The sequence below is a fragment of the Cervus canadensis genome, chromosome 31, assembly GCF_019320065.1.
Source record: "Cervus canadensis isolate Bull #8, Minnesota chromosome 31, ASM1932006v1, whole genome shotgun sequence".
Taxonomy (NCBI): Eukaryota; Metazoa; Chordata; class Mammalia; order Artiodactyla; family Cervidae; genus Cervus; species Cervus canadensis.
In genome coordinates, this window is record NC_057416.1 from 23,309,869 (window position 1) to 23,381,957 (window position 72,089).

The following is a 72,089-nucleotide window of genomic DNA, read 5'->3' on the forward strand; positions in this document are numbered from 1 at the left end:
TTTTTTACATATTAATGCTTTTGAAGAATTGACACAGTCCAAATCTTCTAACTGATTTGAACTGTGTCAATTATTTGAATCAATTTGAAGATTTGAAGAATTGTTGCTTTTGAACTGTGGTGTTGAAGACTGTTGAGAGTCCCTTGGACTGCAAGGAGATCCAGCCAGTCCATCCTAAAGGAAATCAGTCCTGAATATTCATTGGAAGGACTGATGCTGAAGCTGAAACTCCAATACTTTGGCCACCTGATGTGAAGAACTGGCTCTTGGAAAAGACCCTGATGCTGGGAAGGATTGAAGGTGGATGACAGAGGATGAGATGGCTGGATGGCATCACCAACTCAGTAGACATGAGTTTGAGTAAACTCTGGGAGTTGGTGATGGACAGGGAAGCCTGGCATGCCGCAGTCCATGGGATGGCAAAGAGTCAGACACGACTGAGCGACTGAACTGAACTGAACTGAATGCTTTTGAGACAGGCTGGAACCAGGGATCCTTTACTGCAGTGCTTGCATCTGAACAAATGTCTCCTTCAGCAACAGAATACAAAGAAACTGTAAGGGAATAAAAATAACTATATGCATGCAAAGTTGGGGCAAATTATGAACAATAAGATACAAAAAGACCAAAATTCAACTGGCACTTCTAAAGTGTGGGGAGCAAAAGCAGGGTACTGCCCATGATCCCTGCACACAGCACCACCAAGGAGGTGGGCAGACCACCTAAGCCACTCCTCTGGCCAGATCCACCCACCCAGCCACCACTCTCAGCCCATTTAAGGAACAAGCTCACCCTCTGCCTAGAGGAGTGAACAAAGGAATCTGTTACTTGTTTTCTCTCCCTCCTGAGACCCAATAAAGCCTTGCCTCCATTCCTCATCTGGCCTCTTATCAATTTCTATTGGTTAAAGAATCCAAGAACCCAGGTTGGTAACACTCTGACCTATAACCTCCTCCGGTGCTGCTATTTACTTTTTTTAGAGCTGGGCCTCAAGGCGAGGCCCCCTCTCTTGCACCATGGAATTTCTGTAGTGAGATAGGAGGAAGCAGTTGTGCTTTCAGAGTCAGACACCGAACAACACAGCAGGGGCCAGTTTATCAGCAGACACCTCTCTGAGAGCCCCAGTTGACCAGTGGGTTATCTCAGCCCATAACCAGTCTGCCTACACGTGCAGGCCGGGTAGTAAAAACTGCTGTGGAGGCAGCTCTCTCCAGAATCATTAATAGGCATTAACTATGCACTCAACCAGGGCTTCTCTGGTGGCTCAGGCAGTAAAGAATCTGCCTGCAATAAGAGAGACCCTGGTTTGATCCCTGGGTTGAGAAGATCCCCCTGGGGAAGGGGATGGCAACCCACTCTAGTATTCTTGCCTGGAAAATCCCATGGACAGAGGATCCTGGTGGGCTACAGTCTGTGGGGTCACAAAGAGTCAGACAGGACTGAGCGACCAACACTTTCACTTTCATGCACTAGTCCCTGGCACTGCAGAGTCTCACAACTTAGGGACATCTGAAGGGGAAGAGGAAGCAGCCCCTGACTTTGTGCAGCTAGTTACCATGCCGTGGTGAGGCATCCATACCCAAAAGAATGAGAAGGAAAATCCTGAGATGTTACCTAAGCGAGTGCCTTCTGGAGAGGCCAGGGCTGTACAGAAATGCCGAGGGAACCTCAAGTAAGAGAATGAACTCCAGAGGATGGCTCATGGTGACATCATTCATTCACTTCCTTAAATTGCTACTAAATCCTTATCCCTGGCCTGCTTCTTCTTGGTGGCAAATCATTCTCCTTTGTTTCAGAGAGAAGTTAAGAGTGCCTCTGCCCTCCCCTGCATGGGTAATCCATCACACCAACCACAGGGACCTTGGCTTTCTCACACCACTTGAGGGGCTCTGCTTGGCATAAAAAAGCATATCTTCCCTGCATGAAATGAGGAGGGATTTCTGCTTTCTTCCCACCTCCTATAGGGTACATCTGGCCCACATTCCCTGACCATTGTTTGCAGAGCTTTAATCCAAACGTGCGCATAATGGCAAAAGACAGGGCCAACAATAACCGTTGTCTTGATCTGGTTCGTTCATCTGGAGGGCAGGGTTATTAGACGAAGCTCCCTTTCAGCCAGTCTGATATGCTCTTTGTTTCCTGGGGAGTCAGGATCATTGCTTTTGAAACTTTGCTTACAACACACCCTCCCCTTGAATCCCTTACCCCATTTCTTTCCAAATTCTTCCTGCTCTTGAATACCCTTTTACATAGGTTACTGCATATCTGCACTGGTTATTTAAAACTTCAGTTATGCCTTGTATTGTTAGGAATTGCTTTTTTGTCTTTCCTACTTATCTCCTGAAATGTATTTTAAGCTTTTTGAAGTCAGAGAGTTTGTAGTATGCAGCACAATTGGCGGGCACAGAGCAAGTTCTCAAAGATCTCAAGAAAGTCTGTTGCTTCCAAAGTCATAAAATTACTGGTTACCAACATATACAATTATTCTCATACTCCAAAGAAATATTTCTACGTGATGCCCAGGTTGTTGTGAAAATCATATCAAAGAGTAGCTAAGAACATAGGAATTGTTCATAATGGTTATAGGAAATGAGTCAGGTTTTCCCCTGTGCTTACCTAAACACAGTATCCCCCTCCACCTGCCATCAACACTTCCTATCACCTTTTTTTCTCATAATAAAATGAGAGACAATAAAATGTCACATCTCCTTCATTTTGAATATTTGGAAGCTCTGTTACTACATGCGTGGTGCTCCTGCTGCTTGGCCACTTCGGTCGTGTCCGACTCTGTGTGACCCTGTGGACAGTAGCCCACCAGGCTCCTCTGTCCAATTCTCCAGGCAAGAGTATTGGAGTGGGTTGCCATGCTATCCACCAGGGAATCTTCCCAACCCAGGGATCAAACCTGGGCCTCCTGAGTTGCAGGCAGATTCTTTACCACTGAGCCATAGGTAAGCCATTAGGTGCATATACATGTATAACTGTTATGTCTCCCTAATAAATTGATACTTCTATCATTATGAAGTCAACTTGATCTGATGTTACTGCAGCTTGGCCTTAGTATGCTCTCTCTGCATGGTGACCTATTTTCATTATTTTACTTTATATTTGGTTGCAACCTATCTCTCTATATATTTATAGTGCATCTCTAGTAAACAGTGTGTATTTAGGTCTTGCTTTTTTTTTAATCCATTATGACAAGTCCTACTTTTTAATTGGGATGTTTATTCCACTAATATTTAATATAGTTTTTCCTACAGTTGGATTTAGGCCTACTGTTTTCTATAGGCATGCCTCAGAGATGTTGTGGGTTGGGTTCCAGGCCACTAAAGTAGAGTAAATATCATAATAAAGTGAGTCACACTGATATTTTGGCTTGTGGATATAAAGATTATGTTTACATTATACTGCAGTCCATTAAGTATGCAGTAGCATTACATCTGGAGGAAGGAAACAGCAACCAATTCCAGTGTTCTTGCTTGGAGAATTCCATGGACAGGGGACCCTGGTGGGCTGCAGTCCATTGGGTTGCAAAAGTCGGACATGACTGAGCGACCAACATACATACACACACACACACACACACACACACACACACACACACACACACACAGAGCATTACATCTAAAGAAACATATGTACATTAATTTAAAAATATGTTATTGCTAAAAAATGCCAACTACCATCTGAACTTTCAGTAAGTCATAGTAGCATGAATAGTATGACTGATAAGACATCATAAGAAATATGATAATAATGAAAAAGTGAAATATTGCAAGAATTACCAAGATGTGATACAGACACACAAAATGAGCACATGCCATTGGAAAAATGGCACCTATAGACTTGCTCAATGCAGGGCTGCCACAGAACTTCAATTTATAAAAAGTGCAATAGCTGCAAAGTACAATGAAGTGAAGCAAAATAAAATGAGGTCTGCCTGTAATAATGACAGCTCATATGTTCTTTGCCAGACACAGTGCTAAATGTTGCATAAGCATTATCTCATTTAGCCCTCTCCAAAACCTTTCAATTAGGTACAGTTATTATTCTCATTATGCAAGTGAGTTAGTGAGACCTAAAATGATCAAGTGATTTGTCTCCCAGTCACACAGCTGAAGAGCAGGGCATGGCAACCCACTCCAGTATTCTTGCCTGGAGAATCCTCATGGACAGAGGAGCCTGGGGGGCTACAGTCCATGAGGTCGCAAAGAGTCGGACACGACTGAGTGACTAAGTGTGCATGCGCGCGTGCACGCGCACACACACACACACACACACACAGCTGAAAGTGTATGGAAGAAATACTAAAGTCTGGATCTGTCTGACATTAAGGCCTCTTTTCTTATAAGGATAAGGTGGATATGGGTTTTACTTCTCCTTCCCTGTAGACAAAACATGACCATGTAAACATATACCCTGAATATTTACCTTTCTGATTCCCTTGTCTCATCCCTAGGTAGGGAGAGTTATCTAGAGTTATCTAGGTCCAAGTGGCCCCTGAAGTGCCAGGAGCCCCCTCTGGATGGTGAAGACTTGCTTTCATCTGAGAGTCAAGGGGTCTGACTATAGCCATCATTGTTGTCTGCTTCTGGTGTGAGGTTGAGCAAGTCTTCGTGCCTTTTTTTTTTTTAAACTTTTACCTCTACTTCCTCATCGGTAAGTCTGGAGGAACTGTGAGATCTTTTCCAGAACTACTTCGCCTAATTCTCAGGTTTATTTTTGGTGGCCAAGAACTAGAAAGAAGTCTCTTGGCCAAGTTTTACCTGTTGACCATAAATTCAGTAGTATCCATGGTAACTGTGCTTGATATCTTTAATCCCCACATATCTTCCAATAACTTAACTCAAATAATAAAATGAGGATCTCTCATTCTTAACATAGTGTTCTTCAATCTCTGACTTCATCTATATCCTGCCTCCCTGCAGCATCTGTCATGTTCTACTCAGTGCTGTTGGCCTATCTGTCATTTCTTGGGAGTGCCAGGATCTTGGCTGGGTCACTTTTGGCTTTTAGGGCTCTAATTCTTATAGATGAACCAAACTTAAGGGTGGAGTGGTCATCCATCTTGGTGGTCTGTGCTCTAGAGCTGAGTGGTTGAGCTTTCCACCTAACAGAACAAAATCTATCTGCTTAATCTGCTCAGGATGGGAGGAAAAGTCATTTACATTTCCAGTCCCTTCATAGGGCTCAGTTTCCACACCTGCATGTCAGTCACCATGTCTAGCCCTAGACTCACAGCACAGTAGGCTGGATGTGGGGCCTGTTCTCTGATGAATCCACCAATCTACAGGTGTTCATTAGGTAAATTAAAGAATTCAAGTCTTGATTGAAATGACTGCCTGGCACCAGAATTTTGTCAGTTTCTGGAATCCATAGGGCCCACCTTGTCCCTTCCTCACCCCCATATTGCATTAAAAATTTTATTTTTTTATTTGGCTGCACCAAATAGTTGCAGCATGCAGGATCTTTAGTCACAACATGTTGGATCTTTAGTTACGGCTGGCAAACTCTTAGTTGCAGTATGTGGAATCTAGTTCTTGACCAGGGATTGAACCTGGCCCCCCCTGCACTGGGAGCATGGAGTCTTAGCCACTGGACCACCAGGGAAGTCTCTGCATTGCCTTAAAAAAAAAAGTTGGAAAAATCATCCTGTTTAGGGGGAAAAAAATGAAATAGAAGACTATTCCTCTGCAGACTCAGTGTACAGACAGTCTTTTTGAAAATGACAGTTTGGGTCAGAGCTGGTGGAGACCTTCACCATCCTTATCTTTCCAGAAATGGTTCTCACAGGAGGAGCATCAGCTTTCCTTTCCTTTTGACTCACTGTGTAACTGTAGGAAGTGAATTCAATCTTTTAGTGGTCCATACAAGAATGATAGGCGCCAAGGTGTTGCCGCTCACAATTTTGTGACAGTGGATTTCCCTTGTGGCTCAGCTGGTTAAGAATCTGCCTGCAATGAGGGAGTTCAATCCCTGGGTTGGGAAGATCCCCTGGAGAAGCAGAAGGCTACCCACTCCAGTATTCTGGCCTAGAGAATTCCATGAACTGTATAGTCCATGGGGTCACAAAGAGTCAGACATGACTGAGCAACTTTCACTTTGACTTCACTTTGAAGACCCTTGAAATATTGCAAGAATCTCAGAAAAAGAAAGTGACCTTAGAAGGGTGACATTTCTGGTCACTGCTTAAAATGGTAACAGTATTTAATATAGGACTCTCTGGTTTGTCATCAATTTATGGCCTCAATTTTCTCTGAGACAAAACTCTCCAGTTCACTCTGGGGCTGTCTAAATCAGAGGTTGACACTTCACAGTCTGTGTGCCAAAGCTGGCAGGGACCGGATTGGCCCACATAAGGGGCCAGGTGTTGCCACTTTGCTGATGACTTCTATTTGCCTTTCCGTCTTCACCTCTTTGCCACTTCTAAGCTCTTATCCATAGTTTCTAATCTAGACCTGGTCTGGGCTGAAGTCACCAAATTAGAAGAGAAGGCCCTTATCTTGGCAAAACTTTTGAAAAGTTTCCGCTTCCTTATCTAAAGAGGGAAAATATTCTTGCCTTAGAAGGAAGACTTAAGCTTTCCCAGGACTGCTGAAGCAACCACGGTGAATAATTAAATACTGTCAAATTCTCATAGCAAGAATTTCCCAGAAGGGCACAAGGTAACCAGATGCCATTTTACTTTTCTGGGCCTTAATTTTCTCAGCTGTGAAATGGGGCCATAAGAGTCAGAGAGAGCCAAGGTCCTTTCCTATTTCAACAGTGTAAGTCTGTCTTTTTACTATTACTGTGTTCAGTTATCATTATCAAAGCTGGTGTTGCTTAAAATTATTTATTTCATTACTTTTTCCCTCTGAACAAATTCATCTCCAAGCTCCACTCTTCCCCTTCTCCCACTTCATAAAGCAATACAATTAGTGTTTTTGTCATGTTCTAGGTCAGCTGAAGACAGGTGGGTTTCAACCTTCTGGAGAAGTCTTTCAGGTCTCATCATTGACTTGAGTTTTCCTTGGTGGGAGAGTTTTTATTTCTAGCTAACACATCTTCTCTATGCTAAAGTGAAATGAAAGTTGCTCAGTCCTGTCCGACTCTTTGCAACCTCAAGGACTACCCAGTCCATGGAATTCTCCAGGCCAGAATACTGGTGTGGGTAGTTTTTCCCTTCTCCTAGGGATCTTCCCAGCCCAGGAATCAAACCAGAGTCTCCTATATTGCAGGCGGATTCTTTACCAACTGAGCTATCAGGGAAGCCCTCTCTGTACTAAAGAGCCATGCAAACATTCTAGCCTTAGAATATTATCAGCAGAGTCCTATTCTTGTATAGTCAGCTACCCACTGGGAATTTTCACTTGAGAAGCACATCTCACCGTAAGTCAGTCAACTGCTATTGTTGAGCAGTTCTTATAATTCCAACATAGCCTACCAGGCTCCTCCGTCCATGGGATTTTCCAGGCAAGAATACTGGAGTGGGTTGCCATTTCCTTCTCCAGGAGATCTTCCCGACCCAGGGATTGAACCCAGGTCTCCCTCATTGTAGGCAGACGCTCTACTGTCTGAGCAACCAGGGAAGTCTACAAGTAGTATAGGAGGTGCATTAGACATCACCCTTGCTCTTAAGGATCTCACACTGAAACTGAGGAGAAAAAACTAAAGTACATTCAGTCAGGAAACATCACTGAGGGACTCTTTGTGTGGGATACCATGAAGCCTGATGGGTAGTGTGGCAGTGTATCCCGAATTTCCAGAAATGTCTTACTTATATATGTATTGGAATAATTATTAGTATCAATCCTCTGACCTTCAGGAATGTCCTAGTTTGGGTGAAAAATTATAAGGTTGCCTTAATGAAGGGGATGACAGAGGATGAGGTGGTTGGATTTCATCACTGACTCGACGGACGTGAGTTTGCGCAAGCTCCGGGAGTTGGTGATGGACAGGGAAGCCTGGAGGGCTGCAGTCCATGGGGTTACAAAGAGTTGGATACGACTGAGTGACTGAACAGAACTGAATGATGGGAAATGACAGCGTCTTGTCAAATATCTTCATCCATGGGAGCTACAGCAACAGAGACAATTACCATAGCAACTGAGAATCATGATGATTAGTGCTCTGTTAGCCCAGCTGGCTGTTCACATCAGGTGGCCAAAGTATTGGAGCTTCAGGTTCAGCATCAGTCCTTTCAATGACTCATTGGAAAACACCCTGATGCCGGAAAAGATTGAAGGCAAAAGGAGAAGAGGGCAACAGAGGATGAGGTGGTTGGATGGCATCACTGATTCAATGTACACAAACTTGGGCAAATTCCAGGAGATAATGAGGGACAGGCATGCTACTATCCATGGGGTTGAAAACAGTCAGACATGACTTAGTTTCTGAACAATGACAACAGCACAGAAATAGCCATTGTCACACCCTGGGTGCTTTTCTTAGTTTGGATGAGGCAGTTCCCCTCATTACCTGAGACATATTTATGGGCTATGTTGTATTGTTGGTTCATTTAGTCCAAAGGGTTATTTTCTCCAAGTTAAAATTCTGATCAGCATTTATGTCTCTGAGATGGGCTTAACCTATGCTGAGATGTGTCAGATCTTTCGTTTATGGGGAAATAGACCAGGAAGAAGCCTTAAGGAATGGACAAGAAGTAGACTGCAGGAGCTTGTGTAGTCCACAGAATGAAGAGGGGCTTGGGGTCTCATCAGCTCAGTCCAACACCATCTTGAGTATCTGCATGCCTACGTGCATGCTCAGCCGTGTTCAACTCTTTGAGTCTCCAATAGAATGTAGCCTCCAGGCTCTTCTGTCCATGGGATTTCCCAGGCAAGAATAGTGGAGTGGGTTGCCATTTCCTCCTCAGGGATCTTCCTGACCCAGGGATTGGACCTGAATCTCCTGCATTTTCAGGTGGGTTCTTTACCATTGAGCCACCTGGGCAGCCCATCCTGAGTATTGACTCCAAGCCAAACACTGGCCTTTAGCCAATAGGGCAGAGAGAATTTTATGAGCAAACCTTGGAGGTAGGAGATAGTGTGGGAAATGTGGAGACTGCCAGGCAACTTGGCATTGGTAGGGGGTGAGTCAGTGGGCAGCAGGCGGTGAGTCAGTCGGTAGCAGGGGATGTGGCTTTGGAGGTAGGCAGAAGCCAGATGACGGAGAACCTGCATCAAGACCCATAATGTTTTTTAAGTTTGGAAATCAAATGGTATCTCAGATATAGCTTCATCCCTAGGGCTCTTGCTGCCCCAGCAGCCACCACACTTCCGTGGACGTGATCTGGTTTTCAGAGTTCCTCATGATCCCCAGGGTTCTCTTTGCATGCACGCTGCTCACATTTTCAGACTTAGCAGTGCTGGTGAGATTGTTCCTGGAGATCCAGGACAAGGAATGTGATCCAGGAGGGAATAACCAGCCCAGGCAGACAGCCCCATGTTTGATGTCACCTCCAAATGCTGCAGAGGAGCTGGAGCAGGAAGGACCTTTGATTTACTGGGTCAAGGCAGCGGTGTTTGTGTTCTTCCTAGATGTGCCACACTTGCTGACAGTGCTGGGCTGGCACCAAATATCCTGCTGGTTCTTTGATGGTTCCTCCAGCTGGCAGACTTGGATGGCCCCAAAGGCCATGTGACCCAGCATGGTGTGCCACTCCCCAAGCTACTGGAGTCCCTCCTACTCTGAACTGCAATGTGGAAGTTAGGTGATTATATTTACCCTGGCAACACACGTTCTCAGTAACAGAAGTGGAGCAGTATGTGTTGATGCATAAAAACAGGAAGTTAAAAAAAAAAAACTCACTCACTGGTTTGGAATGAGCAAGTAGAATCCACCCAAAAGGCAAAATGTTGAACTAGCAAGTACAACTGTCTCCAACCATGTGAGAGAGACACGCCCAATAGAAATTTTGTTCAAATAATAGAATTACTAACAAGTAGAAGAACAAGAAATTTTAAAATTGAATGAAGATGCTTTTTTCCAGTTTTCTAGACACAAATGCTAAGCATGATATTTGTAGGAGATCTCTCTTTTAGGTACAGGGGAGGTTTTCCTTAAAGTTTCATGCAACGTTTTTCCCTTTGTTAATTCACTTAGACGTGTTTCCTCAGTTAGTATTTTTTCTTCTCCATAACAAGAATCTGATCAGTGTTCATTTGGTAAGAATTAACAGCGAGTTTGTGGGAGTATGGAGAGATGTTCCCGTCTTTTGAGGGCTGTATAGATGCCAAGGTAGAAACCATCTTGAACAGGAAAAGTCTATGAAATTGTTGGTACTTGCAGTTCACTCTGGGTCCTGTGGGTGCTGACCACTTTCATCTAAAATGCTTCGACGTGTATGTTCTGAACTGGACACTTGAGAAGCATACGCTTATGACTATTTTTAACTGTGACTCACAGGAGAGAACTCCAGTCCAACAGCCTGCTCTATGCAGTTTTAATCCATGTTTCATTGTCATTTACACCAGTGCTATTCTATTAATAAGTGACAGTCTCCGATGATATGACGGGCTTGGTGCAGAATGTAAACCAATGTATTACTTCCTTCGTGGAGAAAGTCAAGCTTTGAAAAACCCATCTGCTGAACCACAGCATACTTTGTGAAGGGTTGATATGCAGTGTGGTGTAAGCCCTTTCTCCTGATGTGGGTGGTGAAATCCACAGACCAACCTGTCTGCAGACTGCATTTTGACACACACCAGCATACACATTACTGTCACTTATGTCATTTTTCTAATCTATAACTATTAATGTCTTTATAGATTTTCTTGAAGTATAGTTGATTTATGATGTTGTACCACTCTCTGCTATATAGCAAAATGACTCAGTTATACGCATATATACATTCTTTTTTAAACATTCCTTTTCATTACAGTTTATCATAGGAGATTGGATATAGTTCCCTGTGCTACACAGTAGACCCTAATAGTTTATCCATTCTAAATGTAATAGTTTGCACCTGCTAATCCCAAACTCCCAGTCTATCCCACTTTTTCCCTATAACTATTAATCTGTCTTAATTAAAAAAAAAATTTGTAACAATTGCAAACTTACAAAAAAGTTGGAAGACTAGAACTAAGAATTGTGTACATTGCACACACACCCTTGCACATTTCACTCATGATATGCTTGGTAGCAAACACACCATTTCCCAACCACATGATCTAGTCTGTCTAGATCTTGAGTTTCATGCCCTTGACCTTTATGAAGGTTATGTTTCCTAGAATGATCCCTAGCTTAAGTTTATCTTGTGCTTCCTCATGATTAGCCCCAGGTTATGCCCTTGGAGCAGGAATATCAGCAAAGTGCTATTGTTTTCGTGTTGTCTCATTAACTTTGTGCCCCTGTGATAGCTTTTGATCCCTTGATTTAAGAGAGTGTGTCCCATTTCTCCATTGGAAAGTTACCTTTTTCTTTTGTAATTAATACATATCATATAAATATCCCATTACTCGTTCCACTCTCACATACTTGTTTTAGCTCCCATTGATGTTTCTTACCCAAATTTATTACCCTGATATTTGCCAAGTAGTAATTTTCTGATTGCATCCTTCTTACACATTTACTAGTGGGCATTGTATTTCAGGGAGGAATTCTCATCTCCCATTTGTAAATGTATCTGTTTATAAACAAATAAGTTATTATTCATTACAATCTATTATCCAATGCGTTATAATCCATTATTTTCATTAATTATTTTGATGCTCAAATTGACCTAGATTTTGACAACAGGAGCCCTGAGAAAAAGTCTTCTGTGTCATTTTGACTTGTGCCCAGCATTCTTGAACACTGCCTGCACAACAAGCTCTTCCTGGTGTATCTTGTACTTTCCCTGTCCCAGCTTTGAATCAGTCAGTTCTCTAAGGAACCTTGGTCCTTTTCATGGAGAATGATATTTAGAAGCCAAGATCTTGATGCTGAGTATGCCTAATGCTACCAGAGTATTGCTTCTCCCAGGCCCCCCCAGAGGACAGAGCTAAGAAGTATATGCATTTTTTTATACACACATGCAGGCCTACACTTGTATGTATTAATACATGCATACCTTTACATCTTTATTTCTGTTTCTCTGGGTCCCCTTATCTTTAATATATTTACTTGCTCAATCCCCTGTGTGAAGCCATTCTCCCTGCCAACATGAGTCTGCCTTTCCACCATGCTCTGATATTGTCTTTGTAAAGATGATCCTTCCTAGCTAGCACAGGCTGCCCCTGTCACCCTGCTTCGATACCATCCTTTTCCAGGCCCTGTTAACCCCTTGCTTGTGTCTACCCAATGACTGTTGGACTGAATTAGGATGGAAGGGAAGAAAAGCAAATTTTTGTTTTAAGAAAATATAATTAAGATTAGAAGAAAAAAGTAAGCAAAAGTTAGATGGAAATTATCTGCAATGGTTGCTTTCTGTTTACTTTAGGATTTAAACTATTAGGCCATCCACCAGTATGGTAAAACTGTTGACATTAAAGAGTTTCAAGGGCCTCTAAGTCTACTTTCGGACTGTAATTATGGCCAGGAGGTGGGGAGGAGGTAGCTGCCTGTGCCTTCTCTGCTACATTTGGGCCTTGGCTGTAATAGGGACAGCACTGTCAGCATAGAATGCTTGTCGACGGGGCTGTACATGTATCATGCCTAATGAAAGAAGGACAAAAGCAAACAATTGATTTTTTTCAGTGGTTCTCACCAAGAGGTTATACTTTTTACTCGCAAAGTGGCCTTGACCTCTGCTGAAATAAGTACCAGAAAACTGAATGTGTTCCCATGATCGGTAATGACAGTTACCTCATTATGAGTTCACATTTCCTGTCACTTGGGCAATAAGTAATTGCCAGCCCTTCAGGTTGATTGTAAGCTCCTTGAGGGCAAGGGACAGGATGGTTACTTACGTAATCACCCACAGTGACTTGTAATTAGTGGCTGACTAGTGACTGATGAATCAAGGTTTTATTCTCCTCATTCTCCACCCAACTAGACCATTAACCTAACACTGGGGGAAGCATGTCTACTTTTCTATCATGTTCTAGTCACCTCCATTGTTCACATGTTAGAGAGGACTAAAATCTGGAAACTTCTGAACTGGTTAAGGGAGGCAGAAGCAGAAATCAGCCTTTTAAAATTTCATCTTCTTGTCCTGCCTCCCTCCATGCCTCCCTCCTTGCCTCTGATTGAAATCCCAGCAGAAGATGATGCAAGAATGACTTCTGGGGACTTCCATGGTGATCCACTGGCTGGCACTTCACTTTCTAATGCAGGAAGTGCAGGTTCAATCCCTGGTCAGGGAGTTAGGATCCCACAGGCCTCTTGGCCAGAAAACAAAAACATAAAAAAAAAAGAAACAACAACAAAAAAAAGAAACAGCAGCAATATTGTAACAAATTCAATAAAGATTTTAAAAATGGTTCACATTTTAAAAATCTTTTAAAAAAGTGACTTCTGATGTTGGTAGGTAAATAGCCCTGCTGCTAAATTGTGCTTCCTCGAGATCAGAACCAGCCATGTGACAGGACATCCAGGCTCAGGACTGCAATCAGAGCCCTGGTTGTAGGCTGGCTTTCCCCAAGAACTTTCTGTTCAGCTTTCATCAAGTCTCCTAACCTCCCTGGGCCTCATTGTCTGCATCTATAAAATTGGAGATTGGAACTCATGGTCTCCTAACAGCCCCTGGTTCTACAGTTGTCTTACTCGGGCCTTATGAAATACTTTGATTCATGGACACATCCTGAATGAGAGCACAAGGGTAGCAAATTAACAAGGAAAACTGAGAGTGAAAGTGTAGTTTTTGATAAACTAAGACCATTCTCCGATGCTTAAACCGAAACTTTTTTTTTTCAGTGTATGTGTATGCATTTGCTTGCAATTATAGGAAGAACTATAGAAAGCCACTTACAGCTGCTGCTGTAGATTATTTTTATTTTTACTTTTTATTTTTTTATTTTTTTTTTTATTAGTTGGAGGCTAATTACTTCACAACATTTCAGTGGGTTTTGTCATACATTGATATGAATCAGCCATAGATTTACACGTATTCCCCATCCCAATCCCCCCTCCCACCTCCCTCTCCACCCGATTCCCCTGGGTCTTCCCAGTGCGCCAGGCCCGAGCACTTGTCTCATGCATCCCACCTGGGCTGGTGATCTGTTTCACCATTATTTTTAAATTTTCATGAAAAAATAATCTCTAGAATAGCTAAAATAATCATGAAAAAGAAGAACAAAGTGGGAAGGTTCACTCCCTGGTATTAAGTCTGATCATACAGCTAGAGTGATCAAGGCTGTGGAGGGACAGACATATTTATCAAGGAGCCAAATAGAGAACCCGGAAATCAACCACACAAATATGCCCAACTGCTTTTCAATGGAGATGCAAATTAATTCAATGGAGGAGAGAAGGCTTTTTCAGCCAGTGGGGGTAAAACAAGTGGATATCTATAGGCAAAAAGAATGAACTCTGAGCTAAGGTTCTCATATAAAAGTTAACTTAAAATGAATTGAATATTTGAATTTAAAATGTGAAACTATAAAACTTTTAAAGGAAAATGGGGGAAAATCTTTGGGTTCTAGGGCTAGTCAAAAATTCTTAGACTTGACACCAAAAGCATGATCTCATAAATGGGAAAAATTAAACCGATAAAAAGTAAAAAATTTTGCTCTGGGAAAGTCCATGTGAAGAGGGTGAAAAGGCAAGCTACAGAATCAGAGACAATATTTTCAAACTACATATCTGACAAAGGACTAGAATGGACAATACATAAAGAACCCTCAAAACTCAACAGTTAAAAGAATTCCCCAAAATCTAATTAGAAAATGGGAAAAGACATGAACAGATATTTCGCCATAGAAGATAATAATGGCAGATAAGCACATGAAAAGATGTTCCACAGAACTGGCCATTAGGGCAATGCAGATTAAAATCACCACTATACACCTATTAGAATTGCTAAATACAAAATAGTGACACCACCAAAATCTGATGAGCATGTGGAGAAATTAGATACATCACCGGTGGCATTGTAAAATAGCATAGCCACCTGGAAGACAGTTTGGCAGTTTCTTCTAAAACTAAACATAGGGCTCTTCCCTGGCAGTCCAGTGGTTAAGACTTTGAACTTCCAGTGCTTCCCCCTGTAGAGGCGAGGGCTGGATTCCTGGTCAGGGAGCTAAGATTTTGCATGCTACTCTGCGTGGCCAAAAAATGAAAACAACAACAACAACAACAAAAAAAAAACCAGAAAAATAAACACAGGACTACCATGTGACCCTGTGGTTTTACTCTTGGGCATTCACCCCAGATCAGTGAAGACAAGTTCACAGAAAAACCTGTATATGAATATTCATAACTGCTTTATTCCTAACAGCCCCAAATTAGATACACTGGAATTGCTTTTTGGTGTATTAATGGTTAACCAAACTGTGGAGTATCTATACCATGGAATAATACTTAGCAATAGACAGAAACACTTTCTGATCCATGGGACAAGTAGGCTGAATCTCCAGGGAAGTATGCTGAGTGGGAAAAGACAGTTCCCAAAGATTACATACTGCATGATTCCATTTATATAACATTTCTCGAAATGACACAATTATAGAGAGGGAGAACAGAGAGGCGGTTGCCAAGGTCAAGGACTCAGCGGGCGGGGGCAGGGGGGCTTAGGGAGAGGTAGAGCAAGGAAGAGAAGCCGTGTGCCTATAAAAGGACGTAAGAGAGCCTCGTGGTGGTGCAAAGTTTCTCTGTTGCCTGCACGCATGTCAGCATCCTGAGTGTGACGTTGTATTATGGTTTTGCCAGATGTTCCCATTCGGGTAATCTCAGTAAGGAGTTCATGGGCTCTCTTTATTAGTTTTAAAAATTGCATATGAACCTACAACTATCTCAAAATAACAAAGCTTAATTTAAAATAAAAAAACATTAGGCTTCTCTTTGAGCTTAGTTTGATACAAGTAAATGGAGTAAAAAGATGTACAATTTGGGAAAAGACTTGAATAGCCATTGGAGAGATTATAAATAGCTTGGTGACAGTGATGTGTCTTTTTCTTTCTATATCTGCCAGAGTACTTGGCCCCAATCACAATCTTACCCATAGAAGCACTCAGTCATTTTGTTGTACGTAGCACTGTCAGTAAGGAGTAGAAGTTGCCCTGTGGAGCAGTTTATTTTTTGTATTAAAGTGTAAGACAAGCAGGTACGATAATATGCAAGTCAGATGTGGTTCTGTATGAACAAGCGAATGATTTTTTGTGAAACATGGATGGTAATTAACCTTGATAACATAATCGTAACATAACCAAAGTCCTTTTGCATAATATAAGGTTAAATCATTGTGTTTTCCTCCCATAGAGGGTTTGCTTGTTAGCTCTCTTTTGTTTTATTTAACAGAGTATCCTTGACCCACATTCACTAGCATAAAAGCAGGGACAATGTACTCTGGGCTTGAAGGCAAAGGGCCTTGCCTCTATTTCAGAAGCTCAGGGCTCTTAGGAAGTGTCTCAGGAATCTGGGGTGGGGTGTTGCTCCCTTCCTGTGGTATCTACCTTGGGCAGCTCCCTCTCTGTCTATTTTGCAAATTGATTTCTTGTAAGATTTGGTTTAAGAACAGATTTCAGTGCTTCACAAAACCTTTGAACCGCCAGTGGTTCACCGTTACTCGGGGCTGAAGTTGCAGTCAGAACCCAGTGTCTCAAGTCCCCAGTCTGGGGAGATAGTGCAGAGGCTGAGCAGAGGACAGTGAGGGTTTTGTGGAGGGGGAGAGGCACCAGTGCCTGGTGGCATTCCGTCTCTGCTGCTGCAGCCACCGCCAACCGTGTTGGGCATTCAGTGTTGCCTCTGCAACCCTGGGACAGAACACACCGCCTGCAGAAACTCTGGGGTAGAGACTCCACATTTCAAAGCGGGAAAGCGAACCAGTGGGAGAAGGATGCTTGCAGAGCAAATACGTTTTGGTTTCACTTCAGTCACGGCTGACTCTTTGCGACCCTGCAGACTGTAACCGGCCAGCCTCCTCTGTCCATGGGATTATCCAGGCAAGAATACTGGAATGGTAACATACAAGAAACATAAGTCCGGAGGACCCAAGATAGTGAGGTCATCAATCAGTTGGTAAGAAAAGCAACTGGAGGCTGGAGAATTCAAACTAACAAATGCTTCTTGCATGAGGAATGGGCAAAGCAGTGTGCAAAAAAGAATTTGTGAAAATATCTGGCAGATATTTCGGTGTTTGTTTCAATAGGCAATTGATGAATGGTGAATAATTAATACTAAAATAAATTGTAATAAAATGGTGTGATAAGATCAGCAAAATGCCACCTGGCTAATTCCACATTCAAATGGGACCAAGATGTCCACCAAGGCACTGAACAAGGTGGCCGTGGGAGTGAGCCCAGTAGGAGTGGGGGCGGGGGGTCATTTTCTTTCTGCAGTGAAGCTTGTGACGTGTGATATGTCCACATTCCCTGAAAAGGAGTGAACTGGGGAAAGCTGAGCCCCCCTTGGATGTATCGGGGCTTCATAAAGACATTTCCGAGTCCCTGCCGCTCTCATACTGGGGTCCTCTTTACACTGTCACCCTTCCTTCGGCACTGGGTGGTGGTGACTGCCAACTGTAGGAGGTGACAAAACCTGAAGAGTCTGTGTGTCCACATCACCAAGATGGCCACTGGCAAGGGAGAGAGGATTTTCAGAGTCCGCGCCCAAAGCATTTTGGAGATGAATTTCTACTTGTTTGGTCTTCTGTGGGGCTTAAGGCCTGTTGAATGTGCTGGGCCAGAGATAGATGAGCTGAGACCCTGTGGTTTGCAAAATTCCTGGGAGCACTTCAGTGGTAAATACTTTCTGGCGACTGGGGCTTGGAATACTGAAAGATTTAGCCTGTGTCTTGGTCCACAGTGAACATCTTTCTTGGGGAGCTAGGCCATGCATGCCCTATTTTGGGGCCTAGGGGTGGGGGTGGAGAGAAATAGGATGTAAGCCCAAACCATTAATAACCCCTTTCCTTTTAAATTCTCTGCTTTTAAGACTGAATTGGCTGAAGTTTCCAGAGGGCTTTTGGCCATCAACACTACCATTAGGAAACAAACCTAACCAACAAAAACACATTGAAACCACAGACAAAATCACCACTCTGATATAACCCATCTCCCCAAAAGCACTATCCAACCAGAGTTGATTCTGGCTCATGACTTGCTGGGGTTTTCTCTTTTTTTTAATCGTTCTTTTCCCTTTTTTAAAAGGCATTAAAAAATAGTTTCTTCTGGCTTTTAAAATTTTTTAATTATTATTTATTTATCTTTGGCTGAGTGGCATACAAGATCTTGGTCCCTAACTAGGGATTGAACCCATACCCCCTGCATTGGAAGCAAGTAGTCTTAATCACTGGACAGCCAGGGAAGTTCCATAAGTTCCATGGCTGGGGCTTTCGGAGTTCCTCGAGGTTGAAGGAGATCCTCAAGTCCAGGATAGGTGAGCCCGGCAGGCCTGACACAGTAGGGCTTGCCCAGCTGCTGGTTTCCATGAGTGCTCCAGGGTCCTTCAGAGCAGCCCTATTCATTCTCAAAAGCATCCCAGTTTAGACCATAAATTATACGGTCTTTAAACAAACAAAATAGAAAGTCGACTCCAGGCCTCAGCTGAGGGGCGACAGTCTCCTCTGAGGGCTCTCTCTATGTGATTCTTCAACCAGGGTCGGCAAACTACAGCCCTTGGCCGGTTTGCATTTGGCACACAGCTGAGAATGATTATTATATACATATATTTTTTAAAAAAAGAACATGTGACATAGGTAAACATGATGTGCAAATCCTAATATAAGGACTATCTGGCCCTTTACAGGAAAAGGTTGCCAAGCCCTGATCTTGCCACCTGATCTCGCATTTGGTATAGAGGGCCAAGGTCCTGGATCATTGTTGTCTTTGGCTCCAAAGAAGAGTGAGTGTTGTGCAACCTCTTCCTACCTTGTCTTGACTCAAGTCCAGCACAGGGTCTGATACTGGGGAAGTGTCTGGGGAGTGTCACCCCCTGGAGAACCCCACTTGGACGAAGACCTCTGTTGAGATTACTTGTTTCCTCTCCAGGAATGGTTGACGTCGCAGGGGAAGAAATGAGGGTTGGGGGTCCTGGGCCACAGGTGAAAGGCAGTGTGGGCTTTGAATCCTTAGATGCGTGGGTAGATGGGGCCCTTTGGTTGTTTCCTACCATCAATCACAGCCTGCTGTCCAACTGGGCCCTAGGATACCCAAATCTTTTAATGATGACCTTCATGCTTCCATGTGGTCAGTGGTCCTTGCCATGTGCCTTTTGGGTGTGAAGATGCATGTGTGTTCAGAGGTTTCCCTGGCTGTCCAGTGGCTAGACTCTGCACTTCCACTGCAGGAGGGGCATGGGTTTGATCCCTGGTTGGAGAACTAAGATCCTGTAGACACAGGGTACAGCCAAAAAAAAAAAAAAAAAGATGCAAGTGTTCATGCCTCCCCAGGGAATCACATCTCTCCAGCATGAGGAACTTCTTTTCAGAATCACCATTTTAGTTTCGGTTCTGTGAGAGAGCCTCCAGTCTGGGGGGACAGTTCTTGGAAAAGAGACTCTCATGCGCAGTCCCCTCAGATTTGCCACCAACTGACTCTGCGACTCTCGGGAACACACCAAGGGCCTTTGCCTCTTAATCCATAAAAAGAGCTCCCAGATAGCCCTTTCAGCGTGAACACCAATGGTTTTCTGAAGTCCACACCGTTGTCTGGAATGCTTTTGTTCCTGTGATCCTCATGAAGAATGCAAAGTGTACGTGGCACTTCTTACAAGTTTATATTTAGAAGCATTTTAAAAGCAAACATGTTGGCCAACTCTAAGAAGTACTCAGGGCACCGCCAGAACCCCTAGTTACCTTATTCCTGCTAAAAATACTCAGAACCCTGTCAGTAGAGAGTTGACAGGGGGCAGCAGGGTCAAGGCCAGACGCCAGGCTTACCGACTGCTGATACCCCTGGCAGCACCACCCACCACTTCCCACGGCCCCTAGAGGACTCACCTAAAACGTGACTGTCTCATACAGGGTTGGGTAGAAACAGCACCTAGACGACCTCCCTGGTGGTGCACTGGGTAAGAACACGCCTGCCAATGTAGGGGATACAGGTTTGATCCCTGGTCCGGGAAGATGCCACGGAGCAATGAAGCTCATGTTTCCCAACTACTGAAGCCTGCTCGCGTAGAGCCCATGCTCCACAAAAGAAGCCACGGCAGCAAGAAGCCCATACTCTGCAACTAGAGAGTAGCCCCGGATCACTGCAATTAAGAGAGAGCCTGCATGCAGCAACGTAGACCCTGCACCCAGTACGGGCAAAACTGAAGTAAAAAAAAAGAAAAGAAAGAAACAGTACCTAGAAATGGGCTTGCCCATGAGCAATAAATATTCCTTTGAATTATTCACATAGCTGGATATTTGCTATTCTGGGGACGTTGCTCTAGAAAAGTGGTTTGGCTTTTTTTTTTTTCTTTCCTTGTTTCTTTTTACTCTAGACATCTCCTGAATGTCTGTCTCATAAATGAGAATTATGTAATGATTATGAAAACCACATTGTATCTCAAGTCGACATTCATAAAAACGAGTGTTATTTTTTTCCCCTTATTTCTGGAAAGCCAAAACATGGGCAGTGTTTGCCAGGCTTGAGAAAGACGGTTACGCTTGTAGCTCGCTTTGGGCACTTATCGACCAGGTGCTAAGACTGAAAATGCTCTTTCTACGGCAGAACCACCGCTGCCTTTCCCCTGCAGCTGAGACTGATTGGCAGAAAATATCTGGCAGCAGTTGACCTTGCCTGCATCCCATCTTCTGAACTTTGAAATAAAACATCTCTGAACTCTTACTTAGGGTGAATGTCCTGCACCCCATGGAGGCAGGGCCCCACTAGGAGCTGTGTGGTTTGCTGGTTGCAAAGTCTGTCTGATTAAGCAGTTCAAAGTTATGATAGCTGCTTATTAGTTTTCCCACTGTTGTATACACTAAACCAAAAATACTCTTCGAGAGCAAGTGAGAGGGTAGGAAGAGACCTGCCCTCAGATCATTAAAAATGATTCATAACAACTCAGGCCCCTGTGCCTCTTCCCTGGCAATCACTTTCTTAGTTGTAATCAGCCTTGGCTGCTTTAACAGCTTAAAAAGCAATTACTCCCTTCTCTGCATCTTCCAGCTTTTCAGCTTAGCCGCTGATTGTGTCCTAGCCCTTTTGGAAACTGGCTTTCTATATGTGGAAACACACTGATTGAAAATGTGGCTCCCCATCCTCTGACTCTAAGAAGTCAGTTTTAAAATAGGACACTTTCCGTTTGGGGTTTTCTACCTTTATTACATTTTTGCATTTGAGATCCAAACAAACCACTCTCTTATACCACACACAAGGCATCCATTCTTGTGATTTTTAAAGTGCATTTCCCCTTTGTGTACAAAAATATGTATTTTTTTTAAAAAACCTGTGAACTTTCTCGACAAGGCACTTTTAGGCACAAAAATGAAGTTGAGTCTCCGGTTCTACATTCACATAGAAGTAAGAGTGGACTGCCACCATCACAGCTGTGTTCTTGGAGTCCTCACAGGTCCAGACGACTCTAGAAACTGATAAACAGGACTCAAAGCATCCACAGCGTTACAACTTGCACTCCAATGCTTTACAACCCTAACAAGGAAAAGCTGCCCGTCCGCACAGCTGTCTGTCCTTCTCCATTCAGATGTGTCCCACTTCAGGAGGTGAAGATACGCTGGCAAACTGTCTTCAGATGACCTGAGAGATCGCATTGTAAGTATAACATCTCAGCCCCAATGTCTGTGGTCATTTCAGGAGAGACGAGGACGTCAGGACCTCCCAGGGCAGAAGCCATGGTGCTTTCTCTAGCAAATCACATCCAGTCGAGGGCTCTGAAGGAAGGACACTGAAGTTTTCACTCACTGTCCATTGAGAGGGAAACCCTAGCCCACAGCACTTCTGAAAAGTGAGCAAATACTTTTGGGGGGTTTATACACACACACACATATATATATAGAAGTCATTTAGTATCCCAGTGGCTACAAGTAACGCTTGTTTTTAGAAATGTCAAATTATAGGCAAAGATCAAAACCACAAAATATTCTTTTAGCAGTTTAAAATTTACATCTTCAGAAAACATTGAAAGAGTAATGTTTTGCCACCGTTCAGATTCAACCTTAGAAAATACATCCTACCCTGACTCTGAAATTGTTTTAATCTCTGGAGAACTATGTAACTTCACTGTTTCTCACCTGTAACAACAACACTTGAAGAAAAAAACAATCTTGCCCAAATGCTGCCATCTTCCAAGAAACACTGAAAGCTTATTGTATAAAATCTATCTTTAGAGCACCTAGTTTATTTATTGCACCTAATTTGCAAACACTCCCCAGGACACATGGGGGAATAAATATGAAACAGAAATGAAGCTGCCTCCCCGCCCCTGGACAGCTGCACCACTGGCAGAAGGCTGGTCCTTTGCGGGGGCGGGGGGGCAAGTTGGGAACGGGGCCACTTGTCATCATAACCAAGAGGGTCAGACCTACAGGTCAGGCTGCAGTCATGTCTCCAGATAAGGAACCTGTCCCTTTCTGAAGTGTGCAGACATATTCCTGCTGGTGAGTTAGGAACCAAGGAGAGAGCCCCTGGGAGCAGGTCCTGAGACCAGCTGTTGATATCCTGGAAGAGAATTGGCCCCAGAGCAGACAGCATGTGTGCCTGCTAAATCACTTCAGTAGTGTCCAACTCTTTACGACTCTATGGACTGTAGACCGCCAAGCCCCTCTCTGTGGGATTCTCCAGGCAAGAACACTGGAGTGGGTTGCCAGGCCCTCCTCCAGGGGATCTTCCCAACCCAGGGATCAAACTTGTCTTAAGTTCTCTGCATTAGCAGGTGGGTTCCTCACCACCAGCGCCATGTGGGAAGCCCAAGAGGAGACAGACTGACTGGTAAAGAGGAGATAGTGCTCTTCAGAGGCCGAAACCTCACTGCCTGACAATGCTGCCAGGGAGCTCGGGCAGGCACTTGCTTTAGTCAGAGAAGGGTCTTTCTTTGCCAGCAGGTAAGGACTTGCCCAGTGGGGTGAGCAACCCAGGTGCACTGGTGAGGGGGTTTGCAACCAGTGCCCCCAGCAGAAAAGCTGGGGTGAGCTGGGAGGAAAGAAGGGTAGGGGGAGGGTTTGTGGTTGTTTTGAAAGAGATACTTATCACTGAATTACCATATTTCAAATTTTGACATGGGAATGCCTTCAGATCACAATGACTGAAAACCATACAGAAGTCACTTGAGGCATTTTTCTTACTAACAGAGAAGGATCTGGTCATAAGGAAATGACAGTACACTTTGTACCTTCCATAAATTGCAGGAGGAGGGAGGGGACTTCTTAAAGCAAAATAAATTCATGACCCGTATAAAATTAGGTTTGCTTCCAAATGATGTAGATTTACACTCTTGTATAACAATTCTGATCACCAGATTTGTAACACAGAGAATCTTGTCTGTGTACTGGATGTAAGACATGCTTAGATAAAACTCAGTTCTGCCCAATGTCGGCATAAGAAAAAAATGTGATTGTCCCTTATATTACATTAGCATGTAATCCCCCAGTGCTGGCCACCTGGGAGAGACATAAAAAATAAAGCACTAGGTTGCAGACTAATCACAGCCAGTTTTAGGGATAAGAACTCTGTGGAACACCACTTAAGAGCATTTTAAAAAATCAAAACTAAAGTTCGAAAAAGAAAAGGAAAAAAAAACCCAACCACAAAACTCTAGGAGCCAAGACACTTGAGATCTGCTCAATGCTGATTTACAAAAGCCACAGAAAGCAGGAGGTCTCTTCCAACTGATCTGGAGAATGCAAGCAAAAGAAGACTCTTTGCTTGCAGAGTCCAGGGTCTGTGTCCCCAGATCTAGGGAGTGAGGCACCCCATCTCCTGCCTCCCCTTAGGAAGACCTCACTTTAGTAAGATCAGGCAGAAGAAAAACGAGACGGTCTTTTAATTAAGTTCCAAAAATAAAAACAAAACCCAAACCTTCTACAAATACACATATAAAAGTACTTTTTAAACACTCCCAAGTACCAATGAATCTTGCCCAAGAAAAATCACAGGGTTTGGGGATCCATTGGACAAGGAAAGTCCCAGGAATTTCACAACAGTGTGAACCAACAGACTTGTAATGCTTTAGTCCAATATGGTTAAGAACAATGAGTCTATGATATTTCAGAGTTGGCAAACAGTAAAAATCAAATCTGAGAACTTGGTGAGGTTTTTCTCCCCATCCTTTTCCACACCCACACACCATAAATAAGAACAACCAAATCAAAGTCTGTGGGGGCTGGTAAAATGTTGTTTACAACGTGGATGTTGTAAATCACAGTAAAAATAAACCAAATGTTTTCTGGAGGTGTGGAGGATATATTGAATCTGCAAATCCAAACATCCCAAACACGGCGTAAATGATGACTCTCCAGGAAAAGAGATTCTAAAATCCTTTTGTGAAGAGAGAGACACGGGCAAGTCAGCTGAGCAAGTTACAACAAGTCTTGTAACCAAGCTGTCCGGTTACTCAGGGTAAGAGTGAGGGCTTAGAAAGCTCCCCCAAAGCCAAGAGGAGAAGCTAAGTGTCCCCCTCGTGCCTGTCCTGCTGGCATCAGCCTAGTGCACCGCTGGTGAGACCACCCAGGAACCAGCTGACTTCCCAGAGCTGGTGTGTCGTCCTCTGCTGGGCTGTCAAAGCGGGGTCAGAAAGAGGAAATGCCCGTCTCCATCACAAGTTGATAGGCCTGTATCATCTTTTCCTGAACATCAGCTGAACTGTGGAAGAACACCAAGTGCACAAAAATGCAAAGATAAAGTGTGAAGCCCATGTAGACACAGGGCAGCTGCAACAGGTGAGAAGGCCCTGGCTGGGTGGCGAAGACCCCCAGAAGAGGAGCCACGGGGAGGACCGAGGGCTTGCCAGGGGACTGACTTCCCACACCCAAGAGGAGAGGGACTCCTTATCATTGAGCCAACATCCTCTGGCCTGGCCAGGGCTGCCCACAAGCCCGGGTCCTGTCCAGACCCTTTCCAGCATCATCCTCCTCAGACCCTCATTGCCAAACAGACCAGCACAGCCATCTCCTCCAAGCGTGAACCCAGTCCTGTGATCTAAACCTGGCTGTCTTGGTTGATTGAAGGAGAAAAGTGACTAGGATCCGTTATTTTCAAAACTGTGTCTGATGGCAGTTCAGCTTTTCTCTGGGCTTCCATCTCCACCCCAGGATGACTGCAGCTTGGCTCGTCCGCGCCCACTGAGCCCGGCTCCATCCCAGGCTGTCACTAGTAGTACGGCCCAAGCTTCTCGTATCCTAAATAACTAGGCCACTCGGGAAACAGACCATAGGAACACCGAGGGCTTCCAAACTGGTCAAAGGCTATTTCAAAATCTGGTCCGTTTGGCGGCTGGGCTGTTCCCTGGGTAGACTGCAGCTCCGCCCGGATGATCCTATAGTTTTTGCCTTTGTTGCTGTCCCAGTACGTCTGTCCACTGCACTCGTAGCAGACAGCGAACTCCATCCTCTCGTAAGACTGAATTTTCTCAGGCAAGCTGATGTCAAAGGAGAACGTGTCCTTGTCTGAACCTGCGTATGTGTCCTTCACGTAGCAACAGGGAAAGTCTGTGAAGCTCTTCCAGGTGTCAAAGGTCATCCGGACTTTCACCGTCTTCTCAAATGCAAGGTTCTGCACCTTCACGGTGCCCGCAATGGACCTGTCCTTCAGAACGCAGTTCTCCAGGCACACGTGGTCGGTCTGAAGCCGATTTCTGAAGTCCAGGTAGTCTGCCGACGGCTGCGAGAAATCCAACACAAAGCTCTCGCTCTCCGCTGTTGTCAGGCTCACGATGCTGTCCAGGAGTTCGGTGATGTTCAGTGGAATATCTAACGGGTCATCGAACTCGGAGAACACCTTGACCATCGTCAGGGCCAGCCCCTGGTTGTCGGCAAAGGACACCCGCTTCTTCACCTTTTTCTCCTGGACCGTCGGGGCCACCGTCCCACTGGCTTCATTCTTGCCGCTCAGCTGAATACAAGGCCTCAGAGGTTTGCTTGGCTTTGGGGCGATCGGGAAGGCGAACCGCTCTCTGCGCAAGGAGGGGGCCATGCAGCTGTACCTGCACTCGATGTCCACAGCCATCACGGGGCTAGAGGAACACGCTAGAACCCTGGCCAAGGAGAAAGACAAAACAGAAAGGAGGTCAGACACATTCAGACTCATCCTTCCAACAGGGACCGGCAAGCTGCGTTTGCCTTCATCTCTGCCCACGTGGCCACAGCTCATTGTTAACTCAAGAGTGGTCCAGTGTGACCATGGTTTCAGGGGACATTAAAAGTGTAAGTGGAGGGTGGGCGGGGGCGGGGGGGGAGGCCCCAGGTTAAAACCAAAGAAGTGTGGAACCACTGGTCTTAAAACCAGTTCATGGGCTTCCCTGTCAGGACTTCTTGAGGCCTTCAGTACACTGATGATTATGGGGAATAATGAAAAGAGGATGCTGTTTGTGGAGTTTCCAAAACTTATTCCTAATGAGGGAAGCCTCCATTTTTTGTGGCACACCTTGCTGAGCACAGTTTGGTAAATACTTTCATCCAATAAAAAGAAACGAATTCATCCCACAAATACTGATTGTCATTTGCCAGGCACATTTGTCTGTGCCAGGCATGATGCCAGACCCTGGATTCAGTAGTGAAGACAGACCCCCAACCTGTCTTCATTCAATGTACAGTTGATTTTTATATTCCAGTATGTTTTTTAAAAAGTGCCAGCAATTTAGTATTTTTAAACCTTTCGTATCAGTGAATAATTGTTTTTTTCTACAATGAAAACAGCCTCTATAAGAATAAAAAGCAAAGAGAATCATGCTAAAGATTACATTAAATCTGACTTCATAAAAACAATGTTTTTTGTATAAGGGAACAAAGTAAGTAAAACTAAAAAAAAAAAAACCAAAACAAACTGGGAAAATATTTTCCAAAAAGCATGGCAGCAAAGTGTTAATACCTTAATATATAAAGAGGTTTTATAAAATAATAACAAAGTCAAATATTCCATGTAGAAAATGAGCAAAGAACATAAATAGACAATCCATGGAAGAAATTTAAAAGTGGCTCATAAATATGCAAAATGTCAAAGCTTGTAAGTAATTTAAGAAATTTAGATTAGAAAACAGTGCCTGTTTTTACCTAATGAGTTAGGAAAGAATTTTAAAAGATAACACAAATATCTGTATTAGTCCAAATGGCACAAAATTTCTAAATCTTATACTTGTGGGTTCTTATATCACATACAGGTGTTAAACTTAAGGGAATAATTTAAAATGCATGAAGATTAATGTATTAAACTATTTGATGCAACATTAAGTAGAGGGGGAAATGTGAGAAAATAAACTAAATGACCAATAACAGGTAGCCAATTAAATCAAATATACTATATTCATGTGATACAATTTTATATCATTAAAATCATTATTTGTAAAAAAGACTTAAAAGGCATAAAAATTCATAATATATGATTAATGTAAAAAATGGGTTTCCTTGATAGCTAAATTGGTAAAGAATCCACCTGCAATGTAGGAGACCCTGGTTTGACTGCAGGGTTGGAAAGATCTGCTGGAAAAGGGATAGGCTACCCACTCCAGCATTCTTGGGCTTCCCTTGTGGCTTAGCTGGTAAAGAATCCATGTGCAATGCAGGAGACCTGGATTCGATCCCTGGGTTGGGAAGATCCCCTGGAGAAGGGAAAGGCTACCCACTTCAGTATTCTGGCCTGGAGAATTCTATACAGTCCAGTCTATACAATCAAGTCTATACTATACAGTTGATGGGGTCACAAAGAGTCAAACATGACTAAGCGACTTTCACTTTCACTTTCAATGTAAAAAATGGAGAAGATAAAATTATACAGACAGACTAGACTTGTAGGGCAAAATTACTACATATATGCACAGAAAAAAGACTAGAGACTTGTCAAAATATCAAGGTGATGGGATTTCAGGAGATTTCTGTTTTCCTGCTTTGTACTGTCTTATCTTTTCTAAAATAATAGAACTTCTCTAACCAAGAAAACAGAATGAATATAGTAAAACATCTCAGATATCTTAAGATTTGCCAAAACTCACCCAACACTATTTCCACACTAGAGCCAAGCCATTTGAATTTCTAATTACCATGGCAAATTGATATCTTGATTTGACAGTTCCAAAAGGCTAACTGAAGAAGTCAGTGATGAAATCTGGATTAAAATCTCTGGTCTGAGAATCACAGAACACAGGATCTGGATTAGTTGCCAATCACATCTTCCCTCATGGCAAAGGCTCTAGTGTGGCAATAGTGTGTGGTGGTATGTTGGGGTACCAAGTCTCAGGCCTCCCCTAATCTCCCCTCCACCGGAGGGGTGCTCTGCTGTAGACTGATGATGGTAGTTCAGGAGAACGACTGGCAAAATGTTGCTCATCTTCTGACAAGAGTGGAGATCACTGGTCTCACAAACAATACCAGACCCATAAATAATATCTGCTCCTCAGCTTCTGATTTTGATGATCAAATATATAAAGAAAAGCGAGAAAGTATGAAGACATATTGGGTTTGATCCCATTTTCCAAAACAAACAAACAAACAAAAAATAGCACTTCCTCGGGATGCAGGAATCACTTAGTGATGAACAAGTGGAGAAAGTCACACGTTCAGAGACAAAACAATAATAACACAAGTACCTATATTAGTCTGAAATGGCCCAACCTTTCTAAATGTTCTTAATTTATAGCCAGAATGTAGCCATCAAGATGCATGTTAAAGGATATCTGCGTTACTGTTTCTTCTCTAACAAAGTGAAACAAGTGAAAATTTTCGGAGCAAACTGGCTATTATATTTGTTTACACCCAGGCAATTGTTCTGGAAAGGCAAGTTCTGACTGAACTGGGCAAGACAACTTAAAAAAAAAAAAAAAGTCAGTGGATTCACTAAGGGGTTCAATGTAAAACAAATAAACACCAAAAAACCCTACACCTAAAAAGTAATTCAAGTTTTCTTTTCCTCTGTTCATTGCAAAACTCTGTTAGAATGCATTGGAATCACACTTTCAGTTCTACTTTTAAGGCAGGCAGCTTTTGTTTTTTGAATGAATTGCTAATTAAAAATAACCACAGCAGGCAAAGCCGGGCATCCCAGCCCCTCCTCCTCTGCCACCCCTGACAACCTGGGTACAAACTAAGGGAGGAGGGGTTCCTCCTTGGCCACAGCAGCTTCCTCCTGACCTGAGTCAGCGCAAGGTCAACTGCAGGCTCTCTACGTGCGTCCAGCAAGCCTGCAAACCACCCTCATACGTGCTTTCCTGCACAACCTTAAAACAGATCATTAGAAAATGGCTGGGGAGCTCTCAAAATATTGTGGAAACAGAATTCTAACACAAGGGGATCAGTGAAAGCAATTGCACACTTGTAGTCGACTGCAATTGCTCTCAAGTTCTAACCCCGCCGGTTAGAGAGGCTTAGTTGAAAGCATTGGTAAAGTTTCAGTATCTGGACCCAGAGGTATAAATGTACCCCTGGGATCCCTTTTATCACCTGGCTTTAAGATCGGGGGGTTGGGAGGTTGAGGACGTGAGGCTGGAGTCAGAGCCAGACTCCACTGGCACTGTGGACTGGAATTAAACAATTCAACTGGTACTTTCCAGAGTGGAATTGGTTGTGCGACTTTCTCCATGAACGGCAAAAGGAAGGTAAACCACCTGGGGGCCCAGGCGTTCGTCTTGGACTCCGGCCCAGAATTCCTTCACTTTTTCTGTGTTGCCAGCGCTGGAGGGGAGGTCACTAACGCCTGTGGCCTCAACAGAGGGTGCAGTCTGACTCTTGGCTCCCTTGTCCATCCTCACAGATAGCTTCCAGTTTTTATTCACCAGATCATTCTCCAAGAACTGGTGCACCGAAGTGGTGGTTTGGTGTAAGCCTTCCTGACCTACTCAGAAATTCCCTGATGGACCCTGACCGCGATGACCAACACCCAGACGCACTCCTGTCACTGGAGACACGCAGGTAATCAGAGCTTCCTAAGTGTCCTGAAAGGCAGGCACGTGGACAGGTGTTTTAATCCTTAAATGGCATGAAAATGATCAGTTCCAACACAGGATGTGTTGGGCTGTACTCACACCCTCTCTTCTGACAGACTCTTTGGGAGCTCTGCCCTTTCCCTCGCCCAAGCCAGGTAATATGAGTCACCAAGGTTGGTCAGGGGAAAAAAAAAAAAAAACAGGAGATGTGGACACACAACTGAACCAGCAGAGATCACATCGGACCTGGATACCAGTTCTTTGCAGGACAAGGTCACGAGACTGTGAGTAGCTGTTACTCAGACCAGCAGGGATTCTCAAAACTTTTGCTTCCAAATAAATGCCTAGGAGATCAGTCTTGCCCCATGAGAGACTGGACGTGTCTAAGGGTACGTTTCAGTGTTTCGGGTCAAAAAGAGGACAAACCCTAACACTCCATGCAAATTAGAGAGAACATGGAGAGTTTTGCATAAAAGCTTTTCCTGTTCCACTAGTGACAAACAACACACCCTCTCAAGACAGCTGGCAAGGGTTACATATCATGGCGATTTTTCTCTAAAATCTATCAACTTGTACAGAAAATAACCCTATAACCTTCACAGTTTCAAGCAGCTGAACTACTGACTCTGGCTGTGCCTTTTATAGAAAGCAAATCTTTTTCTTTTGTATTGAGGCCAACACATTGCCTCCCCCATTCTCTTGCACTCTGATAAGAAAAGACAGAAATATCAGACGCACCAATAACTCACCAGGAACACTGAAGTTACATTGTGAAGGTAAGCATTCACAACCAAGCTACCAGGTATAATTTTTGTTTTAAAGATGTGGCCACCTACCCCTTTGGCATTTCTCTATTTGCTTGCTCCCAAAAGGTTTGGCTGCCATAGTGTGAACAAAGTTGGCATCTTTCCCTTGGTACTCTGACCATGGGGCCCTTATTCACAGCCCTAGATGCCACTTGGACTTCTCTATTCTGTCACCGCCATCCAAAGCATCTCTGAGATAAATATCTGTGGATGGGGTTGCATATTATAGGAAAGAGATAAGTTAAAATGGCACAGTGTCTGCATCTAAAAGTGTCCAATATGAAATATAGCGCACTGGCCTAGGAATGCCTACACATCGCTGTGGCACTCAGGGCAAATTACTCAACCTCTCTGGGCTTCAGCTTCTCCCCAGAGGTCCCTTTTGAGCTCTGACATTCTGGGTTGCTGATACTGCCTGATGGTTCTTCTTTTCCCACTAACTTTTCCCTAAATACCTCAACTTTACTTTTGGGGTAAATCCTCCAGCTGTCTTCACTTTAGTCTTGGCTCCTGGACAGCTCTGCCAAATGAACCATTTCCTCTTCTCCTCTGCACCCCAGCCTGAAGGCCTTCCTCTCCCTTCTCCTGGACCGTGGGTCTCCCAGGGAGGCCTGGCCACACAGACCACAGGCCCCAACATCTTCTAGCAACTCTCCAAGTTCTCAATTTACTCCTCTTCTGCAGCAAACAATACCAGAAGAGAGCCCAAACCTTCTAGTATGTTCTGGGCTCTCTGCTCCCTCTTTTGCACTGAGTCGCTTCCACACCTCTTTCTCTGGACTCAAAAGGGTGGCAGAAACAGGACACGGGGGCAGGCCAGGGGGTCCTGGCTTCGAAGATCCCCCAGGTCACTGCCCCCTGGGTCCAGCCAGGCCCGGGCTGCACCCCGCCCCCAACCCCTCCCCGTGATCCTTCGCCGGGCGGGAACCCACCTGTGGGGCCGCGGGGAAGCCCCCTTTCCAGCTGGCTCGCCGCATCGGAGAACCCGGAGGGAGGTGGCAGGGAGGCTGCCGCCACCAGACTACGTGAGCCCCGGTGTGTGTCCGGGAGGCAGGGCTTGGGCTGGGTTCCCGGAGTTGTGACCGGCAGGGGGAGGAAGACGACAAGGAGGAGGAGCCCTAGTTATCACACCGGGGCGGGGCGGCGGGGCCACCCCGGGCGAAGAGGCGCCGCGAGAGCGTCCCCGCGCGGCCACCTCGACCCCGCCGGCCCAGGACGGCCCGTCTGGGGGCAGGGGACCCGAAGTGGCTCGGCTCCGGGTGGCCCCAGCCGCCGGTGCGCTCCGTGTCCCGTGGCCCTCGGCGACCCGAGAGATCACCCAGTGGGTTTCCCTACGTTGTAACGGGAAGTCGAGGCGGGGTGAGAGACGCAGCGACTTTCCCGTGTGCTCAAGATCCCAGGGCTCAGCTCTAGGAGTGTCGGTTCCCAGCCGGGAAAGCCTAGTGTCAGGTTCGAACTCGGCACAGTAGGGACGCAGAGTGGTCTGGACTCCCAGCCCCAGCCTCCCATCGTGGCCAGGACCCCCTTCGGTGCATCACGTGGGTCCGGCCAGGCTCCATCCAGCCTCTGGTCCCTGCATTGCCCTCTGCACGAGGAAGCAAGTTTCCTCGAGCCCTTCTAGAGTGTCCCATGCCCAGAGTGTAACTGCAAGCTGGCCTGAGAAAGCGTGTGCGGCAGGAACCGGAGAGGGTCCCTGATGCTCGTCGCCTTTTCTGCGGCCGGGCATCAGGCCTTGCGGGCTAGGTGGGGGACGTACCTGGTACAGCTCATAAGCCCCGAGGTGCGGAGGCGCCAGCCTGCGGCAGCATCCGCGCCAAAGTGGCAGGGGCAGCGGCGGCGACAGCAGGAGCGGGGGCCGGGGCTCAGGTGGGCGCCCTCCGCGGGCAGCCGCATCCGTCCGTGCGCTAGAGCAGCCCGCCCGCCTCCTCCCTGCGGCCCCTCACCTGGGACTCTAGCTTCCAGCCGCCGCACGGCTCCCTTTAACTTTCAGGCCACCTCTCCCCACTCGGGACGCCTTCCCAGACCCCCCCTTTCACGTGAACGCCCCCCACAGCCAATGGGCGCGCCCGGGACGCGCGCCGTCCACCAATGACCGCTGAGCCGCGGTCCCACCGGAGCACCGCCGCGCCACGTGATAGGCTGCGCGCCCGGAGCGATAGGGCCGGGTTCCAGGGGCTGGAAAGGGGGCGGTGGGTCATAATTTCATCCGAAGCCGGGGGAACGGGCGCCAGGGGGCAGAGGCACTTGCCTGCTGCACAGCATCCCGTTACAGCCAGAGGGGTGGACGCCGGTGCCTGGCACAGTTCCCAATCCCTAGGCAAAGTCCTCGCCGGGCAAAGTCACCCTACGCGCGCGGACGGGATTGCAGTGGCATTCACCCGTCCCGCCGGCCCCACCTTTGTCTTACTCTTCAGTTACGGGGTTCACAGGCGACCACTAGTTCCCCCATTACACGTGGAGCCCAGAGGAGCCCCGAGAGAATGCCAAAGGCGTTTCCCTCCGTCTTAGGTGGAGCCTTTTCGGGATCAGTATCCCCAGCTTCTAGGACACTGTTGAAAATAATTACTGAACGCTTGATTTGTGCCCATCACGGTCCGGGTCTCCTTGTGACTGGAATACAATAAAATCCTTTTAATAAAGTTGTTATTGAGGCAAAGGACCAATACCCATCTCAGAATACTGCATATATAGTTGAGGGTTTCTCAGGTAGGTATATTTCCGAGGAAACTACCTGACTTGAATCTGTATGAACAGATTCAGCCTTATCTACAGGGCCTCTGTGCTTCAGCTTGAGATCTGTAGAGAATGATGAGTTTAGAATAGAGTTTAGAAGCCCCTCCACCCCTATGAGATCAATTTAAATATGCATGTATGTAGTCATAGATATCACCTCCTTGGTGATCAGCTCTGAGCTAACCACTTTAGGGATGAGGATCGCAGTTTTCCAGCTTTACTGAATTTTGGAAATTAATATAGGATTACCAGCTTTTTAAAGTGCCAAGTAAAGACATAAACAAGTCCTACCGTCTTCTGTTACCACCTTTTATTTTTAGAAGAAATACTGTATTCTTGCCTGGAGAATCCCATGGGTTTGCAAAGAATTGGACACTACCGAGCACACATGCACACACTCTTTAACAACAACAACAAAATACAGGAAGGGCCTAATCTCACAGTAGAGGCTAGTCCTTCATATTGCGTATATTTAGCTTTATAAAAAGTCATTATGTTAACCATAGCATATGGGGATTTCTGCTGTAAGAGATTTAAAAGCAGCTTCTAATTTTACTAGAAATGTAAGACGAAAATGCTGGTCCATTACAATAGTGCAGTTAGAGTCATCGGTGCTATAGAGAGCTTCCTCAGACTCAATCTTCAGGTCTGAAGGGTGATCATTAGTCCTCTTCTCTTTCAGTGGATAAATCTAATTAAGGACCACCTGGGAAATTAACTATTGGTAGGCAGTTGGCAAATAAAATTCCTATGCAATAATTCCTTTGCCAACTCTAAACACCCTTTTATTAGCTGATGAGAAGTTTAAAATTTATGAAGCCAAGTGCTGCCTACATTTCTCAAGTGGAGGGAGCATGCTAGAGGAGTGGGCAGAGATAAACAGCCAACAGGTATTGCACAACATATGCAGGCAAAGGGTGATCTGAACCCAAGTGGGAAGGAGTTGGGACAAGTAAATACAATTTTATAGCATTTGGGTTTGGAAGCATTTTCCTTACATAGATCTAGGAAATCATGGGTAATAATTTCCCCTGTGGTTTAGGTGACTATTTCAGACCAGGAGAGTGGGGCTAAACTTAGTTGTGGCACACCACAGTTTTGGTAGGTAGGAGTGGGGCATCTAAGAGTTTGAAAAGAGCACAGTCTTTGAGATTGGAATAGAGCTGGGTTGCAAGCTCTGAAGAACTGTTCCAGGAGAATGCACATCAGTCCCGAGCCCCAGAGAGCTGGACTGGCCCTTAGACAATCGTGCTTCATTCTTTCATTTTCTAGCAACAGAGGGAAACTGAAAATGGAAAACTTCAACCCTTTAGTCAATGCTTACCAAGTCCCTTTTCTAATATCTGGCATTGAATTATAGCCTTAATTTTCTTTAATAAGCCTATCCTCCTCCCCCAAATAAACCAAGAGGCCAGTGGCTAAGCATAGCCAATGATCATTTTGCCATAAACTGTGCTTTTTCATGGTTGTTAGTGGTAGCTCTGCCTTATTCTTGCACTTGGGTTCACCTGTGACTTTTTTCAATTGTGTCTTACACATTTGTTCGTTCATTCTATAGTGCACTATTAACTAACTTAAGCCTAGGTGCTCGAAATGGAAAAATTAGTGATATATTATCTTACTCTCAAGAAGCTCTTAAACTGACAAATAATGATGTGGAATGAACGTGTGAAAGGCAGATCTCTGGGGAGCTAAGAGACTGTGTGTGTGACAGTGGGGGAGAGGAAAGAGGGTAAGGTTAGAAAAGGCTGACCTTTGAGAAGTGACCACTGAGCAGGATCCTGAAGGGGGAGAAAACATTTAAGGGTAATGGAAGAGAGAATGGCAGGAATTGGAAATGGCACAGAGTTCTTTTATATGTTCCGCCAAGGAATTTCCACTCCATTGATTAAAAATTAGATCCTCCTTCCGGCTTAAATACTAGATAGTGTTTCCTTCTGCATGTGTTAACATCAATTTTTTTGCTCATCCAGAAAACTTTAAAAAATGTTGTTAATGCCTTATCTCCTCCTCAACTTAACAATTTCAAAAACAGTTCAAATACACAAGATTTTGGAAATCCTTTTCTTTCTTTCTGTCGTCTTAGAGTTCTAACATTGCTTCTCTTTGAATTTAAGTGATTGCAAAGTGAATCTAAATAAAAAATTACCAGCATGGAGAGTCAGAACTAAAGAAGAGAGCATTCTTTTGCTTGATCAGAATAGAAAGTGGGAAAGACTGTTTCCAAACTGCCTAAGTCCATTTATATTTAGATGAGAGGCGTAGTTTGCACCTGTCAGAGCTGCAGACGCGCTCTGGGTGCATCATATTACCTGGGGCCCTCTGTCCCTCTTTCAGAATTGCTGAAGGGGACTTGCTAGGTCATGTTTTATGGGACAGGCAGATGAATACCAGCAAAGGGATTCTGTAAGCCTCTGTCAATGAGAATATGTCCTTAGCACGGGAGTGAAGATCTTTGAAAGATCTTGAGTAGTTTACATGTCAAAGCTCCTAGAGCCCATCAGTAATTTACATAGTTGAGAGTTTCTGAGTTTCTGTATGATGCTGATGTAGGGACCATTCCTTTAAAAGTTATATTAACAGAGCAGCTTTTATTCCTCAGCTTTATATCTAGTGCAGTGCTTTGTATGATCCAGATATATCTTTAATTTGTACTGTGTGTTATGCTTATGATTATAAGACTAATACAAGATTACTGTGGACATTGTGGAAAATACAGAAAAATATTGTGATGAAAACAGAATCAGCACCACCCAGACAAAACTACTGATGTAACTTGCTGTTTTTTCTTTCAGTATTTATTCTGTGCCCAAACATATTATCAGGATCGTAGTCTATATAAAATTTAATATTTTAATTTTCTCCTCATGACTGCTCATTTTCAGTGTATTGATATTCGAATTTTCCTGACATGCTTTTTAATGACTGCATAATATACCTTCACATAAAGAGACCATACTTTATTTTCTTATTATGGGATGCTTAGATTTTTTTTCTCCAAATTTTCTCTATTATAAATATACTTTGATAAGGACCTTCATATTTAAATCTTTGTCCGCATCCCTGATTCCGTTTTTTTAACTTTTCATTTTGTTTTGTTCTTTTTATATTAAACTTTTTGTTTTGTATTTGGAGGACAGCATCCCTGATTCTTTCTTATAAGTCTGTTTCCCACAGGATATGCACCTTCTTTAGACTTTTAATTCGTGTTACCAGATCATTTTTAGGAGGATCAGTATTGACTTTTTAGTCTCACTATTGAGGAAGTTTAAGTGTTAAGTAATCCTAATAAGGTCTTGGTTTATGGACTTTGGGCAAATTATACCTCATCTTACCAAAAAACCATATGAGAATTTTCACTAATGAATCAGATACTCTGTGCCTGGGTGAAAATAGCTCCACACTTGTCTTTTGCTTTAGCTCTGAGTCTCAAAGTACACAGCCATTTTGAGTTATGAATGGGGACTTCATAACCATATTATTGACTTAAATGATATTAAGTGGTGGCTGGTCAGAGAGAAAGGGAGAGGCTGGGAACCAGAGAGTACTGCTTGGCCACAGGCTTAAAAGGAATTAGGCAGAACCCAGCATGTATTTATATTCTTTGCTCATTCATCCCCCGTTCATGACTGGTTTGATCATAAATTATATTTGAAACTGTAACTATATACACGTGATGCAACGTATAGCACTCAGAATGTCATGACAAGTGGCATGCGTTTTTGTGAGGAGAGTGACATGTCAAGCTGCTTGGAGGGCCGCGACAGGCCACTTGGCTCTTGCGTGCCTTGGACCTTCGGGCTGGGCTGTTCTGCCACGTGCCTCTGGAGTCAAATGCCTCAGATGCTGAAGGCACTTTGGGCTTTTGTGTAAACGATTGTATTTTGGCCGGTTCCATCCTGATATTTATAAAACTGCCTGGACTGTCCTCTTAGAAATGGGCAATAATGTAATTTTATTAAGAAAGCAATGACCTGTAAGTCAAAAAGATAAAAACAAATATCGTATAATTAACGCATGTATATGGAATCTAGAAAAATGTACTGGTGAACCAATTTGCAGGACAGGAATAGACACACAGATGTAGAGAATGGACTTACGGACATGGTGCGGGGGAAGGACAGGGTGGGACAAATTGAGACAGTAGTATTGACATATATACACTACTGTGAGTAAAATAGATAGCTAGTGGGAAGCTACTGCATAACACAAGGAGCTCTCAGCTAGGTGCTCTGTGATGACCTGGAGAGGTGGGCTGAGGGAGGACGGATGGGAGGCTCAAGACAGAGGGGAATCTACATATACACATATAGAGGATTCATGTTGTTCTACAGCAGAAACTAACAACTCTGTAAAGCAATTATACTCCAATTTAAAAAATAGAAATAAATAAATAAAACAATGACTCATTAGAGGGATGAGGGAAAAAGACTATTTAGGTACAAAAATGTCTAAATGTACACACGATGTCTTCCCACAACTTTACATTTCTATCACTCCTCTTTTTCTTTGAAGTTTAGCATCAGAAGCTGAACTGACTTCACGGTTTTCCTTCTGATCATTTGATATCCTCTAGAGAATTAGAACTTAGAGACTGCATTCTTCCTTCTTGAAACTCCTGGTAATGATTTCTCCACACACAGCCATGATCTGTTAGGGCAGTTAAAGCTAGGAAGTCACCACGTGTGGGGAATATTCTATCTCTGCGTCTTGCCTTGATTGCACTTCCAAGGAGGCAGAAATCTCAGAAAGCAGTGGGAGAGTCATCGACTAACGTTGTTATTTTACCTACTGCATAGTAAAATGCAGAGGACAATAATGCATTTGTTATAAAGGCTACTCAGTTTTGTTATAAAATTACACTTCACCAAAAACAACAACCCAGTAACTATTTGTATGAGTTTTACTTGGTAAGCAGCCAGGACCATAAAATATACGAAGCAAGACTTTGACGTTCTAAGCCTTGGAAATTGATCTGACCATATAGTAAACCTTAGCAAAGATATTTGGCATCGTTCCTATTTTCTTCTGTTAATTCTCTGGTCATCTTCAAATGCAGAGCCCCTTGTAAGTAGGGTTTGTTGTCTCCTATTTTTCTTTGATCCAAAGGGTGTAGTAACTTAAAACTTCTTCACTGATTTTGATCCTGGCTCTTTTCTATTTTTTTTTTTTTTTCGGTTGTTAAGTATAGTACCTTATTCCTCTTTTTAAATAACACCTTTTGTGTTTGGTTATGGAATCTAATACAATTTCAGCTATAGGGACTCTTGAACATATTAAGTGTAAAGGGGAAAATAAAGACTTTCTAAATTTCCACAACTTGGACAAATACATGTTTTTGTTTGTTGGCTGGTTGGTTGGCTTATTTCTTTATTTTATTGGAGTGTACTTGCTTTGCAATGATGTGCTAGTCTCTGTTGTACAACAATGTGGATCAGCCATATGTATATGCACATCCTCTCCTCTGGAGCCTCCCTCCCACTGCCTTCATCCCACCCCTCAAGGTCATCACAGAGCACGGAGCTGAGCTCCTAGTTCTATGCAGCAGCTTTGCTTTAGCTCTCTGTCTTACACATGGGAGTGTATATATGTCAGTGCCACTCTCTCAGTTCTTACCTTCCCCTTCCCCACTTCTGTCCACAAGTCCATTCTCTATGTTCGCGTTTCTATTCCTGGCCTTCAAATAGGTTCAATAGAATGATTTTTCTAGATTCCATATATAAGCATTAATAGACCCTGGTTCTTTTTCTTCCCACCTTTCTTTCTTTTTTGGTATGATCTTTTAATTCATAAAGATCAAGGAATTTTTTAAGATTAGTCAATAAGTGTTTCTCTTTCTTATAAATCAACATTATCTATCAACTTTTAGGGACTATCCAAAGTCATTGATTATGAGAAGGAACATATTGCAAAATAGAAGAGAAGGTTTTTGATTTAATTTCCTGCAAAGATTCCTAGGAGGACATAAAAATATACAGACTCATAAAACCTTCACGCCCTAGACATAGTGAAATGTAGTGTTTAAGAACTTGGTCATCTGATGGTCCTGGATTTAAATACCGACTCTGCCACAGTGAGCTGTGGACTTTGGCGAAAGTACTACCGAACTTTGTGCCTCTGTGTTCCTCCTATCTGTAAAGTGGAAATACTAATGCCTGCCTGGAGGGTTATTTTGAAGATTTCCCTGAACACTTTCTGTATAACCAGGATGACTCATTCCACAAAACTCAAGTGCCATGAAAGTCACATTTCTGGATTGTTCTAAATACAATAAAGTCTGGATCTGAAGCTTCTCCTTACCAAGTCCAATAAGAAGCTTAGTATTGATTGATGTGTGCAGTCCCTCAAAACTGGGGACGGGCCCTTTGTTCTTAGACTGCCTGCTCCTTCTGCAGCGCACCCTCTGTGGAGGTCACATCCTCACCACCCACTGCAGTTTCTGCTCAGGGCAGGCTTCAGTGATGCCCTCTTGGCAGGCCTGGTGTGAGGGTCCTTCACCCCGGATCTCAGAAGTCAGTCTGGTGTTTTTTCTTCCGTCAATAATCTGTTTTGCAGGGGGTGTCAGAAAACCACAGAGAAGCATCTGAAAGAATTTAGTACTCATACATTTTTATATGTGTACGTGACCTTTCTTCCAAACATTTCCAAATTTTCTTACCAGATTCTCCCCAATATTACAAAATATACCAAGGAGACTGAGTAGTATTTTTTTTAAAGTAGTGCTAGCTTACCCACCATGCTGATTTAGTTCCTTGATGAAGTTCTCACACTGCATGTAATTGTCCATTTTGTGCTGCCCATTCTCCTGGGTTTTAATGATCGTCTTATCTGGCAGTGGGCGTGTTATTTGCTGCTGAGCAAAGAGGTCTTTCTCTCCCAGTGATGTCTTGAACCTTCCCTCTCCTACTCCAAGGGTGGTCTATTGTTTTCCTTACCAGTGGGAATTTGCACTTTGTGGGCGTAGTGTTTGCTCAGGTGGAAGAGCTCCACATACCAAATCTTTGCTCTTTAATTTCACTCCAAATGCCAAGACCTTCATTAATAAATCACACTGCAAAACCAGAGACCCTGGAGTTAAAAGGACTTTGTGTTTTCCAGTTTAGTCACCCTCTGTTTACAGGGGAGAAAACGAAAACCCAGAAAAGTGCCATCACTTGTTTAAAGTCAGAGATTCAGCTCCTGTTTGAGTTGGATGAAGTGGGCTCTCTGCATTTACCTCCAGGCAGACTGAGGAGAAATTAATCGAAAGGCCCACGTGAGCAGTCTTTACAGTGAGGAAGGGGCTCCTGTGAGCCTATGGCCAAAGACCACGAAGGGCCAAGTGTAAAATTCCTGCCCACTACTCAAAAGCCAGTGAATTTCCAACAATTAGTGGAGACTACACCTTCAACATGGCGCTCTGAAATAACCAAAAACCAAAGCTATCCAGTACAGCAGAGTCTGAGGATACAGGTGATATGCCTTCAGCCAGTTCTTCCGAGTCCTTCCAAGTTTGAAGGGCTGTAGTAACAAGAGCATTTCCCCTTTTAACAAGCAAACTTGGCTCATGATATCTGACATCCTATCTTCAAACACTGACCAAAGTCAGGGTCAGGATCACCGCCCGCATTTGTGGATCCCAGAGCCTTTCTGTTTGGTACTTGGGTGAGTCAGGAACTCATTAGATTGCAAAAGAGGGAAGCCCTGGGACTTCCTTGGTGGTCCAGTGGCTGAGACTCTGCACGCCCAGTGCAGAGGGCCTGGATTCTAGGTCCCACTGCTGCAGTTGAGACCCGATGCAGCCGAATAAATAAATAATATTTTTAAAAACATAAATACATTAAAAAAAAGAGGGAAACCTCACCCCACCTAGCTTAATCAAACAAACAAAATGGAGAAGTAAATTGATTCATGTAGCCGAATACTAAAAAGGCAGGAGTGGGGTTGTTTCTAGGTTAAAATTCTCAGCATCGTAGGGAACATGACTAGTGGCTTCTTGGGGCCAACACCAACCCCACATCGAATGCAGAACGGAAGGAGGGGATCTCTCGCCTGGTGTCAGTGTACACAGTTCCCAGGGGTCTCTGGTTGCTCATTTTCATTTTGTTGTTCTACTTCCCGCCACTACCCTCCCTCCTGCAGTGGAAGTTCAGAGTCTTAACTGAACCACCAGGGAAGTCCTTCCAGGAGGGACCTTGAACATCTCAGAGAGATGGCCCAGCCTGACTCCACACCCACTTCTCTGTTAAGGAGCATCTTCTGTCACTAAATTAAAAGAATGGGCAGGAAACGTGTTGATATGAACAACAGCAATGTTTCTGTCATTACCTGTAATGGGGAGAAGATAGCATCTGTCTTTCTGATGTTGCCGCCACCTCGGATTTCCAAGAAAGAAGGAAAGAAATGAGTAATTCTCTTCCTTTGTCTTCCCCTTTATCACCAGTCCCACTTCTGAAAGGTAGGAAATGCTGTCTCCTGGTCAGGAAAGACCACTGAAGAGCAAGGAGCTCAGGATGTGCTCTGGGAACCGAGAGTCTGCGCTGCATGGTGGAGGATTTCCATCCTCTAACAAGAGCCACTTCCGGGGGGCTTGGGGATGCTCTCTCCCTCCCCCACAATAAGATAGTCACCAGCAGGGAGGGCAGGAGGCCAGGTTCACATGGCACCGGGCAAGAAACACACTCCTGGTGGGGTCCTTTTGGACAAAGAGGAGATATCCTTGCTGAAATTCCAAAATGATGACCTTATACCCTATTGGGGAGCAGTCCTTGGCTCCATCAGTGTCCAGCTGGCTGGTGCAACTCCATCAAAGTAACAGCTGTGACTTCCATGGGGAAAAGCCCTCTTGCCAACTCCTCAACTTCATTTCAGTTTTTTATACTCCTCAGAACAAATCTAAACAATAAGGATTGCCACTGATTGAGCATTGCCTCAGTACCAGGCACTTTACATACTCTATACCAATGTCCCGAAAGGGAAAGTAGTTCTTTTATCCCCTCTTTATAGGTGAGAAGCTCAGAGAAGTTAAGTAATTTGCCCAAGGTCACACAGCAGCCAATGGCCGAGTCTTGATTCAAAGTCAAGTCTGTCTGAACTCCCAAGCCCAGGCTGTTTCTAGCACACCAGGCTGCAGCTCACAGCAACCAGATGAAAGAGGCTGAGAGCCCCAGCTCAGGGATTTCTTGTCTTGTTCCTCGAGTCTGCTCAGCTGAATTTTAGAGTCTTCACTGGGGCCCCAGCAGAAAAAACTGTGCATTTTGCAAGCATAGCCATTCATTTAATTTGACTGCCAGGACAACCTCCTCATTCACAGGCAGGCGGTAGGGAAAGGATGCTTGGGTTTCTCTGGCTGGAGAAGAAGCGATTTTCAGCCTCCGTGGACAGCTGCAGCAGAGGGGCAGGAAGGAAATCTGGGGAGGTGGAGAAGGAAACCGTAGGGTGGGAGGAAGAGAGGGGGCCTGTGGGGAGGCGGGTTTCTGAGGCTTGTGCAGGGTGAAAGGGAAAGCCCACACAATGGAGGAAAGTTGCCAAAAATCCCTGCTTTGGGGAAAAAGCCAGACACGGAAAAAAGTCTTCCTACCCCAAACAATTCTTTAGTCCACCCCACATCCTGACACAGCATACAAAAACAATAAACGAAGCAACCTGCTATAAGTGCAGTGAAGGTAGGAAATTCCATAGTAACCCGGAAGGAGTTAATCCATTCATCCCTGCTTTGTGGCAGTCGTTCAGGCCGGGTGACTGCCTCGGCAGTTAGCAATCTGCTGGCCCCTCTGGCTTTGTCCCGACCTGGGGACACAGGGCTGCAGTGGGTGAAAGGGATGTCACAATGGGGTCTGTGGTGTGTGGTTGGGAGAGGAGGTTCCTGGTTATTGACCCTCATGCTCTCAGCTCTGGGCCCCTTCCATGGCCCCCCGCTCGGACGGGGACTTGTCACCTTGCATCTGAAGCAGGCAAGACTCTTGCATGATGTCAAGAGAGGGGTAGTCGCTGGGGAGGGGGACAGTTTGCCAGTGGGTTGTCTTGGACATCTGTTATGTTCTCCTGACCTTTGTGCTTTGAGGACTCCTGAGATCTGAAAATAGACAATTTTCTCAAGAAGCTCATATAACCTTAAAGACATGCTGCCAAGAGAATTAACTTTAATTCTAATTCACTCCAATTTAAAACATGAATATGTGCCATCTGACTTTTTTTTTTTTAATAAGAGGAAACATTGTAGAAGCAAGTAATGAGAATTTCAAGGTTCAAAAAAAGCACTGTGGAGTCATCAGTTAGGGTTATAAGGATTCTGGAAAAACCTTTAGTGGGATAAGCGTTTCTAATGCTTTTCTGGTCACTACCGGCCATGGAACAATGTCGTAGAGGCTCTTCCAGACCCAACACTCTGCTGCCTGCTTGCCTGGAAGTCTATCTCATCCTCTCCCCGAGTAGGTAGAACACTAACTGTGACCACCGTCCCTAAAACAACACTCAGCGGCCTGAGAGTTCCCAAGTCCCTCTCTCTGTTAGCCAAGTCATGTCTGACTCTTTGCGACCCCATGGACTGTAGCCCTCCAGGCTCCTCTGTCCAAGGGATTCTCCAGGCAAGGATACTGGAATGGGTTGCCATTTCCTCCTCCAGGGGATCTTTCTGACCCAGGGATCGAACCCATCTCTCTTGTGTCTCCTGCATTGGCAGGCAGATTCTTTACCACTGCACCACCTGGGAAGCCCTGCCAAACACTTAAAGCTATTTAATTTTAATTTCAAATGTACAATACCTATGTATTTAAATCAGACTTTTTGATTCAGGAGCAGACAAAATTGAATAGAGGAAAAACCAGGAAAGGAAAGTCATGTTATATTTAGAAAAATGGAAAAAAGATGGGAAAATGTAATGAAATAAAGGAAAACAACAAAGAAGCTATATGCTATTGCCCCCAGAGTGCCTTGGGTGAAAAAACTAGTCCCAAGAGAAGCTCATCACTGAAAGGTTTCAGGATCAAGTAGTTCTGGAGATTCTGACAATGTCAGATTCTGATAATGTCACCCCATTAGGATATTCGCAGTACTTCAGAGCATGTTGGAGGCTCTGCCACATCCTACAGCCTGTTTATTTAACCCAGCATTTCCCAAACTGCCCTGAGAACTCGAGTTCCCTGCAAAGTTGTATTTTACCATATGGAGAGGTGGTGGTAGTGGTTTAGTCACTCAGTTGTGTCCAGCTCTTGCGACCCCATGGACTGCAGCCTTCCAGGCTCCTCTGTCCTTGGGATTCCCCAGGCAAGTATACTGGAGTGGGTTGCCATTTCCTTCTCCGTATGGAGAGGAGCAATGATTTAAAAGAGAGAGAGAAAACATAAGTGAGCATAACTAAAACTTTAGGAAAGAAATTCTAACAGAATGGGGACATGTATTACACATGATTTAACTCTATGTAATCTTAACCCTCCATCCAGAGCAAGGACGGGAATTGTTCCAGCAGACGTGCCCTGAACCCCCGTTTGAAGGACAATCAGCAGGATGTCTTCTTTCACCCACGCACAGAACCAAACGACAGTGCAAGAAACAGAACCAAGTGGAAGAGATGAAATCAAGCAGCTCAAAGCTTATTGGTAGGAAATGAAGACATGCGCCACAGACACACAAAGATGAGATGCAGTGCTTCACTCGAGACCAGCCCTAGGCCTAGAGATAGACACACCCACAGCAACGTTTTATGGGGGTTTGAAAAGAAAAACTAACTTCTTTTAAAAATAGAGGAGTTTGGACAGAAACATAGAAGAGAAGGCCATTGGGAGACAGAGGCAAATACTGCAGTGACTCAGCCACAAGTTCGGCAGCGCCTAGAAGCACCAGAAGCTAAAAAAGACAGGCAAGGGTCAACCCCTCTCCCTAGAGCCTTCAGAGAAGTGTGTGTCCCCACCAACACCTTGATTTTGGACTCTGGCCTCCAAAAATGTAAGAAGATCAATGTCTATTGCTTTAAGTAAAAAAAAAAAAAGGAGGGGTGGGGAGTAGTTTTTATCTTTGTAGATCCCAATTTACTCACTCATTCATCCAATACAGTTGGCTGATTGCCTGTATGTGCCAGTCAGGACTGAGGACGCAGGGTGAGTGAGTCAGGCTCCCGGCCGCATCAGCTGCTCCCATTGGACAGAGGAGAGATGGAAATGACCACAGGCCAGTGGCATGAATTCTTTGACAACACAGTGACCAGGGCTGCTGGACTGAACTCAGAATGCAATCGCTCTAGTGTGACATATCCATTTTAATCTGTATAGCAATTGAACAGTTCTTTCTCAGTCACTGAAGCAAACCAACAGATGGTTATTTAATTGTTTGTAAAACCAAACATTAACTACTGGTCTTGGTAATATATCTCTTCTGCTACGGATCAGAAAACAGATCTCAGGCAATAGTCTGGAAGACGCTAAAAAAACATCCAAAGACAAAATGTGGAAACTAAGATTTCAGTTTTGTTGTTTTTAGTGTTTTTTTTTTTAATTAAAAAATAGAAGTACAATTGATTTACCATTTTTCAGATGAACATCAAAGTGATTCAGTTATTCATATATATGTATATTACTTTTCAGCTTCTTTTCTGTTATAGATTATTACAAGATACTGAATATAGCTCCTTGAATCAGTCCAAGAGTCAGCACAGCACCTTGCCGTCCAACTGTCACCAGCCGTCCCTAAGAGCTACAGCTTCGAAGGTCACCATTTCCATGTATCCACCTCTCAATGGTGCTGCCATGTGTGGACTGGGGAACTGGACCCTCAGCCTGTTTCTGAAGGCCCCGGATGAAGCATCTGTTCTAGTTTAGTGTGAATGTACCAATGAAAATTGTGCACGCAGCCCAGCAGGCTTCCCTACACTTTTCCCTCCCCTGGTGGTGTCTTCCTTCCCCACCTCCATTCACCTGAAAAGTCATTAGCCCAGAGAGTCCCCAGACCACCCTCCGCCCTAGATCCTTCCTATCTGTACCCTTCACCATCTGTAGCTATTACTCTTCTGTCTATTTTCTTGTTGGTGTTCTGTCCTCCCCCACTAGACAGCGAGCCCTGGATGGGAAAACCACGTCTCCTCACCTGCCGTCTGCCTTTCCCAGAGCACAGACAGGTCCCATTGACTGAGTGAGAAAGAATAACGAGAAAACACTCTCAGAGATAATTTTGAGTAGAGAAGTAAAAGGACGATTCCCTGCTGCTTTTATTCGTGGAAGCGCGTGTATTTTCCTCCTCTCTTATCAGTCACACAACTGACAACTTCTGGCTGTAACTCGAGCGCAATGTTGGGCGGTCTCCAGCGCAGACAGCCATCTAGGCTTCCGAGTGTCAACCAGAAACCAGAGCTAGGCGGGTGCATCTATTTCAGGATGTGCCTACCGCCTTGTCGTGCTGAATGAGCTGTCAATAGATACCTGAGAGTCAAGGATGAAATATACATATGTATATATATTTTTTAAAGTAGCTGGCAATAGTGTCACCAGAATCAAGAGGAGCCCAGAGCTGAGAGTAATCGGTCTGCAAAGGCAGGCAGGCAGGGACCAAGCAGTCTATGAGAATTTAAGGCCAGGTAGCAGAAAGCAGAATGCAACACCACCTTAAAGATTCTTGGTCCGGAGAATAGTCCTCCCTCCTGCATCTGGGCATCTTCTGGGACCCAGGTAGCAGGAACCAAGAGAAATGGTTAAGATCCTCTAGCCGAGAACATCCAGTTGGCCACGTTTAGTGAAAGGTAGGCAGGAGATGGGAGCTTAAGAGCGAAGGACAGAGAATCAGCAGTTACAGATGAGCAAATATTTTCATACCCTCAGAAAAGCAGCAGGTCCAGCAACTAGAGTAACATCGATCCATCCATTATTCAGTTGGCATATTGTAATGGACCCACAGCCTTATGCCAGACCATGGGGATACAGAGAAAAAAACTCAACAATTGCATTTGAGGAGTCATGGTCTAATGGGGGAGTGCACGCATGTGTGCTCAGTCACTTCAGTCGTGTCCAGCTCTTTGCGACCCATGGACTGTAGCCCACCAGGCTTCTCTATCCATGGGATTCTCCAGGCAAGAATACGGAATTGGGTTGCCATGCCCTCCTCCAAGGGATCTTCCCAACCCAGGATCTAACCTGCATCTCTTATGTTTCCTTCATTTGCAGACAGGTTCTTTACCACTAGCGCCACTTGGGAAGCCCCTAGTGGGGGAGACAGGCATCTGAACAGGTAAATACAACACAGTGATCTACGCTGTGGCAGAACGAGTACTGGGAACCAGGAGCGCAGAGGGGGAAGCTCCCTTCCCCCTGCAGGGCTGAGGAGGTGGGATTTGAGCAGATCCTTGAAGGAAGACTTGGGGTTTTCCAGGTGGAGAAAATGGGGGTGGATACTTCTAGACAGAGAAGGAAAAGCAGCTAGATGTGGGCGAATCTGGAATGTTTAGGGATCCACAGGCATCTCGTATGGATGAAATGGGAGGCATGAAGGGGAGCTGAGGGTGGGATGGGGTGGGCGTGGGAGCTATACTAGGGGTTGGCCCTGCGGTAGGAGCCCTCGTGTGCCTTGCCACTGGGAAGCTTGAGTCCCATCTTCTGGTCAATGGGAAGTCTCTAGAAAAGAATAGCATGACCTGATTTTCAGTTGTTTTACACACATATGAAATAGACAAATCTGGGTGGGAGAAAGTGTCTAGAAGAACACAGGGTTGGAAATCTGGCTTGATAAGAGGTCATGAGGGATGCCCAGTCAAAGAAACCTGGACTTTATTTTCTAGACCAAGCATCCAGATCTCAAATGCTTTCAGAGGCCAGATAATAACAAACCTATGAAGTCTCTGGGTTTGATTACACTGCCTAAAGAATTCAGACTCAAAAAGTCAGGAAGACTCTTTGTCAAACCAATCACATGAGTGTCTGATATGACTTTACTCTGTGAGCCTGTGATCCTTACTGTAGAAAATGGGGAGTTGTAGATGGGTTTTGATGAGGGGAATTGTAGAAGATGATGGTGATGCTTTCTGCCCAGTTCCTATTGGTTCACCCTGGAGGCTGTCTGCAGACAGCTCCTTTCCAGCTGATGGCTTCCTGCCTTTTTCTGCCTGGGAGTACTCCCTGGCCACATATGGGGTGGTGAGAAGTGTCAGGGTATTACATCTGACCCCTCCTGCTCCACCAACAACCCTCAACCAGTGAAGGGGTAGCTAGGTAAACCCCTCCTTCACCCCCACACCCCCTGACTTCCTTGCTCCTTGACTGGCCAGTGCTGAAGTCTACACAGTTTCTCAAACTGTCTCCAGGAAGACTAAGTCTCAGTTGCCCACAGTAGTACTTTCCTCATTAATGCAACTTTATCAGCTGATTTTGAAGGGGTCCCAGGAAGACAGGGGTTTCCCTGGGAGCTCAGCTGGTAAAGAATCCACCAGCAATGCAGGAGACCCAGGTTTGATTCCTGGGTCGGGAAGTCCCCCTAGAGAAGAGGTAGGCTATCCACTCCAGTATTCTTGACTGGAGAATCCCCATGGACAGAGGAGCTTGATGGGCTACAGTCCATGGGGTCACAAAGAGTTGAACATGACTGAAATGACTAAGCACAGCACAGCACAGCTCTAAGAAAGGCCCAGAAGTGAAGATTTGCCTACAGGAAGTTTATTGGGGAATTCCTTGAGACCAATACCTATGAGGAAGAGAAGAAAGGCTTGCTCAAAGGAAAGGGTGGGTGAGAGCCATGTTCAGTACTAGATAGGCAGGTAAGAACAAAGCCTGAGAAAGCCCAGCTAAGTGACACGGAGGTCTCAAGGCCATGGAGAACAGGTTTAGGAGCCACGGGATTCAAGCAGATGCTGGGATTTCCATCTGCTTTCTGCTCAAGGGGACACTGCACTGGGAATGGGACGTTTAGGTTACAATCACCGAGTTCCTGGTATCCCACTCTGGTGCCCTAGTCTTTATCTCGAGAAATAAAAACAATTAGATTTTGGGAAGCAGTTAGCAATTACATTTTCTGTCAGTGGATGAAATTTTACTGAAGCTTCCAGGCCTGGTCTAAGAATACAGTATGCCCCTTCTTTCTCGGAGACTTTAGGTGCTGTGCTCAGTTGCTTGGGTTGTGTCCGACTCTTTGTGATCACCGCCCACCAGCTCCTCTGTCCATGGGATTCTTTGGGCAAGAATACTGGAGTGGGTTGTCTTTTCCTTCTCCAGGGGATCTTCCCAACCCAGGGATCGAACCCCTGTCTCTTATGTCTCCTGCATTAGCAGGTGGGTTCTTTGCCATTAGCGCCTCCTGGGAAGTTTCTCAGAGACATTAGATTGGTCCATACGCTGTGTGCATTTTGTTTGCATATTCCATGATTGCATTGGGTGGACATTGGAAACGCTTAGAAAAAAAAATCCCTAAATGCAAGTGGCTGCTGCTGTGTGAAATGCATTTGTCAGGGAGATTTTCTGCTTTCTATATTTATGACATGTGACATAAACACAGGAGATAAAACCAGAGATGGCATGGAAATGGTTCACAGAAGAACATGAATGAGGGACTCAGTCCAGGAATTATCTGAGCTCTGACTCTAACTTAGCTTTGACCGTGGGTGAGTTGCTTCACCTCTGTAGTCCTTTGTTTCTTCATCTAGAAAATGAAAGTCCTGGCCCTGGGTGTTCTAGTTAAGAGAAAGATTATGATTCATCTCTGGCCAACCCACCTTTACCCCCAAATTCATCAGCAGTGTCCTCATCAATAATTTATATACACCTGCAGGTCACCTCTGCATTATCAAATTTCTCCTACTTGTCGTGCTTTCTGTTGAATTAGAACTCCCTATCCTCTGCCATCTGAAGACACCACCCAAAGTCTGTAATTTTACAGGTCAGAGTTGATGACATCTAATGTGCTTTCAAAGTCCAACATTTCTAGGAAGGGACCATCAGTAAAGTGCTGGCTGATCTTAGAATTCCTTAGTATTCTGAAAAATGGGCAAGCTCACTCATCCTGTGAGCCCGTGAGGAATCTGGATATACCTGCATATCTGGTTACTGTATCAGCTGATTTGCATCCAAAGGCCACAAGGCTCTGCTTCCTGCAATTCAAGTGTGTTCTTCCGAAAATGCTGATGATACCTAAAGAATTAAGCAAATGCCTGACCAAAACCATTAAAGTTATTGGGTAAACTTGAATGAAAGAACAGGATATTATATTGTTGTTAATGATAAGTCAGAGGGGCTTCCCTGGTGGCTCAGCTGGTAAAGAATCCTGCAATGCAGGAGATGAGGGTTTGATCCCTAGGTTGGGAAGATCTGGAGAGAGGAATGGCAACCCGCACCAGTATTCTTGCCAGGAGAATTCCATGGACAGAGGATCCTGGTGGGCTACAGTCCATGGGGTCGCAAAGAGCCGGACATGACTGAGCGACTATACTTCTTTCTTTGGGTTCCCAGTGGATTCTACCACAGAAGCAGCTCTGTGACCTTGGGCAGCTCATGGGTTCCTCATATAAAACCAAGGCTGACCTAAATCCTGCCTGGAATCAGTTTGCAGTTTGATTGGTACAGATGTTATTCTGCCAATCCCAACAGTTACCATAGAGACATTTTCCACTGTGTGGCTCCTAACTTGGATTGTATGTGCCCTTCTTTCCTTGTGGGAACCAAGGGAACCAGAGACCTGCTAAGCACAGATGCCTGACCAAGGCAGAGACGGGGAGAAACCAACCCAAAGCAGAAGAGTCAGTGGAGGGAGAGAAAGTATAGGGAGAGAGAAATATAGGCAGACTGATGAAAGGTTGTTGAAATTGGCCTTGGCTCAGCATGACGTGTGGAGTGGTGGTGGCGGGGGTTGACCTCAGTGGGTCTTGGTAGCAAGATAAGGAAGCTTTAATAAACCTGGCTTCAGCTTCTCTCTCTCTCTTTTAACCCCCGAAGACAGGTGTTTCCCCCTCTTCTAGGGTATAGTATTTAATATAAATACACAAGTTTTGCCAGGCTAACTTCTCCCTAGGAGGGTATCCTCAGGAGGTCAGAATTAAATCAGAATTTTTGTTGCTGACTTGGCTTGAGTTGATATTTGCTCCATCTGGTTGAAATGAGAGGCATACTTTTTCTGCTGTGCAAATGAATAATAATAAGACAAAAGCTGAAGATTCTAAAATCAACTTGGCAAAAGAACTTAGGTGGTTCAAAATTCCTGAAGGGTTTTAGGAAAAAACTTAACTTCTATACTGTCACTTAAAGTAGCATTATGGTGTGTTCTTCGGGTTTTCCTTTGTTACTGGGTTCATACAAGTGGCCAGGAAAATAATGATGTAGAGAAAGAGTCTAATGGAAGTAGCTTTAGAGGAAGAGGAGCAGTCTTCTCCCAAGTTGGATGGATTTATCAGAGTGATAATGACAAGACTGGTATCCTCATCTCTTCCTATGGATTATCCTTTTAAACAATACAGTTAAAAAACTGATTGGAGAATAGTTACTTTACAGTGTTCTGCTAGTTTCCGGTATACAGCAAAGAGCTTCAGTTATCCATATCAGTCAGTTCAGTCATTCAGTCGTGTCCGACTCTTTGTGACCCCATGGACTGCAGCACGCCAGGCTTCCCTGTCCATCACCAACTCCAGGAGCTTACTCAAATTCATGATCATCGAGTTGGTGATGCCATCCAACCATCTCATCCACTGTCGTCCCCGTTCTCCTCCGCCTTCAATCTTTGCCAGCATCAGTCTTTTCCAATGAGTCAGTTCTTCCCATCAGGTGGCCAAAGTATTGGAGTTTCAGCTTCAACATCAGTCCTTCCAGTGAATATTCAGGACTGATTTCCTTTAGGATGGACTGGTTGGATCTCCTTGCAGTCTAAGGGACTCTCAAGAGTCTTCTCCAACACCACAGTTCAAAAGCATCAATTCTTTGGTGCTCAGCTTTCTTTATAGTCCAGCTGTCACATCCAGACATGACTACTGGAAAAACCATAGCTTTGACTAGATGGACATTTATTGGCAAAGTAATGTCTCTGCTTTTTAATATGCTATCTAGGTTGGTCATAGCTTTTCTTCCAAGGAGCAAGTGTCTTTTAATTTCATAAGCTGCAGTCACCATCCACAGTGATTTGGGAGCCCCCCAAAAATAAAGTCTCTCACTGCTTCCATTATTTCCCCAATCTATTTGCCATGAAGTGATGGGACCGGATGCCATGATCTTAGTTTTCTGAATGTTGAGCTTTAAGCCAACTTTTTCACTCTCCTCTTTCACTTTCATTAAGAGGCTCTTTAGTTCTTCTTCACTTTCTGCCAGAAGGGTGGTGTCATCTGCATATCTGAGGTTATTGATATTTCTCCTGGCAATCTTGATTCCAGCTTGTGCTTCATCCAGCCCGGCGTTTCGCATGATGTACTCTGCACATAAGTTAAATAAGCAGGGTGACAATAGACAGCTTTGACATACTCCTTTCCCAATTTGGAACCAGTCTGTTGTTCCATGTCCAGTTCTAACTTGCTTCTTGACCTGCACACAGATTTCTCAGGAGGCAGGTAAGCTGGTCTGGTATTCCCATCTCTTTCAGAATTTTCCATAGTTTGTTGTGATGCACACAGTCAAAGGCTTTGGCATAGTCAATAAAGCAGAAGTAGATGTTTTTCTGGAACTCTCTTGCTTTTTCGATGATCCAGCGGATGTTGGCAATTTGATCTCTGGTTACCCTGCCTTTTCTAAATTCAGCTTGAATATCTGGAAGTTCGCGGTTCACATACTATTGAAGGCTGACTTGGAGAATTTTGAACATTACCTTGCTAGTGTGTGAGATGAGTGCAATTGTGTGGTAGTTTGAACATTCTTTGGCATTGCCCTTCTTTGGGATTGGAATGAAAACTGACCTTTTCCAGTCCTGTGACCACTGCTGAGTTTTTCAAATTTGCTGGCATATTGAGTGCAGCACTTTCACAGCATCATCTTTTAGGATTTGAAATAGCTCAACTAGAATTCCATCACCTCCACTAGCTTTGTTCACAGTGATGCTTCGTAAGGCCCACTTGACTTCGGACTCCAGGATGTCTGGCTCTAGGTGAGTGATCACACCATCATGGTTATCTGAGTTATGAAGATCTTTTTTGTATAGTTCTGTGTATTCTTGCCACCTCTTCTTAATATCTTCTGCTTCTGTTAGGTCCCTACCATTTCTGTCCTTTATTGAGCCCATCTTAGCATGAAATTATCCATATACATATATTCATTCTTTTTCAGATTTTATCATATAGGTTATCACAGAATATTAAGTAGAGTTCCCCATGCTATGTAGTAGGTCCTTGTTGGTTATCTGTCTTATATATAGTAATGTGTGTGTGTTCATCCCAAGCTCTTGTTTTATCCTCAAAAAACATATCTGGATGCTTTCCAGGAGGCCAGGTACTGGGGACAGAACCACTAATAAAATGTTCTTCCCTCCCAACTTTATTATGTCCTTTTTATAGTATAAAAAACCACATATATATTAAAGAACATTTGGGGGGAAAATATCACCATTCTAATACAACTGCTGTTAGTATGTTGATATACATTCTTCTTGGGTATATATGTATGTGTTTGTAATAATACTGAATATAAAAAATATTATCCTGCTTTTTCTGGAAATGACCATTTTTTTAACACTAGCAGCTAGGATGCTGAAAGGCAAAGGGACGGGTTTCTAGGAACATTCCACTGTCAGGGGCAGGTGGATAAACCCATGCAAATGAGGGCCTTGGGAGTTTTGAGAAAAAGCCTTCAGGGTTTTGTTTGTTTGTTATTCTAAGGTGTTCACCACCCTTCTCCCTCATTCTCCACAACAAAAACCCAAAGCAGTATTGTCCAGGGTATCAGAGCTAAGGACATGCTAATAATTTAGAGGCTTAGCCACCCCTTAGAGACAGTTTCTAAGGAGTCGGCTGCCAAGCTAAGCACCCCACCTCCTCCTAAGGACTCAGGCAGCTTCGCTCTGTTACAGGCAAAGAACACCCATCTGCTGGCAACATCAACCTTCTTCTTTTTCTTTCTTAAGGTTTCTTTAGTGCTGCCCAGGGAGAGTTTATTCCCTGAGAAACCAGCCCTGCTCCAGTGTATCTTTCAGGATGACCAAAAGATGAGCTGCCTCTGCCTCTAAAGAAGCCTTTTTCACCTTGTTCAGATATCAATCGTCAATAAATAAATCAATGAAAGTCAAAAAATAACTTCTTGCTGTTGGGTTGGACGGTACCAAGTCCAATCATTAAAATAATGCCAAACCCTTGCAGAAGAGTCCAGAGCCTTTGGGAGACACCGCCCCCCCACCCCCACCCCCCGCCATTGCCTCCGCCCAGAGTTTATCTTCCCTGGTGTTATCTGATTTACCGTCACCCTTGGTGGATTCAGGTTTGTGGGGCCTGGAGCTTGTGCAGTCCAGGAGCACAACTATAGGAAAGCAAACAAGTGAATACTACAGAATTTGGTGCACAGTTTTGGAAGAATTCCAAACAAGTGAGAGGCCACTCACTTCATTTTGTTAGTTTTTCTACAGCCCTGCCCTGGGGGAGGTGGCCTCAGCTTCCCTAATTTGCCCCAAGTGAGGAGGGTCAGGGTGGGATGGGAGAACACCCTTGATCCTGGCCCTTAGCGCTGAACACTTCTTCCCAGAGAGGCTGGTATTTTCAAAAAGAACGTAAGCAGCGATGACAGGAAGAGTTAGAGTAAACTAAAATGATTAGGATTCTAAGGTAGAAGTCTGAGTTTACATATAGGAGTTGAAGCATGCAAGGGGTTTAAATATTAGCCTCGAAACCTCTTAAACTACAAAAGCTACATTATGGCCCCAAAGAGCTTTATGTCTTGTCTGCTGGTCTGCCTGAACCCACGTGATGGGAGCCCCTGACCCTGTGGCCTGAGGGAAGAGCTGTCCTGTCCTTTCCTGGCATCACTGCAGATCCCTTTTCTTTTAAAATAGTTGTTTTTTGTTTTAATCATTGGAGTAAAGTATAGCATTTCTATTACTGGAGTATATTTACAATGTTGTGTTAAGTTTCTGCTGAACAACGAAGTGAATCAGTTATACAAGCTGCATGCTCAGTCACTTCAGTCGTGTCTGACTCTTTGTGACCCAGTGACCATAGCCTGCCAGGCTTCTCTGCCCATGGGATTCTCCAGGCAAGAATACTGGAATGGGTTGCCGTGTCCTACTCCAGGGGATCTTCTCCACCCAGGGACTGAACCCAGGTCTCTTATGTCTCCTGCATTGAAAGGCAAGTTCTTTACCACTAGCGCCACCTGAGAAGCCCAGTATATATATATCCCCTCCCTCTTGGACCTCCCTTCCACCCCACCTCCCTATTCTCTTCCTCTAGGTCATTATCTTTCCAAGGTCATATAGTGATGGCTACTGAAGATAGGATTCAAACCTTCATCCTCTGCTTTAAAATGCACTTTTCTTTTTAAAACCACTGTAGATTTCTTCCCTATCCTTAAGGGGAATCGTAGCCTTGGAGAAAATCAGTTGCTGTCTTGTTACTTCAGCATCCCTATGTATCCTTAATTGGAAAGATTTTGGAACAAAGAAGTAACTAGATGTATTATTTCCTGGGTTGAAAAGCAGATGGGATTATAGATATTTCTTTGTTATTTCAAATTGATTTCTACTATAGAAACTGTTCATGCTCATTGAAGAAAAACCTTTCAAATGCAGAAATTTATTTGAACAAAAATAATTAGGCAGCCATAATTGCCTTGTCTGGAGGTAATAATTATTAACATTTTGGTGTACACCTCATTTTATTTACATCTGATAATTTGTTCATTAAGTTGATGCCCTATTACATTTTTGCCTTTATAATTTTTCCAACTTAACATTATGTATTACATTGTAAATATTTTACATCATAGATGTTATATTGATGTCATAATATATCATAGATATTTCCATGATATAGTGAAAGACTAGTTTGAGTATTTAAATATTCTTTAAAATACCATTTTGATGACTTCCTAATATTCCATCATATGGATAGGCTACAGTTTATTGATCTGTTCCTTAATTTCTTTACTTCTAGAGACAGGGCCTTTACAGAGAAGTATACATTTTGCACAAGGGTTTCTGTCTGAGGTGAGGGAAAGGTGAAATCCAGCTAGCATTCAGCTCCCCAGGGAGTATAACTACACAGGCTCCAGGGTAGGGCAGGAGGAGTGAGGAGTAAGGCTGGAGAACATCTTTTTCTAATTATTAATAGTACAAAGGCTTCAGGAGGTAAGTAGTAGCCTTGATGGTAGATAATACTCTGCTGAATTGAATACAGAAAATTCTTGAGTATTATCTGCTGTTGGCAGTTGCTCTCAGCATGAACTTCTGTACTTCTTTTTTCAAATAAAAAAAAATTAAAAGTTCATAATACTGCAATTGATTTTTATTTTTACTACTAATTCCATTGCACCATTCCCACCCCCACCCCCGCCCCAGAACTAGTGACTCAGAATCATGGTTCTGCAAGGAATGAGCAGTTTTTCCATTCCCTTTTATTTTCACAGTGCAGAGTCATGGATATTTTAAATGTGGTAAAAATATATCCCCATTAAAGATCAGTTTTAGCTATGGCAATTATTATTGACTGAATGTATACTAATGCAGTCTACACAATAATGCCAAGTCCTTAGGTTTCTATAATTCCAGGGGATTGGTGACTTTTGTACCTTTGAGAGATGTGTCTGTAAAGCTGAACAGTGCAGAACTTTTCCCAAAACTGGTATTAGAGAGGGCAGAAGGTCATCCCATTTTTAGAACGGTCCTGCTCCATTAGAGATGTCATGCAGAATTGTAAAGAGGAAAACTAGTGGTGCTTACGATGATTCTTTTTAGATTAAGAATTAAAATGACATTTATTTTGGAAATGTTTCTTTAGCTGCCTTCGCCACAGGAAACTTGTTGGACGATAAATGACCTAATACATTTTGCATGTCCCTGAGTTTTGGCTGATGGACCAATCTCTTCATTAGAACATCCATTTACATGATATTAATCAGCCCTGAGCACAGCTCAGAGACCCAGGCAGGGGTTATTACCCCTGTCCCAGCCAGCATTCTGGTGTGGACCTTGAATCCTTTGCTTGGAACAGAGAGACTGCAAGTGTGCAGACCAGGGTTTGGTGCTGGTCTGGGGTTAGACTTGCATTTTCAACTAAGAAATGCCAGGGAAGTAAAGATGAACTATGACTTAATGGAGCACCTGCCAGTTAAAGTATGGACACCTGCCAGTAGGCTGTCATGATACCAACTTCATCATCCTCTTCTACTAAGGAATTTGAGTTTTAGACATTCCTAAAAGATAAAGAAACTCATGGCAGTAACAATAGTCTAGGGATCAGGAGAGAACCACATAGTTCTTTGAAGAACTTCAGCTTTAATTCAATTCTTCCCTGGCAGCTCAGATGGTAAAGAATCTGCCTGCAATGTAGGAAACCTGAGTTTGATCCTTGGGTCAGGAAGATGCCCTGGAGACTGGAATGGCTACCCACTCCAGTATTCTTGCCTGAGAAATCCCAGGGACAGAGGAGCCTGGTGGGCTATACTCCATGGGATCACAAAGAGTCAGACACTACTGACTAACACACACTAAAGAGTAAACATTGCCCTTTGTATGGAATATTCAATTGTTTTAACAGTGTAGTGAGTGTGTGTGTGTGTGTGTGTGTGTGTGTGGTGGGTCAGCCTCACTACAGCTTGTCAGGGGTTATAGGAAGCTTTCTGTTTCTTTGTATTCTTTCTTTCCTTTTATCTTTGTAAGGTTTATGTGTCTTCGTGTGTCTTCGCAGTGAGCAGACGTGTGCCTCGTGTCTATTTTCCAAGCATTTGACACAGCAGGCAGCAAGAGGAAGCAGCAGAGAATTTAGAGTCACTTACACATCAGGTGACTTTGACGAGTCACATCATCTCTTGGAGTATCAGTTTCTGCACCTAAAATAGAGATGCAGGTTATCAGAAGTATCAAGAGGTCGAAGTCTTCCAGCAGTGTTGAACGTGTGGGTACTCAGTCGCTAAGCTGTGTCTGACTCTTTTGTGACCCGATGGACTGTAGCCCACCAGGTTCCTCTGTCTATGGGATTTTCTAGGCAAGAATACTGGAACTGGTTGTCATTTCCTCCTCCAGGGGATTTTCCCAACCCAGGGGTCGAACTCGAGTCTCCTGCATTGGCAGGTGGATTCTTTACCACTGAGCCACCCACAGTGTTGGTCACCATGAAAAAGGGACAGAACACATCTCTATAACCCCCACTGGACAAGACTGGGCTAAGTCCTGGCCCCTACATTCCAGCTCTTGCTGTCATCATGTATGACATAGATGAAGAGCCAGGAACCAGGAAGCTTGTCGCTTAGTTACCACCTTAAGACTGAGAAATTCATAAAACCCCAAGACCTGTGGGGGGCTCATCTTTCTCAGTAATAAATGAGAGGGAGGCACTGTTCAGGGTCCTTCTGGAGACAGACTTCTAGGAGTCTAGAAATCAATACAATAGAACTAACAAATGGGATTCTGCTCCCTCCCCTCTGGGGATCAGAAGAAATAATGATTTAGCACTTGGCATTTTGGCCAGTTCTGCTGACTTTTCCCCAGCCAGTATTCTTCTCCTCTCTGGTTTTGCCCTTTTGATTTTGAGACGTCAGACTGTTGATCAATGATATATACTTTGTATGTTTTGTTTTGTCAACAGAAGGTGATAAAAGAAAGCCACCTTTTCTTTTCCTGTAAACAAGCGCTTGCTTATGACTCCAAAGGGGATTGATGGGAAGTATTGTGTTCTCTCCACATGCATGCCCCCCATCCCACCCCAACAGTGATAATGTGCTTTAAAAGTCTAAGAAAGAAGGTGAGTTTTATTTATTTCAGTACTGCCACTCAGCTCCTTGGCAGGGTCACAGGGGCTAACTCAGCCTGTGGGATGCTGGCCCTTACTCCCCTTTCCTGAATAAGGTTCTGATTCAATTCTAAACTTTCTGCCTTTAATAACGTCCAAGGGGTCTGTGCAAGGTTTCAGTACTGTGACTTTCCCAGTGCTTTGTCCTGGATGCCTGCCATGGCCATGTTGCCCTTGTCTGGCCTTTCCAGGGATGGGAGGAAAGCATTTGAAGTAGTGTCTTATTCTTTTTCAGTAAAGGGTGTGTGTGTGTGTGTGCGTATTTTCCCAATCACAGAAAGTAGAGACTAAGTAACTCAGCTTGATTTCCTCCTAAAGTGAAGGTCATTTGTTCATGACTTCAGGAGCATTGAAAGTCCTTTGTCTATTTCCTTCCTACATCCATGGACCATGTTGCCATCTGATAGGACGTTTCAGTTGCGATGGCTTGGAAATAGCTTTTGCTCTGGCTTCCCTGATAGCTCAGCTGGTAGAGAATCTGCCTGCAATGTGGGAGATCTGGGTTCAATCCCTGGGTTGGGAAGATTCCCTAGAGAAGGGAAAGGCTACCCACTCCAGTATTCTGGTCTGGAGAATTCCATGGACTGCATAGTCCATGGGGCCACAAAGAGTCGAACATGACTGAGTGACTTTCACTTTCCTTTTCTTTCCTCTCCTTTCCTTTCCTGATCCTGTCCCATCCACGCGCGGGGATATAGGAGAGCCAACTCCTATCCTAGAAGAGCTTCCTGGCTCTACACTCTGCTTTCAGCCTGCCTTTGACCTTGGGTGCCAAGGACGGTCTGCCTTCTTCGACGCCTCCAGGATCCAAGATCCTATAGTCTTGCCTCATCACCTGCTGTGATGTTGAATGGGACCTTGTAGTTTTGAAGTGGTTTGGAAAATGTATTTTCTCCAACCCAGCCAAAAAGTCCATCTGAACATTCCTAAGCACTTAGAGATAATTGTGCTGATAAATAACAATGTAAATAGTGCTCCTGCAATCAAGTAACAAACAAGGACAGGGGAATAAAAGGTGAGATTATCTTTCTGTGTAATCATTTTAAGAAACCTAAGCTATTTGAGGAAAAAAAAAAAGTGAAAAAGCAAGACTTACCTGCCTAGCATCAAATCCAGGATTTGAGCTGGAAAATCAATGGTAGGTTTTCCCAGCAACCTTTAAGTCAGCCTCCTTCATATAACTCCTTAATCTGAAATGCCCCCTCTGCTCATGCCTGTACCACTTACAATAAGAGCTTTTATTACAATTATGAGCATGGAACACGGAAACATATCTTATGTTTGGCAAGCAAAACTGTAATACTCTATGCAAGAATTCTCTTATTAAAATGCACACAAACTCAGACCTGAGATTTATTGGTCTTTTGTCTAGTTGCGTTAAGTTCTTAAGCTGATTTTTTGATTTTACTCCTGTGGCATTTTAAAGCCTTTGTGCTTAAACTGCACATTCTGCTCCAAGCACAGATATTTCAAGATGAAGTAGGCAGCGTTTTATGGAATTTCAAAGAGATAGGGTGGCCAGATGATGAATGAACGTATTTACTGTGTAACAGAGGAATGAAATGGGCCAAGATTTTTTTCCAGAAACTGGGCTTGGTTCGATAATATATTTTAATATTTCCTCCTCTTCAGGATGGTGTATATATAGTAGTCTGTGCTTTTCTCTTTATTTTTCTTGACTTAGGGTCAGAGTGACAGCTTATATGAATAGGGTCACCAACCTTGGCTAGTTGTCTTTCTGTGTCCTTTCCTGTCTGCGGGCATCTGTGTTACATTACTCCTGGGGATGTTTCAATGGCTTCCTTGAGGTTCTTCATCTCCTTTTTTGTTCAGTTTTCTTCCTTTAACAGACCACTCAGTAATGGCTTTGAAATCTCCATGTTATTTATTCTCATCCCTTGACCAGCCAGCAGTGTTTCCGGAGGTAATCTGATGAATTGGCTTGAATAGCTCAATTTGGAGAATAGCTAACAGGCAGGGGAAGTGATGAGTATGATAACGGAGATGGCTGAGGCCCCTCATTAAATCAATACACAGTGGGGGAGGGGCCAAGTGTCAGGAAACACGGGGCACAAGGACTAGCATCGCTGGGTATTAAGTATTTACATTTTTAGATCCGAGGCAAGAAGAACTGACAATCCATTTTTCCAACTCGGGCAATCTTGTGGGTGGAGAGCTCTCCATTTATTGTTTCACTGTTATTAACCTCAGAGAGAGGAAGGGTTGTCTGTGTTTTGCCTGGTGCTGCAAAATCAAATTAACATTGACCTGAGCCCTGCTCCAGGCTACAAAGCTATGTGGAGGTGCCTCTAGGGGTGCAGGCCCGCACTAGCTCCGGGGAGGGGAGGTTTAAAAGCAACTGGAAACCACAGTGGAATTTCTAACACAAAGTAGCCTGTGATCAGTTACTTGATAAGTGTGCGTTAGAACTTGAACAGGTTTTCTGAGGTCAGTGTCAGCCAATAGGGACAGAGCAGGGCTCTAAGGATGGGAGGACTGAGATGGTGAAGGGGGAGCTGAGACGTCCTAGGTAAGAGGGTGGCAGCAGCAAATAGAAAGAGTCCCAGCCAGGGGCTAGAAGATCTGCCTTTCCACCTGCACTCCGAGTCTGCACTCCAGCATCCTGTGGGTAGGGGGCAAGCGACAGGGCCCGTCTGAATTTTTGTTTCCTCAACAGTAAATGGAGTTGTTAGGTGATTCGTCCATTCAAGGGATATTTTCTGAGCACCTACTGTGTGTCAGACACCATGTTAAGCACCACGGGTATAACAGTGAGCTGCATAGGTGAGAATCGTGCCTTCGAAGAGGATAGTCTTCTGGGGGAATATCACAAGTCATCAGGCGCTCAGTTCATTGGGAGTTAAGTCCTATGACCAAGAACAGTAAGATATGATGGGAACACCAGGCGGGGAAGCTTCCGGTAACAAGAGGGATTGAAACTGAGACAGGAAGGTAGGTAGAGGTTGGACAGCAAAGGGGAGGTGGGGGAAGGCTCTTCTGAACCTGGGAGCAACATTCCTGTTGGATGGGGATATAAAGTTTGACATGGTAGAAGCCCAGAGCTCTGAGGCTCTGGAGTGTGTGCAAGACGCTGAGTATAGCTTCCTGTGCTATTCAGTAGGCCCCAGTGGTTTATCTATTTTATGTACAGTAGTTGTGCAAGATATTGAATATAGCTCCTGGTGATATATAGTAGGTCCTGTCGAACAAGATATTGGATGCTCTGAGATGTTAAAAAGATCCAGCAAGTTCTATCATGAACAGAAGTGCTACAAACTACCTGAGTGATCTCAAACAACTCACTTAACTTCACAGAACCTAGCTTCTTAGTCTGTATAATGGGACGCTAATGGCCTGTACCTCAGAATATTGTGTGGATGAAATTAGATGATGTAGATAAAGTTTTTAGCATGGTGCTTGGAATGTAGCAAAGCTTTATAAATATTAACAGCTGAATTCTCATTGTCCTCATACCCTCTGAGCCCCCGGGATCCTTGTGAGTCTCTTTGCCATTAAGGTCAGCACACACCTTCCCCAGTGACTGTGGCCTTCTCTGGGGAGCCAAAGGTCTCCATAATGTCAGCTTAAGAAATTTCCCTGGGCTTAATTCTGGAGAGTTGCTTGCACTAGCTTAGCTTTCCCTCTTGTTTCTAGGGGTTACTGATTTAGTTTCTTTTTTTTTTTCCCCAGTATTTTCTCTCATATTATTGTACCTAGGCATTTCCTGTGTAAAATCCAGATAAAATATTGGTACATGTAGTTCTATCCTTATGAATAATATGGGTTTCTATCTCTATTCTTTTGACATAATGACCAATGAATAACTAGAACAACTGGGAAGCTTTGGAAAAATAATGTAATCTCTGCTGTTTAAAATGATTTTGGTCATCACTTTTCTCCTTGACACTAAGGTTAGAGTTATACCCGTATCTGCTGTCTCTCTTCCAAGTACAGATCTTACTTTTAGGCTGTTTGAAAGGTTAACTTGGCCTTTAAATGTGTTCCTCCAATTTTTTCCTTCTAGCACAAGTGATTCCTGAAATAGTCCTATCAGAAAAACCCAGTACTCTAAAAATCTGGTTTATTCTAGGCAGACGACTTCCTATGTATTTGTTGCATACGTGGCACACATTTAATTGAGTATGTACATTTTAGGGCTTCCCTGGTAAAGAATCTGCCTGCAATGCTGGAGACCTGGGTTCAATTCCTAGGTTGAGGAGATCCCCTGGAGGAGGGCTTGGCAACCCACTCCAGTATTCTTGCCTGGAGATTTCCATGGACAGAGGAGTCTGGCGGGCCATGAGGTCACAGAGAATTGAACACGACTGAGTGATGAAGCACATCAGGACATTTTAAAGCACTTCAAACATGCTGTAAGCATGAGAAGTTTTGAGAACTGAATCATATTCAAAACTTAAGGACCCTCAGAGACACATTTGGCGCTCTCTGGATTTCCCAGTCCTCCATATTCTGACCTTGAATAGTTCTTTCTTTGCTGTTGACCCACGATCCAGCAGCAGATCTATGAAATATTGCAGTCAGCAAAAGGGTTTTCCTATAGTTTGTGCTTTTTTATCAGTGAGTTGAACGGTGTTGATTCACAAGTCTACGCCCTAATTCAGTAATGCAGTTCTGGAGGAAGCAGGAGCTGAGACAGGCAGTTTCATCTGAAGCCATGTGGTTCTATCTAGAGTTTAGATGCACACAGGATTTATTTGAACATGACACACGTGGTTTTGAAACAATCCCTCTTTATCCTACATCTGTAACCTGACCTTCTAAATGACTTTGGTTAAGCAGAATCTAGGGCTTTCCTGGTGGCTCAGTGGTAAAGAGCTACCTGCCAATGCAGGAGACATGGGTTTGATCCCTGGGTTGGGAAGACCCCCTAGAGAAGAAAATGCCAACCAACTTGCCTGGGAAATCCCACGGACAGAGGAGCCTGGCAGGCTACAGTCCATGGGGTTGCTGAAGAGTCGGATATGACCTAGTGCACAATCTACTGTCTCTTAAACAAGAAGAAAGAAAAGAGATAGAAAATCTGGCAAGATGAATGGTAGATGAGTCAACGTTTGGACTACTGGAAGTGGAAGACATATCCAGAAATAAAAAAAAACCCACCTTTCAGCAAACTGAGCGCATTGATTAAGCTTTGCAAGGAAGTGTTTCTTTTGTATTTTTCTTTTTTGATGCACAGCAAAGGTATTGAAATCAAGAGAATAAATAAAAAAACAAAGAGATGGGAATACCAGACCACCTGACCTGCCTCTTGAGAAACCTGTATGCAGGTCAGGAAACAACAGTTAGAACAGGACATGGAACAACAGACTGATTCCAAACAGGAAAAGGAGTACATCAAGGCTGTATATTGTCACCCTGCTTATTTAACTTATATGCAGAGTACATCATGAGAAACGCTGGGCTGGAAGAAGCACAAGCTGGAATCAAGATTGCTGGGAGAAATATCAATAATCTCAGATATGCAGATGATACCACCCTTATGGCAGAAAGTGAAGAAGAACTAGAGAGTCTCTTGAGGAAAGTGAAAGAGGAGAGTGAAAAAGTTGGCTTAAAGCTCAACATTCAGAAAACTAAGATCATGGCATCTGGTCCCATCACTTCATGGCAAATAGATGGGGAAACAGTGGAAACAGTGTCAGGCTTTATTTTTTTGGGCTCCAAAATCACTGCAGATGGTGATTGCAGCCATGAAATTAAAAGACACTTGCTCCTTGAAAGGAAAGTTATGACCAACCTTGACAGCATATTAAAAAGCAGAGACATTACTTTGCCAACCAAGGTCCGTCTAGTCAAGGCTATGGTTTTTCCAGTGGTCATGTATGGATGTGAGAGTTGGACTATAAAGAAAGCTGAGTGCCGAAGAATTGATGCTTTTGAACTGTGGTGTTGGAGAAGACTCTTGAGAGTCCCTTGGACTGCAAGGAGATCCAACCAGTCCATCCTAAAGGAGATCAGTCCTGGGTGTTCATTGAAGGGACTGATGCTGAAGCTGAAACACCAATATTTTGGCCACCTGATGTGGAGAGCTGACTCATTTGAAAAGACCCTGATGCTGGGAAAGATTGAGGGCGGGAGGAGAAGGGGACAACAGAGGATGAGATGGTTGGATGGCATCACCAACACAATGGACGTGGGTTTGGGTGGACTCCGGGAGTTGGTGACAGACAGGGAGGCCTGGCATGCTACGGTTCATGGGGTCACAAAGAGTCGGACACGACTGAGTGACTGAACTGAACTGAACTGAGCAAAGATGATGTCTATGGGTGGTGGAATTAAAACTCTTACTTGTAGCTATGCATGGAATAATCAGGGTAGAAGCCGATGCTGAACATAGAAGCCTATGTTCTTTTAGAATTCATCCTAGTGGGAGCTGGGCAGGGGGCACAGGGCTGGGGCTGTAGAGACACAAAACCATGGAGCAACCCCCCACCCCCAAGCTCAGAACCATAGTAAAATTCCTCTTGGGATTTGGTTTTCCATTCAGTCCCCATGGCTTCCCCCAGGATCTTTCCCTTTTACCCACTTGGTTGCTTACAGTGGATCAGGCACCTGGAACTAGTGGCCCCAGGTGGGAGAGGCAGGTCTTGGAGGTGGTACTTAGGTTTTCTTTGTTTTCGGTCTTCATCATGATGAAAAGCTAGTCATGTTTCCACTAGCAAAGAAAACCTAGAGCCATGTGTTATGTACTGGTTCCATGTTCTAGCATGTTTTGAAAAGTTAACCCTTTTATCTTTTGGAAGTTTGAAGGGTCACTGAGACGTGGGTGTGCTTGGGCGTGTTCCCCTCCACCATGTTATGTTTAGAACCTCTGCTCTTAGTTCATTCCTACCCAAATCCTACAGGCACCGTGTCCCTGATTCTGTTCCAAGTGACTCTAACAGTGTCCCCTAACAATGAGCTGCCTTTGTGGCTAATTCCAGCTCTGTGCATGGAATAAGCATTTCAATTCACTTCTCAGGGGCTGACAGGTTCAGGAGCTGCCATACTCACTTACTTGTTTTGTACTGTCATCAGCATTACCAGGCAGCTTTTTCAAAAGATGGACATGTACTTAGATATAGATCTCTTACTCTCTAGAAGATTGTTGCTTTAAAACTTTATACTTGGAATCCAACCTGGAGAGTCTGATTCAGTGAGTCTGGGATAGGGCCCAGGAATTTGTAGTTTTAACAGGTATCTTGGGTGATTCTTATCATCAGAGAAGCCTGGAAAACACTGCTTTATTGTGTACTAGACTTTCCTGTTCTCTCTCCCACCCCAGTCACATAGACCTGTGAAATATTTGCATGTTGTTTTTGTAAAGAAGCTGTATTCTTCTATTTGGCAGCATGAATATATATGGTGATTTTGAGCCCTTGTGATTTATTTATTTATTTTACTGAGCCATGCAGCGTGTGAGATTTTAGTTCCTTGACCAGGGATTGAACCCAGGTCCTTGGCAGTTAACATGGTGAATTCTAACTATTGGGCCACCAGGGAATTTCTGAGCCCTTGTGATTTTTTAGAAATGGCGCTTTACCAGATTGATCTTCTTGATATATTTATAGTTCACTGCTTGTGCTTTTATGAACTTTGAATTGTTAAACAACTCTGATGTTTTTCTTTCTGTTTTTGTGTTTTTTTAATTGAGAATTTAGCTCATTAGAGAAACATGCTAAGGCAGATATTTAAAGTGGTAATTGACATTTTTGCTTTTTGATTTTTTTTTTCAATTAAAAATTGGAGGAAAAGGGAAAAGGGGGAGTTGTTTCCTGGCTAGAAGGGTTCAGTTTTGCAAAATGAAAAGTGTTCTGGAGGTTGATTGCACAACAATGCAAATGTATTTAATACTACTGAAATATACACTTAAAATGATTAAGATGCAAATTTTATGTAATGTGTTTTTTATGACAATTAAAAAAAGGTCTGGGGAATTGAAGACAGGTTTATCATTCAAATAAAGGACAGAGGATAAACCTGGGTACTTCCTATTTGGCCAGGCAATGTGCTAAGAACTTTCCTACTTTTTCAACTTGCTATTTTAGTCTTTAAATGACCCTGTCCCAATTACACAGATCAAGAAATAGAAGGTCATTGAACTCAAAGGCCAGGGTCACTCAGATGTGGAGCCCAGGGTTACTCAGATGTGGAGCCCAGGGTTCTGCCCAGCTCTGCCCACCTCCACTCTCATGCTGTTTCTGGATGTCAGCTTCCACCCCGCTTAGGTCCCCTGACTCCTTCTGGAGCCTGAGCACACCCGAGCTGGAGGGGCCCTTCCTCAGACACACCTCTGTGCATGTGCTTCTCCAATGCATATTCACTCTGGGTCCCTTCAATCTCCTGAGCTGGTGAGATTTCATGTTGGCAAATTTGGAAAACTTGAGGCTTACCTGTAACAATCTTGAGCTGTGTGTGAGGGCCTCTCTAAACGGATGAATGGAGAGTGACAGAAGCCCCAGTTTGGAATGATGGACATGCAGTTCACCAACCCTCTTGTCCAGTCCTGGGTGCATAACCGATGCCCGCTAAAGCTCCCTGGGATTCGCTGTCGTCCAGTGGTGGCGCTGGGGACCACTACCCTTTGCCCTCAGCGGCTGAAGGCAGCGTCTCCGTCATGTCCTGTCAGGACTTGCCCTCCCTTGTCATAGGTTTCTGTCCCTGCCCAACCCTCCTTTCCGTCCCCTGCAGCCTGGAGTCAGCATGCCCTCGTGGACAGATCAGAGTTTTCATACTATCTGCAAAAACTTCTGTGCATCTGAGCTCAGTGACATCAAGTTTAGAATTTAATGTCTTGGTTTCATGAACTGTATTCCTATGATTCTGGGGACTGCTTTCCTAATGTATTCCTACTCAGCTCCGCACCGCTGCTGGGCTTCTCTCACATATTTGCTACAACATGAGTCTCTTTGTCTCCTTTCTTCTTGACATTATGCCTCCCCCCAAAAAGAAAACTTTTAGGCTGAGGGCTTCCTGGATAACATATTAGACAGAGGATTTGACAAGTTTGTGTTCACCATCAAATGTGACCTTCTGTTTCTATCCACTTAGGATCTGTATCCTGCCTGCCATCCATTTTTCTACCCATGATTTCATCTTGTATAAGTCACTTCATCTCTCTGGGTTCCAACTGTGTGGTGGTGATTTAGTTGCTAAGTCATGTCCGACTCTTGCGACCCCATGGACTGTAGCCTACCAGTCTCCTCTGCCCATGGGATTCTCCAGGCAAGAACACTGAGGTGGGTTGCCATTTCCTTCTCTACTGAGTTTCAATTACTCATTTATTAAATGAAGGTCCTTTCTAGTCTGAGCATTCCAAGACTGCACTGATTTCCCTCGCTATTCCTAGTTCATTAGCCCTGGATTGCTCTCTTTACTTGGAGAAAAAGCAGGGTTGACACAGCCCACCCTTGGTTTCTCCTACCAGGGCCCCCAAAGACACTCTGGCACCTCCTCCTGGCCTCTGGGGCTATGATGACTTGATTTTTCCAGATGGAGGTGGAGGCTGGAGCTTTGTTTTAGGAAGTGGCTCAGAGAGACTGAATCAGAGCTCAGGATAATCTAGTCTTACTATATAGTGACCTGATAGCTCAGTTGGTAAAAATCCGCCTGCAATGCGGGAGACATGGGTTCGATCCCTGGGTTGGGAAGATTCCCTGGAGAAGGGAAAGGCTACCCACTCCAGTATCCTGGCCTGGAGAATTCCATGGACTGTATAGTCCATGGGTTCACAAAGAGTTGGACACAACTGAGCGACTTTCACTTCCACCACATAGTAACTGGTATCAGAGGAGCCCTAGTGATATAAGCTGCCCCAGTTTTCTTACTCACATTCCTTTGTAAGTCCCCTGCTTGTAAAATAAGGTTATGATAATACTCTGAAAACCTAAGCCAACCCTCAATAACTTCTATCTTTTGCTGAATATGTTTCTTAAACAACTTTTCTTCAATTCCAGCTAGCTTTTGAGTAGTTTTTTTTCCTCCACAGAGTTTTAAGAAATGCTTCCTCAGCAAATTGAGAATAAGATGGTATATAAAAAGGTTGTCTCTCACTATCTTCACAACTCATTCCAAAATATTACTTTAGAAGCTTTTGTAATTCAGATGTAAACTTCATAAAAGTGACAACATATAAAAAAGTCTGCAGGATCATTCCAGAGTAGTCAAAACTGAAAGCAGTCAGAACCAATATCTTTAAAGATGCCAATAAAGTTGATGATGAGTGTAGCTATGTTTTGGGTACCATGATCTGTGAGAAAGACATAGGAGGGCATTCTTTCTCGGTTATGGAATATTATAGAACACTCAGCCTTTATATAATGGGAGTGCTTACAATGAAAGAGCATTAAATTGTTAAATCTGAATCTTACTTTCCATTAATGTATTTGTTAATGATTCTGTGTTGATTCTGCATTCATTATAAATTTCATTCATTCATTCAAGTATTTATTCAAAAATCATCCTTGAATCCTATCTGTCATGTTTCAGGGTCTGGGTGAAGCTTTGGCATTCATTAGAGCATTGGAGAAGGAAATGGCAACCCACTCCAGTATTCTTGCCTAGAGAATCCCGTGGACAGAGGAGCCTGGTGGGCTGCTGTCCATAGGGTCGCACAGAGTCGAACGTGACTGAAGCGACTTAGCATGCATGCATGCATTGGAGAAGGAAATGGCAGCCCACTCCAGTATTCTTGCCTGGAGAATCCCAGGGACAGGGGAGCCTGGTGGGCTGCCGTCTATCGGGTAGCACAGAGTTGGACACGACTGGATCGACTTAGCAGCAGCAGCTGCAGCAGAGCATTGAATAAGGCAGGTAATGAATTAAATAATAACTGATTGTGATAAGTGCCATGAAACAAATAAAATGGTGTAACAGTAATAGGCTAGGAATCACTGAAATCTTAGCTTGCTTACCCTTTTGGTTTTTTGATTTCTGATTCTATTTTCTTTCCCATTGTTCCTCCGGACCAGTAATTCCCCAACTCAAGTTCAATCAGAAAACAACCAAGTAAATGTCTAAGAGAGCTGAGCTGTATTTGCGGTTGCAGATAAACAGGCCTCCTTAGTAAACACTCCCACTTAGCACCTTTCTTGCCTTTTGGATATCCTCATTTAAAAAAAGATTTTTTTATAAATGTCTTCAAGGTATGGTCTTGAATCATAAAGTTATGTTTCAAGGCAATTAAAAAATGCTTATATTCAACATAGCTCTGTTCAAATTCATGATGTTAATTTTCTGAAATAATATTGGCAGACAAGAAATGAAATTGACCAACATCCAAAGTGTGGACTCGCAAAGAGTTTTATAACTTCACCATGAAAAGAAGAACTTGTTCCACGGTTCCCCACCCTCTGTCCTTTGTTCTGGCCTGGTTTTCTGGAACCCTTAGTTCTGACTTAGGTTTCACTACTGATTGATGGACATCAGCAAAGCACCTATCTTCTATGTCTTCTTATCACTAATTTGTCTCATTTGTGTACCTGTTGCCTGGTTTAGATGAGTCAGACCTTCAAGAATGCTCTTTGTATGTTTCTGTTACTTTTCTATACCTTTGAATATAAGTTGGAATTGCTTGCGTAGGTTAGCTCTATCTTCAAATTTTGTTTTGTCTGCAAAATAATTAAAAAGTAATGAGGTTTGTATGAATGAAATTTAACAATCGGTCTCCCCACCATGGAGCCTGTGCCAAGGCAATAAATTATAACTAGTGTTTAAAGCAACACGTCTGGTATGGAGGAAACCAAGTGGCTCTCTTCAAGTGAAAGAAAGACAGGAGAGGTTTTCTATATTAATGAGAAGCTCTACTTTAATTCTGTTGGGAGGGCTGCTGGTGGCATTCGAGGCTGTATTGTATTGGGTTGAACATCTGTCACTGGCTTACAGAGCTGTTAATCATTCATTTCACATTCAGACATCAGTATTCATTAAAAACTCTCCATTCGGGCAAGTCCTTCTGGGAGAAAGTACCCTATTTGGGGGTCTTAGTTTTTTTTCTTTTCTTAAAAAAAAAAGGTTCAATTTTAAACATATTTCTTCAGCCAGCAGCAAGCAGCATCTGGCAGGGGGAGGTGGGAACTTGTCATACATGCAGATGACCAAGCAGCTTGTCTCCAGGGGAGGCTTAGTGTGGTAGGAGCAGGATTCAAAATTAAAATTTAAAGTCACCAATTTCCATCTTGATTTCTCACCTACAAGAAAATTTCAAAGTCGGTGCAAATGCCATTCCATTAACATTGCTCAAGAGTCTTGCATATTTTTCTTGGGAGGTTGTATAAAGCCTGAGCCCAAGTACCTGGATGGTTAGGGCAGTCTTTCACTGCCTCACCTACTTGGAAATCCAGGCACACACACAACGTCTGAAGGTCTAAACAGAAAACAGCATGTCCTGCTCCAACAAAAATCGAATGATTTTTCCGTATCTGCAGCAGAAAACTAATCCAGCAGTGATTTCTTCCACCAGACCCACTTTACAGCTCTGGTGTATATTAAAAATGCAAGAAATATGCCCTGTGACCCATGACTGCTTATTCCCCATTTATGAGACATGACTATTCCTTGTGTTACCTGTATGGCAATTACCATACATCATCACACCCACAGCCTCTCAATGATTCATAGAGAAATTAATGTACACTGCA

At 44.0% G+C, this 72,089-nt stretch overlaps 1 protein-coding gene and 1 long non-coding RNA gene across 3 annotated transcripts; one reads left to right on the top strand and one right to left on the bottom strand.

Annotated features, from left to right (window-relative positions):
• Positions 1-21,293: 21,293 nt before the first annotated feature.
• PPP1R3B (protein phosphatase 1 regulatory subunit 3B) lies at positions 21,294-32,880 on the bottom strand. Of its 2 annotated transcripts, none has more exons than XM_043454295.1 (2): positions 32,635-32,880; positions 21,294-26,196 (listed from the first exon to the last, which is right to left on the bottom strand). In XM_043454295.1, the coding sequence occupies exons 1-2, from the start codon at positions 32,769-32,771 to the stop codon at positions 25,314-25,316; spliced, it is 1,020 nt and encodes a 339-aa protein (XP_043310230.1). In that variant the 5' UTR covers positions 32,772-32,880; the 3' UTR covers positions 21,294-25,313. The 2 variants fall into 2 exon arrangements, with proteins under 2 accessions (XP_043310230.1, XP_043310231.1); XM_043454296.1 differs by lacking the exon at positions 32,635-32,880 and adding an exon at positions 31,811-32,107.
• On the top strand, positions 29,770-46,098 carry LOC122432393. The gene is made up of 2 exons (XR_006266812.1): positions 29,770-30,058; positions 45,032-46,098. It is a non-coding gene; the product is annotated as an uncharacterized LOC122432393 (long non-coding RNA).
• Positions 46,099-72,089: the final 25,991 nt, after the last annotated feature.

Excerpts from the sequence above, each read along its gene's own strand:
- PPP1R3B (XM_043454295.1), bottom strand. The coding sequence starts at position 32,771 with ATGCGGCTGCCCGCGGAGGGCGCCCACCTGAGCCCCGGCCCCCGCTCC. Across the intron at positions 26,197-32,634 it reads GGGCTTATGAGCTGTACCAG|GGTTCTAGCGTGTTCCTCTA; the intron begins GTACGTCCCCCA and ends CTCCTTGGCCAG.